At 41.6% G+C, this 71336-nt stretch overlaps 4 protein-coding genes across 6 annotated transcripts in view; 2 read left to right on the plus strand and 2 right to left on the minus strand.

Moving 5' to 3' along the window:
- The first annotated feature begins 2513 nt into the window (after positions 1–2513).
- lig1 (ligase I, DNA, ATP-dependent) lies at positions 2514–20090 on the plus strand. 3 transcript variants are annotated; one of them, XM_033997930.3, is made up of 26 exons: positions 2514–2677; positions 3493–3567; positions 4017–4203; positions 4518–4647; positions 5110–5232; positions 5428–5844; positions 6503–6656; positions 7193–7306; positions 7849–7905; positions 8599–8771; positions 9226–9392; positions 10035–10111; positions 10544–10635; positions 11146–11245; positions 12038–12123; positions 12776–12891; positions 13890–13985; positions 14823–14933; positions 15856–15927; positions 16302–16446; positions 16539–16621; positions 16772–16924; positions 17719–17772; positions 18676–18819; positions 19232–19324; positions 19566–20090. In XM_033997930.3, the coding sequence occupies exons 1-26, from the start codon at positions 2661–2663 to the stop codon at positions 19641–19643; spliced, it is 3114 nt and encodes a 1037-aa protein (XP_033853821.3). In that variant the 5' UTR covers positions 2514–2660; the 3' UTR covers positions 19644–20090. The 3 variants fall into 3 exon arrangements, with proteins under 3 accessions (XP_033853821.3, XP_058868386.1, XP_058868385.1); XM_059012403.1 differs by lacking the exon at positions 2514–2677 and adding an exon at positions 2754–3314 and having other exon boundaries at positions 5431–5844; XM_059012402.1 differs by lacking the exon at positions 2514–2677 and adding an exon at positions 2755–3314.
- Positions 20091–20277: 187 nt separating this feature from the next.
- On the minus strand, positions 20278–46447 carry atp1a2a (ATPase Na+/K+ transporting subunit alpha 2a). Its single transcript, XM_033997933.3, has 23 exons — positions 46288–46447; positions 43616–43714; positions 42591–42650; positions 41763–41966; positions 40972–41085; positions 39748–39882; positions 38826–38943; positions 37528–37796; positions 34211–34409; positions 33636–33745; positions 32437–32571; positions 31058–31247; positions 29892–30067; positions 28511–28647; positions 27256–27406; positions 26645–26813; positions 25686–25840; positions 24907–25030; positions 23631–23776; positions 22874–23004; positions 22506–22607; positions 21857–21948; positions 20278–21126 (listed from the first exon to the last, which is right to left on the minus strand). Exons 1-23 carry the CDS (start codon positions 46297–46299, stop codon positions 21098–21100), a joined length of 3057 nt encoding a protein of 1018 aa, XP_033853824.2. The 5' UTR covers positions 46300–46447; the 3' UTR covers positions 20278–21097.
- Positions 46448–50776: 4329 nt separating this feature from the next.
- LOC117398906 (type 1 phosphatidylinositol 4,5-bisphosphate 4-phosphatase-like) lies at positions 50777–62371 on the minus strand. The gene is made up of 7 exons (XM_033998009.3): positions 62210–62371; positions 58725–58915; positions 57382–57488; positions 56028–56133; positions 55485–55537; positions 54330–54420; positions 50777–52945 (listed from the first exon to the last, which is right to left on the minus strand). Exons 1-7 carry the CDS (start codon positions 62292–62294, stop codon positions 52802–52804), a joined length of 777 nt encoding a protein of 258 aa, XP_033853900.1. The 5' UTR covers positions 62295–62371; the 3' UTR covers positions 50777–52801.
- Positions 62372–63761: 1390 nt separating this feature from the next.
- The window catches only part of LOC117398895 (purine nucleoside phosphorylase-like), a 25622-nt gene continuing 18047 nt past the window's right edge, over positions 63762–71336 (plus strand). Inside the window, exon 1 of the mRNA XM_033997995.3 lies at positions 63762–63912. Within this exon, the coding sequence (XP_033853886.3) occupies positions 63815–63912 (98 nt within the window). The 5' untranslated portion in view covers positions 63762–63814. The remainder of the gene's footprint in view (positions 63913–71336) is intronic.

Below are 71336 nucleotides of genomic sequence, written 5' to 3' on the forward strand. Positions count from 1 at the left end.
GAATTTAAAGACTCCTGCGTGGCACAGAAAATTAAGGCTGATAACTGGGGGTCCCACTCAAGTCCCCCCTAATTCGATGTTGTTTTTGGCACAATAAAGTCCCCCATCATGTTGTAGCTGTATTGCTCTTTCCAATGTCGGCTCTACTTAAGATTAACTAGGGTGCTAAAATGCTCAATGGAAGTTTTTGCAAAAACAAGTGGATTACATGAACAAATCACCTTGGGTTCGAACAAACTTATTCTTCCAGATTCAGCATACTTACGAGATGAGAGGACTTACATCCTTAATACTCTGCTTCTGCGCGTCTCGCTGCCAGTCTGCATGGCTGTCTAACCAAAACATATCATCAATCCTTTTAAACAGCTCTGGGATTTCAGTGAAACCGTTCTTGAAAACATAATTTGAGTGTGTGTGAGAGAGGGGGAGAGAGGGGGTATACAAGGGCTATCATTGGGAGGGACAATAGTTCTGCTTGGCACTTTCCCAGTGTCATCTTTCCAGACATCTCTCTCTCTCTCTCTCTCTCTCTCTCTCTCTCTCTCTCTCTCTCTCTCTCTCTCTCTCTCTCGCTCTCTCTCTCTCTCTCTCTCTCTCTCTCTCTCTCTCTCTCTCTCTCTCTCTCTCTCTCTCTCTCTCATGGGTCGCTTTCCCAGAGTGGGCCTACAAACCCGATCCAGCTCTGGTGCTTCATCCTGGAACTCCTGCAGCGTGAGGATCTGAGCGCTGTGATTGGCTGGCAGGGGGAGTGGGGGGAGTTTGTGATTCGAGACCCAAAGGAAGTCGCCAGGCTGTGGGGAGCTCATAAGGGCAAGCCGCACATGAATTATGATAAACTCAGCAGAGCGCTGAGGTGAGATCACGCTACTCCATATCACCCTGAAAACTTGTAGGGGTTCAGGAAAAGCAAGCTTTGCTTACCTAATCAAATCTAGGTCCTTAGTATCATTTACTGTACTTGATTTTAAATAAACTATTCCTTACCCTTTTTTCTTCTTACTATTCTGTTGGTATATGACACAATTGGATGCGAGTGGCGAAACAGAGCCAGTGCAGAGAGCTTTATATCATAATAATAATATCTTTATATAGCACCTTTCATAGTGGACCACCATCACAAAGCACTTTACAGAGGTAGGCTGTGAATTATATGCAGCTACTTACAATAGATCATTGATTTAACATCTCATCTGCAGGGTGGAGCACAAGGAGGTTAAGTGACTTGCTCAGGGTCACACAGTGAGTCAGTCAGTGGTAGAGGTGGGATTTGAACCTGTTATTTTCTGGTTACAAGCCCAGGACTTTAACCACTGGACCACATCTCTCCTTCCATATTCACATTTTACAGAGAGAATATACTGGAACTCAACGAGATAACCTTGAAAAATCACACACTGCCACTCCGTTAATACAGTACCTCTGACTAGGGGTGTTGTCCCTGTTTTGTGAATCCTCCCGGTTTTACTGTTGTATTCACAAGTACAAACTGCATGAGAGACATCACAGTAATTTATTACAGCAAAATAAAATAATGAAAGCAGTGCAGTTTATTAGGTCGTGTTAGAAGTTCACCATTCAAAAATAAAGTAAACAATCGTACAGGTTATTTATTTAATACTTGCAATTCTGATTATGTGTACATGTTTAAATTTTTTTTTCTAATCTGTCTTTTTGTACATTTAACATGTTTTGATTAGAGGACAGTAGAAACCAAACAAAACAAAACAGAAAGAAAACTGTTATGATCTGCAAAAAAAAAAAAAAAGCACCCGATGTTACATTTTTAAATGGTATATACTGTTATTTTAACGGCTTTGGAGTTGCTACGTCATCAGTGAATTTAAGAAAAAAAGAAAGATTTCTGATGAAAGGCAATGAAAAGAGGACATTCATTAATAAACACTAAATTCAAGTTCCACTGTTGCACTTTGTATTGTTATTATTTTTTGACAGATTATTGCCGAATTCCTCATAATATTCAACTCTGCTATTGTAAAATGTATCACTATTGCTCAGTCCCTGAAGTGATAGTAACTGTTTGACTATACAGCCACAACCAAGATGGCCGCCACGCTCGACCGTGACCTTCCTAAGGCAGACCTTATCATAGCCATAGCTGGCTTTCTTTCCCTCTTTCAGTATCATGGCGTTTAAAAAAAGTCTGGTTTACTTTGAAAAAAAGTTAAAGAAGAACTTCTTCTAAATAGAAATCCTGTGACTTTTTTTTTTATAGTCTTAAAAAATATATATATATATTCATCGGGTTGGAAAGCGACATTACCCCCAAAGTATCTGGTTACCGTCGTGTCGATCAGATGTATACAAAGAAACAAACACATACATAAATAAAGCACGACCAAGCTTTTTGGACCACGTATAAAATAGCCTTGATTTACAAAATGCATGAAATTACTGTAAATCGACAGAATGTCCGGTTGATGTTAATATTAAACTCCGGGTTGGTTTTTGATCGCCCCATTTCTTTGCTTGTGTTTTTTTTTTTTCCTGACCTTGACGTCACTTTCGCGCGTTTGTTTGGAGCTGGCGCGCGCGGGGAAAAGACAGCTAGATAGGAACACAGGAGAAGTAATATTAATAAAAATCTTAACAGTAAAATATCTCCTGTAAAATACCGCAAACAGCGTGTGTAAAACGTGAAAATGCAGCGGAGTATAGCGTGAGTATCTTTTTTTTTTTTTGTCTTCTTTCTTGCAAGTTGCAAAGTTAGGGGCGGGGGTGAGTGAATGAGATCACAAAGTGAAAGCGCGCAGCATTTACAAACTCAGATAAGACTTTAAGAAACATTTGTTAATACAGTTACACGTGCATTAAATTTGCAGGAGTTGACTGTCCTTGTGGACCCATTTACGGGTTAAAACTTCAGTACGGCAGGCGTGCCTCTACAATACAGAGCACGATACGGCAGCTGATTCCGCTGCACATCATTAATACAACTTCACATTAAGTCAATACAATCGAATTATTTCTGTGTCTTCAGCCCTTATGTAAACTACTGGCAGAAGTCTTTTGGGGGCTTCTTATGGCAGTAGAGTTTGTACTGGTAACCCATCTTTAAAATGCACGGTCGGAGTCCAGAATTTAACGAGTAACCCTACCCGTAAAACGTTTCATTGTGCAAACCGAACAGATGTCCAATACGAGTAAGGCAGTACTCCCTGAGATCTCGCGTTTTTGCATTTTACACTTCGATTTTGGAGCCTGCAGATATTTCAGAAGCAGTTCATAATCGACGACGCTGATTTCAGAATTTGATTTGAGTTGTACCACGTCATGCTGTACCTCTATGAAGATAGGTTAGTTAATATGGTGCAGTATACTGTATTCTGTGTGGTAGTGAATGTTTGTGGCCAGCCAAATTTTTCATGTTTTACAGTATGTGAAGTCGAAGTGTGTTTGGTTGTTAAGAATTGATTCGTGACAGCTGAGATTTATTTAATTTCAATTTTATAGATATGTGTTTTTCCTGTGCAGGTCATTTTTCCAGCCGAAAGGAGGGAAGGAGAAGCAAACAGTGAAGAAAGAGGAGGAGACTACAGAAAAGAAAGTGTAAGTTGCAGATCTTTGACCAAAAGCTGAGGGGACACAAAGCCACTTTCTCAGGAACAGTGTCTTGACAAATCTTTGACCAAAAGCTGAGGGGACACAAAGCCACTTTCTCAGGAACAGTGTCTTGACAAATCTTTGACCAAAAGCTGAGGGGACACAAAGCCACTTTCTCAGGAACAGTGGCTTGAAACCTGGTTCCAGGAGACCTAGTTTGAGGTTGCTGTATCAAACTCCAAGTCTGCCCTTATTTTTACACTACATTCTTGGCCTTGAGAGGAGATAAGGTTGAAATCTCCAAAATCACAAACAGTAGCAATATGGTTAGCTATGATGAGGTTTGACAGGTGTAGTGTTTTTAACTGTAACTTTGTTTTTACTTTCTGTATCGCTATCTAATCACATATGTCACCATTATAAAAACATTTGAAAACATTTGTTTTGTATTCCAGGCCCCTCAAATCTCCCCTGAAGCCTCAGAACGGAGTGCATGAATGTGATTCGCCGGTGAAAAGGACTGCGAAGAGATGTCGAGCAATCCTAGACAGCGATGATGACGAGGAGCCAGAAAGCAAGGACCAATCGGATGACAGGAATGTCCAGGGGGACACGCCCACTCCACAACCAGAAAAGAAACCGGTAGAATTAGGCTGTCACAGCTTGGGGATTTAGAAGTCTGTCAGTGCTGCAGTGCCCAAAAGTGTGCAAGCAATTTATAGCAAGACTAGGGCTGAGGATTGTAGTGTCGTACTTAATAAATACCCTGGTATCTCTGAATTTAACAGTTAACGGTCTACTCATTTTAAGAAGTTATGTAATTCCATATTGGGTGTTGGGTGACCTTGATAAATGTCTCAAAGAAATGAACGGCTGTGTGTACATTATTCCTTTAAATGGGTATTTGTGGTGTTGTGCTTGAATGTGTGTTTTTTCCTCAATTTTCTGTCCTACAGGATCTCCCCAAATCTCCACCTCCCTCCATGAAAACAGACCCCAGTTCCAGTGCGGATTCCCCCATTGATCAGTCACCCGTCACTGAGGCTTCTGGGACGTCTCCATCCGGCATTCCCAAACGAAGGACTGGTAGGCCCTTTTCTTGTAAACAGGGAAGCTCTTCCTGTTTTTTAAATCCAGATTGAAAATAATATTTTTTTACAAAATAGCTTTTCTAACTTCATTTTCCTATTTTTATAATCAAAACTGCTTTGAAAAAAAACAAACAATTCTATAAAATGTTAGTTTTAGACCCTTAACTGTTCTATTTCTACAAACTAGCTTTTTTTTTTTTTTTTTTTTTTTACAATTAAAACCACATTTGTTAGCTGTCTTAATTTCTGGCGATTGCCTGTTCACCTCAGACTACTATCACTAACTATCTTTGTGTAGGTGACAGATGATCTATTCAGGGACACAAAGATATATCTAGTAAGTAAGAGTTCTGAGTGAGGAAAAATGGGCAAAAAAGATCCCCCAACCTCCCCCCCCCCCCCCCCCCGTCGTTCTGTAAATCAGCCCTGTTTACCGTATTTGATTTGAATTCTTCAGCTCGGAAGCAGTTTCCGAAGAGAAAGCTGGAGAGCACAACAGAGGGGCGGAGCCAGTCCTCCGAGGAAGGAGAGTCAAAAGGGAGCGAGCCAAAGAGAGTGCGGCGAGAGGAGGCGGGCACAGGCAAGCACGCCCAATCATTGAGGGCCTTGTACCATACTGCAAAACTAGACAACACAATACCTATCACAATGCTGCCTATCTCTTCTCCACTTGTCATGAATTCTGTATTTCTAGCCGTAGCAGGGGATCTGTGTGTGTGTGTTTGGCTTTGGGAGCTTTTGTGTCGTCTGTTTCTCAAATGTGATTTCTGTTTAGCAGAGGAAGTGACTGAAGAAGACATGGAGGTTACAAGTGAAAGTGTACCCAAAAATAATCTGAAGAACGAAAATGCTGATGTGGAAAGTGTGCACAAGAAGGGGGAGGAAACCGATGCAGTTAAGGGGGAGGGTTCACCCAGAAAGGAAGAGAAAGAGGCGACATCACCCAAACAGGAAGTGAAAAAAGAAGTCAAGGTGAATCCGGAAGTGAAGAGCCCAGGGGTTAAAGGTAAAAAGTCACCCAAACAGGAAGTGAGAAAAGCCAAAAGCAAAAATTCACCAAAACAGGAAGTGAAAAAATTGAAGCAGGAGCCAGAAGAAGTTAAAAGCCCAGAGGGAAACAGGAAGTTGGTGCAGTCAGAAGAGGAAGTGAAGGCGGAACCACCCAAGAAGAAACCAATCAGCAGCTTCTTTGGTAAGCTTTTTATTAGTTTTGTTTTTTGATGTATTTATTTTTATTGTAACCCCCATATCCTCCTGTATTTATTGAGTTATTTTAAATAGCAGCATGTCTGTGGTAAAGTAGCCTTCACATGCAGACTGGAGACAAAACCGGAATTTTTATAAAAAATAAGTATTTTTCCCAGATAGTCATTCAAAGTAAACATTAGCACGGTGGCCAAACAAACACTTTCCTAAGGTAAAGTTCATGTGTAGCAGCGCCTTCGCTAAACTATGCACTCTGTAATTCCACACAAAACTGACGTATCTAACTCCCCACCCAAAAACAAAAACAGTTATTTGTTCTTTTTAAATGGTGTGGTGTCTTCTCCAGGTGGTTAATTGACTGATTGATCAGCCAGCCAGGATCTGCCTGCCTAGCACTCTCAGGCTGTTCAATCACACAGTGAACCTTCCCAGAAAGACACCAAACCAGTGGACTCCTTTCAAGCCGTGTGGCTGTGCAACGGGCGGCCATCTTGGCTCTAAGCCTAACTGCTTGTGAGCCAAGATGGCTGTCAGCCACAGAAACACATCAATGCAGCGCCTCAGTCTGTGAGTTCAGTAAGTGTTGAATTATCCTCCTCGTAACACCTGTGCATTTTATTCTCTCGGATTCTTCTGACCTTCAGCACCCAAGAAAGCCGCTGCCAAGTTAGAGAAGCCGGGTGACAAACCAGCCAATCAGCTCTCGTCTCCTGAAGGAGGCAGCAGCACGGAGACCAAGCCAGCCAATCAGCTCTCGTCTCCTGAAGGAGGCAGCAGCAAGGAGACCAAGCCAGCCAGGTGAGAGGGTGTGACTCATGAGAGACAAAACGGGTTCTTATTAGGCTTGAGCTACAGCAGGTGGCGTTTATAACCACCCCCTGCTGCATGCAGCAGTAGCAGGAGAGTGTTAAGAAGACATCCAGTTGGGAAGAAGCGTATTGTAATGAGTATAGACAAACTGGACAGCCAAGCATGGTCTGATTTCTTATGAAGATGGCAAAATGGTTACCAGTACAAAATCATTTTAGTATTGATTTAGACCTGATTGCGTGACATATTAAAGGTTGTCTAATAGTCTACAGTGTTGCATATGACAAGGTGACTGATTTGAACCCAGCCTCCTGAGGTGAAGGCTATAGCATTTAAACTGCTGCCCATCCCACTGTAAGCTTTATGAATTAAAGCTTTATGCTTTGTTACGCTGTACCAGACCATGTTTCAAATGGAATAACCATTTATTAGTTCCAAATACCCACATTGCATTCTACATGGAGCGTTATTGTTTAGATACAATAATGTGTTTTATTATAGTCTTGCTTATTTATCTGTCTCAGTTTTTTCGGAGGATCAGCAAAGACTGCAGCTGCTCAGGAGACCTCCACAGATTACAATCCATCGAAACAGAAGTATGACCCTGTGAACGATGCCTGCTGGAGCCAAGGCCAGAGGTGAGACCAACAGGCCTGTCCGTCTGTTTTCTGTGACCACACAAAGCAGAGGGAACATGAAACCGCCACGAAACCAAAATTTCCAAATCTAACATGAAATACTGTACTACTGTAATGGCTTCCGGTAGACTCTTTTTTTGGCGATATTTTTAAAATTCTGTAGTTTCTTTGATTACATGATGTCTAATAAAATGTCAGTTATGCTCATAAATACACACACTTTTTTTTTTTTTTTTTAATTGTTTCAATCATAAAATTCTAAGTGATGCAACACCTTTGGGCATAGCTGTCGATGTGCTGAACGGCCTCCTCATGTTTTAAAAGTGTTCTTATGATCGTGTGTTTTCCATTTAAAAAAAAAAAATCAAAATAATGTAAAAAGTGGCTATTAAAACACGGTGTCTTTCCAAATTTCTGTTTTATCTGATGTATCCGAGACTCGTCTTGGGGGAGTGATCTCTTTTGTCACCTGAAGCTAATCACATCTTCATTTCCCTCCTTCCCGTCTCCAGTTTTTGACCCCTGTGTTTTGACTTGTGCAGAGTTCCCTATCTGGCTGTGTCCCGGACGTTTGAGAGAATTGAAGAGGAGTCTGCCAGGTAAGCTCGTTGCTCCCTCACCCTCATGCTTTTAGTCTAACTCTTTGTAACATCAATTCTAACTTTCTACTGTTTTTTGCGATTACTGTAGTAAAATGAATCACTTTCAAGTCTTAACTGTTTCTGTGTCCTTAAGTATTTCTATTTGTAACTGTAAACTCTTTCTAACTGTCTCCAAGTCTGCTTTTTTTGTGATTACTGTAGCAGGGATGGAAATAAGACTCCTATTGCATAGCAGTTTCACCCACTCCAGGTGTTAATTTGAGCTTGATTAGACACAGTGTATAGGTAATAAGCTCGGGTGTGTCTTACTAAACTCCTAGGAAAACCAGGAATGGATCAAACTGCTATGCAATGGGAATCTTGCCACCCCTGCTGTAGTAAAATGCGGTACCTTCAATGTACAGTGCAGCTGTTGTCGCTTGGAAGTCATGGTGTCGTAGTATTACTGTGTTGTTCAGTGTAGAGAACCACTTGTACAGAGCATCAGTCTGGATATATAGAAACTCCCTCTGTACAAACGCAGGCACTTTTCAATGGAGGGTCTGCGGAATGGATTGTCAAGCCTTGTTGTTGCAGCTGATCTGTTGAGATCCTTCATGGAAGGTGTTGTGTGATTAGCGGATGGGAATCAGACCAGCGTCAATGGGCTGAATGCCTGTCTGTCTCTGTATTTATCTTCCCTCTTTCCAGGCTGCGTATTGTTGAGATCCTCAGTAACCTGTTCCGCTCAATCGTGGTCCTAACCCCCTCGGACCTGCTGCCCTGTCTCTACCTCTGTCTGAACCAGCTCGGACCCGCCTTCCTGGGTTTGGAGCTTGGGGTTGGAGAGACTGTGCTCATGAAGGCTGTTGCCCAGGCGACAGGTAAACCCAGCGTGTCTGTCTGTCTGTGTGTGTGTGTTTGTGTACTGCTGGTATAGCATTTCAGCTGGCATCTTTACAGCAGTGTGCACATTTACTAGAACGCGTTCTGTAGTTCTGATTTGTTGTGCATATCAAATCAAACCACTATCTACAAATCTTGGAAAATTGTCAAAATAGGCAAATTAGTTATTGTTTAATTTATTGATGACTTCAATAGGACGCAACATGCAATTAAAAACAGTAAGAGAAAAGGAACACATAGCCACGCATGATAAAATCCACAAGACTTTTTAGAAGTTGTTTAAGATGCCTAATCTTAAGGTGTTCTAATACATTTGCACACTACTGTATTTTTTTCAGTGTTAAGGAATATAACCGCACTCGGCTTGACATGAGACCCAAGATAGCTGGGTCAAGTTCGATCGCTAGTGTCAAAACGGTTCTTTGTTTTCAGGTCGTCAGCTGGACAGGATCAAGGCGGAGTCTCAGGAGAAAGGAGATCTAGGATTGGTTGCCGAGAGTTCCCGTAGCAACCAGCGTATGATGTTCACTCCGCCTAAACTGACCGCCGTGGGAGTTTTCAGCAAGTTGACTGACATTGCCAGAATGACGGGGAATGCGGTGAGAGATTTGCTGTGCAGCTAAAGAACCTAGAAAATGAAAAAGGGTGATAACATAGTGTAAATACCACATTGGGTTATCTATAGAGACAGAAACGTCTTTCTTTGAGACACTCAGAAATAGTGTTTTTCACGGATTTCACTGTTTCCGTGAAATTTACCCAATGCCGTGTGTAGCATTTGGTTTCCTGTGAAAATTTGCATTTCTGAATGGGGGGGCGTATCAGACTTTCTAGAGGGGGGAGGGGGTGGGGCGTGAAGAGTGTTCTAATAATACAAGAATTATGGTAAAAATACAACCTTTTAAAATAAAATTTTGCACAAATCTAAATGTGAATTTTACATACTACTTTTTTTCTGGAAAACTGAGCTTAAAGCACAGATCCAATGGCGGGGCGATTTTGTGTTTAAGAATCGTGGTCTGCTGGCTAATTAAAAGCAGGAGAAACGTGTTGTGTGTTTTTTTTTTTTTTTTTTTTAATAGTTGCTAGCGATTTCGTTTATTTTATATTTAAAAGGAACTAGTGGCAAGTTCATCAAAATGTTAAGAAAGAGTGTAGTTAAAGGAATGAAGTAATCCTGTTATGAAAGCAAATCTTTTAAAAGTAGGTGGTGAGTTATTTATTTCTTTTTTTCTCTCTAGTCCATGAACAAGAAGATTGATATCATCAAAGGGCTGTTTGTGGCTTGTCGATTCTCGGAGGCGCGCTACATTGTGCGGTGAGTAACAAAGTCATTGCATCAGTCTTTATCTGTTGTGCATTTTCCGTTGTTATAGATTCATGCGCAAATGCATTCGAGCACAGTTCGTTGCTTCTGTACTTTTAATTGATCGTGCATCTGAAATCAAACCACTGGAACTGCAAATCTTAAAATCAGTGATGGTCATTTTAATTGATGACTTTAATAGGTCACACCTGCAATTCATTTCAAATAGCAAGAGAACAGGAAGTCTAAATTGTAAATTTAGACTTTTCAGAAGTTCATCATTTTTATTTGTGGGACACACAAGTCCCTTAAAGGGTTTAAAACTGACCGTTTGAGACAGATTAATGAAGTTATTTGCCAGCGACAGTCACGTGAAGGACACAGAGTTAGTTTAGTTTGCCCTTTTATTTCTAACGCCACTGTCTAACTCTCCTTGCTGTGCAGATCCCTGGGCGGTAAACTTCGCATAGGACTTGCAGAGCAGTCTGTATTGGCAGCTTTAGCACAGGCAGTCTGTCTGACACCTCCAGGACAAGGTCTGTCTTTCTTAAACTCCAGCAGTTTGAGGTTATAGCCAATGCTATCATATTTTTCTTACTTTGTACTATTTTGCTATGGAGATCTCATGTGCAGTTTTGAAAGAAACACATGTTTTAGTACTGATAACTTGTATCATAGGTTCCTAGGTTATTTATTATCATGGTCAAAGCATGTCGCTGTTCTTTTGATGTATGTACAAATTGAATTGGCAGCCACCTCCTTAAAGCAGTAGGTTCTGCTACTCTCATTAAAGTCCTTATCAATATTCACATGGGTATAAGCTAGTATTTTGTTTTATAGTTCTGTATATATTAGGGAACCACCTGTCCTATTGTGATAAACTGGCCTTCTTACTTTTTAATGAAAGTTTTCTCATGTTACTGTAGATTAATAATATGCACATGCATGCATGTACTTTTGTGTTTGAAGCTTTTGCATACAGAAGCGTTCCCAATGCCTCGATCCCTGTCGATTTTCTAATGCTCTACGCTCCCCTGTCTGTCTAGAATTCCCCCCCGCGGTGCTGGATGCTGGGAAGGGAATGTCTAGCGAGTCTCGGAAAGCCTGGATCGATGAGAAAGTGCTTCTCCTCAAGCAGACGTACTGGTGAGAGTGCCCTGGGTTTCTGTTGCAGTTTACAAACCTTTATTATTTATTTTTTGAAAAACATTGCACTCCCCTACCATTGCTGTGTTAGAGAAACCCTTTCTCCAGGACCGTGACCCTCACTTCTGCAAATTGGTGGGTGCCACAGCGAGATACCCCGATACGCATGTATTCCACGTCTGTTTCTGTTAGCATGGAATAGCCTACCAGGTGTAGAACATAAGAAAGTTTACAAACGAGAGGAGGCCATTCGGCCCATCTTGCTCGTTTGGTTGTTAGTCGCTTATTGATCCCAGAATCTCATCAAGCAGCTTCTTGAAGGATCCCAGGGTGTCCGCTTCAACAAAATTACTGGGGAGTTGGTTCCAGACCCTCACAATTCTCTGTGTAAAAAAGTGCCTCCTATTTTCTGTTCTGAATGCCCCTTTATCTAATCTCCATTTGTGACCCCTGATCCTTGTTTCTTTTTTCAGGTAAAAAAAGTCCCGTGGGTCGACATTGTCTATACCTTTTAGGATTTTGAATGCTTGAATCAGATTGCCGTGTAGTCTTCTTTGTTCAAGACTGAATAGATTCAATTCTTTTAGCCTGTCTGCATACGACATGCCTTTTAAGCCCAGGATAATTCTGGTTGCTCTTCTTTGCACTCTTTTTAGAGCAGTAGTAGGATCTGAAACACTGGGAACATTTAAAAGGCTCCCAGCAGGGGAGAGTGGTGTGCTAACAAGAAACTTGATGGACCGAATGGACTTTTCTCATTCTCAAACTTCTCTTATGTTTGTGTCTCCACAGTGAGCTGCCTAACTATGACGTGATTGTGCCGGTTCTCCTAAAGGAAGGAATTGATGAACTTCCTAAACACTGCAAACTGACTCCAGGTAATGTGTTGTGTGCACACCCTCTCTTTCTCTGTTAGATGCAGTCTGCCACAAACGTGTAGTGGACTGGAGACAGTAAGAGCAGCTGCTTCCAGCAGTATCAATGTGATATGGGGGCAGGTTAAAATAACAATACAGCCATAAGAACCTAGGAACATTTACAAAGAGGAGGCCATCAGTGCTCATCCAGTTTCTAATAGCTGATTCATCTCAAAACTTTAAGTCGGGTCTTAAAGGATCCAAGTGATTCTGCATCAACAACATGACTAGGTAACCCATTCCATCTCTCTCACCACTCTCTGTGTGAAGAAGTGTCTCCTTACCTCTGTCCTAAGTCTATCTGAAACCTAAGTGACCCCTGGTCCTGGTTTCTGTGCTAGGGTTAACCAAGTCAGTTTTTTAAGATTTTAAAGACCCTCACTTCTCCTCTAATTGTTCTTTGTTAAAGGCTAAACAGATTCAATTCCCTCAATCTTAGTAGATCATTCCTCGCGGCCCAGGGATCAGTCTGAAGTGGTGACCGGAATTCAACACTGTTTTTACCTGTGCATTCTCCTTCGAGTTGTACTCTACTGTTTCCACCCTAGATGGCGCCGGTTCAGTTTTCTCTCCCCAGTGTCTGTCAGTCTGACCCGTTGAGTGTCTGTTTCAGGGGTGCCTCTGAAGCCCATGCTGGCCCACCCTACGAGAGGAATCGGGGAGGTTATGAAGAGGTTTGATGAAGCCGCTTTCACCTGTGAATACAAATATGATGGAGAGAGAGCTCAGGTAGGAGTACTGTGCCTGTTGATGCCTCTTATTTCAATGGCTAGCTGTAAGGATCGTTAAGGGCTCAACGGATGACACTGGAGCCCAGCTGCAGTTGTGGGAGTTACTCCTTATTCTAGTGGACCAGCCCGGACAACGGGACAAGGGATTGATAAACACACACACACACACACACACAGGGTTAGGCAAGATATGTAAGACAGGCACCTGAGAGTGCGAGTGAAACAAGCTTACCTGAATCCTCTTCTGATATCCGTGCCCAAGCTGTCTCCCAGAGAATCAGGTAACTGATCATGATCTGATTTCTGTTGATAACTAGGTGCCACATTTGTTGAGTCTAACGATATTTACGCTATAGATGTGTAAGCTTTATGAATGGAATCTTACTAACATTGCCATTGGTGTTGTGTGCAGTCATTTGCAGACGCCAGCTATGAAGCTCAACACATAAACAATTGAGCTTTATCATCAGTGGGGAGGAAAACACCAAGAAATTAATCATTTTTAGGCTTCCGGTTCTTAATATATATTGGGGCGTCATAAAAACATCCGAATTAAGTTACATTTAGACTTGCGGTTAACAATTAGAGTAAGTTCTCATAACAGTATAGTTAAAGAGAAAATTAAAATAACAGGTAGATACCAGTTAAGAATGCTACAAAAATTACAAAGGCTCTTAATGGGTTGGAAAGTTTACAAACAAACATAAGAACGTTTACAAACGAGAGGAGGCCATTCGGCCCGTCTTGCCAATAGTTGAATCTGTAAAGCTAAAAAAAAGACAATAAAATCTGTCCTTATTAGAAAATGGTTGATTGGTGGGATAAGCTAGAAACACATTGGCTGTTTGTGGGTAACTCAAAAATTACCTTCTTTTTGACTGGCCTCTTTAAAACCACTCCCCTGAAATTGATCAAACTTGATACAGTCATTCCAGAGTTTTTAAAGATGTGAGAAGAAAGATTAAGGTGACCTACTTGTGTGTGTTTTTTTTTTAGATCCACATTCTTGAGAATGGAGAGATTCACGTTTACAGTCGAAACCAAGAGAACAACACCAGCAAATACCCTGACATCATCTCCAGAATACCAGAGGTACCTGTCTGTCTGTCTGTCTGTCTCTCTCTCATCAATATCTCTACGTTTACATGACAAGTTAAATCCACACCAAAATCAAAGCGCTATGTAATCTTGGAAATTAGGAATAGCTGTCTTTCCCATCTTACCTTAATTTCAATTGCTGAACATATCCGCGTCGCTTTGCCTATTCCAGTCAAGCATACTAATAACATTTTGTTTCTGAAATGTTTACCATTGCCGTCTCCTTACTATCCAACACCATCTTCACAACTACCAGTGTTTTCCTATTGGAAATACTAAAAGGAACGTAATAAGTAATGACAAACGTTTTCACAAAGTCTTTCTCGGCGTCTTCAGTGTTGTTTCTGCATGTGTGTTAAGCTGAGGGAACACGAAGCCACTGTGGCTTGGAACTTGGTTTCAGGAGACTAGGTTTCAGGCCACTGCACGGCACACCAGGGGAGACCTGGGGTTTGATACAGCGACCTCAAACTAGGTCTCCCGGTCTCCTGGAACCAGGTTTCAAGCCGCTGTTCCTGAAAAAGTGGCTTTGTGTTCCCTCTGCTTTGTTGTAAATCTACACGTAGGCATGTTATTTAGTGCCTCAGTGTTTCATTTATATGATGCAATTTTACATCCCTGTTTAAGGCACACGTTCAATCTCTTTCTGTTTGTTTTGTCTTTCACTCTCTTAATTCACGGAACATTGCCAACGCTTGTCAAGCATGTTGATTGGACCAAATATCGAAGAGTCTGCTTTTATTATGCCGCTGTTCAAGCAGCATCTCCTATTTTCTCCCTCGTTTATTCCTCCCGGGTTCGCAGCTCTCTCACTCTCTCTTACTTTGGCAGGTCAAGAAGGCGGGCGTTGTCTCGTGTATTATTGATGCAGAGGCCGTGGCTTGGGACAGAGAGAAGAGGCAGATTCAGCCTTTCCAAGTGCTTACCACTCGCAAGAGAAAGGTAGGATCAGAGAGCAAGTCACCGAATGTGGTAACAAATTATTTTGTAAGAAAAAATAAGTTACTTTTGTTACATAAGTTTTGAGAAGGACACTGAATATTATACCAGTCTTGGCAGTCAGGAAAATCGGAACAAATGCTCCACCCAGTCATTCAGCATTGTTAGTAAATGAAGCATGTTTATGGTACCACTGGACTTGGGAGACGGATTGCTCATTAATCCTTAGTGGTCCATTTATTCAGCGCAAGTCAGGTCCAATTTATTTTAGACGCATTCTTTAAAAGTATTTTTTTTCACAGTAAAACAGGTTTAAAAGGCTCTGCATATCAACAGGACACTCAGTACTGCATCTCCAGCCCTGCCCCACCCCTCGTTCGCTATATTTTTCAAATGCCTCTTAATAATAGTACATACCGATCAATCATCTCTTGATCACTCGTTTTATCACCAAACTCCTCAATAATGCGATCCAAGTCGTTATTTTATTACTATAACATCTAAAAAAAGCTCTGCAAATGTCTGTGATGTTCTCTGAGCGCTGGATGCGGAAGCAGCTGTCTTGTTTATGTCCGTGTTATCTATGTGGTGTCCGGAGAAAAAACGACTAGAGACCCGTTTTTTGCGTCTTTTTGATGATGTCGGACCGGGTCCGACATAGGACCGCAAAGGGTTAAAATCCTTAGCATATTTTGAATGATCTGTTCAGGGATACAAATACATTTAGTGAGGAAGTAGTCTGAGTGAAGTTATCCAGCAACAAACTCCGCATCCCCAGTTGTGCTGCTTCCCTAGAAAAAGGAACATTTTGAGGGGGGGAAAGTTAGGTCTTAAAAGATCCTAATGATTCAACCAACAGCAAGACTTGCATCAGTGCCCTCATCGTCGCTGGTGATGTGTTATTAAATCAACAAATTTGTTGTAGGATGTTGATGCCTCGGATATCAAGGTTCAAGTCTGCGTGTACGCCTTCGATCTGCTTTATCTCAATGGAGAGGTAAGTGAACACCACCCAAACGAGATACCTGCTAAAAACTCGGCATCCTTTATAAATAGATTGTGACTAAAAACTGTGCTTTGTTGCAGTCTCTACCTCTGAAACCCCTTTCTTATTTATTATTATTATTATTATTATTATTATTATTTATTTCTTAGCAGATGCCCTTATCCAGGGCGACTTACAATTGTTACAAGTTATCACATTATTTTTACATACAATTACATTATTTTTTACACTGCAGAGAGCCGCACGGTTTCTTTCAGATGTCTTTAGTGAACGAGACGCCAGGAAAGCGTGATCCGTGACGACTTCTGAACGTGTGTCGAGTGACGTTGCTGCTGTATAATGCCTTCCTTTCATCTGTTTCGCAGTCCCTGGTCCGCCAGCCCCTGTCTCGAAGGCGCTCGCTGCTCAAAGACAGTTTCGTCGAGAAGGAGGGGGAGTTTGTTTTCGCCTGCGCTATCGACTCCGACAACACTGACGCCATTGCGGAATTCCTGGAACAGTCGGTCAAAGGTAATTTAGGAAAGTGAAGCTGTTCACTGTGTAAACTGCAGTGCGATTTTAAAAGCTTTATGTCTGTGTCTTTATTTTTTTTCTCCTCTCAGACTCTTGTGAAGGGCTCATGGTAAAAACACTGGAAAAGGATGCTACTTACGAGATCGCAAAGAGATCGCACAACTGGCTGAAGGTACTGTTTTTATACCTCTTACAAACCCAACACATCACCCTGTCAACCACAGCTCATTAGAGGTGACATAGAGTTTAAGTTGACTGGCATGTTCTAGTGTATGTGACAGCCACTAACATTAATCTAACTTTAACCTTTTCTTTTTTTAAGTTAAAGAAAGATTACCTGGATGGCGTCGGCGACACTTTGGACTTGGCTGTGATTGGTGCGTTCCTGGGCAAAGGAAAGAGAGCCGGGACGTACGGAGGCTTCCTATTGGCTTGTTACGATGACGAGAACGAGGAGTACCAGTCCGTCTGCAAGGTCTCCCTGTCTTTGAATGAGAATGGCGTGTGTGTGTGTGTGTGTAGTTCTGATTAGCTGTGTAGTTCTGTTTAGCTGTTTGGTTGTGCAGTTCTGTTTAGCTGTGTGCCAGGTTTGTCATCTATTTGCAAGGTCGGTATGGCTTCCGTCTTTTATGAGTGCTGATCCGGTCTGTGTGTCTTGTCGGCTCAGTCCCTTAAACTCTGGGATTCGTCTTCGTTGGACTCTCTCCCGGGCCACAGTGTGCTTTTTGTAGCGTGGTCTCATCAGTGCATTATACAGCAACAATAACAACAATTCACATTTCTATAGCGTCTGTCATCGCAAGGGTCCCAAATTACTTCTCACACACACAAAACGTGAACCATTTAACCATTACATTAGAAATACCAAACTTGATCAAACACCAAATGTGGTTTTAATTGTAAAAAAAAAAGAGCTAGTTTGTAGAAATAGAACAATTACAAGTCCAAAATGTAATAAAATGAATTTAAAAAAGAATATGCAGTTGTGATTTGTAAAATAGGGAACCTGAGTGAGAGAAACGGTTTGTCTGTCTGCAGCGTCATCATACGGCATGTTGTAACGTTGGATTTATTTTTTGGGGATGTTAATGTTACGTTGTCTTTGCTTCGGTCTCGTACTCTGTTTTTTTTTTTGTTGTTTTAATTTTAAATAAAGGAATCTGATTGAAAAAGATATTGGAGAGAGGCCCAAGTAGGAAGCAAGTAATGAGTAGAGTTGCAAACGGGGTGGCTGAGTTAACGTGTTTCTCCCTGTCCTTCTCACGACAGATCGGAACAGGATTCAAAGATGAAGATTTGGAGACACATTTCAACTTCCTCAAGGTAGAACAAACACATCGCTCTTCCTCCTCTTCACTTCAGCGCTCTCTAACTAAACTCACGGATTGGTCTCAGATAGATAGATAGATGCTCACCAGGATACATTAGTTTATACAGTAAAGTGTTTTTTTTTTTTGGTCTTGCATTCATTCCATTTCAAAGACTGTTTCTAATGAAGCTGAATTGCTAGATACTTATCTAAAGAAGGTACTGTAGTGTGCAAATGTATTTGGTAAAACATCTGAAGATCTGTCATTTTCATATCCTTTATAGACCTGCCTGTATGAAGACCGCTCAGTAATCAGTGATGTAGGAAAAACTTTGTGCTTTAATTAGGCATCTTAAACAACTTCTAAAAAGCCTCTTGCATTTTACTATTTGTGGCTCTGTGTTCCTTTTCTCTGACTATTTTAAATGAATTGCATGTGTGGCCTATTAAAGTCATCAATTAAATTAGACAATCACTGATTTACATACTTTGACAATTTTCCAAGATTTAATTTACAGTGGTTTTATATTCCATACCCACAACAAATACAATGGGGTGTTCTAATAAATTTGCAGATAACACTGCGGCGAGTCATGCTCTGTCCCGTCCACCCCAATATAAGTGGGGTCTGGCATGGCTAGTGCTAAGAGATCTAACACAACTTGTTATTTTTAGTTTCCAAATGTTCTAAATTTGTCAAATAAAGTTTTGTCCTTTTTTTCTACAAAATGTTGTTCTAACTTCTTCGAAATATGCATTGTATCTGTTGCCCTTTCTAAAAAACAGACCACTGTTCCCCATATGCATTGAAATTAAAAAGCATTTTTGGATATACCTTTTATAAAGTACCTTTTTTATCTGGTCTGAAATGTGGTACGTTATTAGTGTTTTTACTAACATTTTGTTTAATCTTTCAGGACCATACTTTGCCGAAACCCCGCCCCTATTACCGTGTGGACCAATCTACAGAGCCGGATGTGTGGTTGGATGCGGTCCAAGTGTGGGAGGTCAAGTGTGCTGACCTTTCACTGTCACCTGTTCACAAAGCAGCCATGGGATTGGTCAGTATATATATAATACCATCTGTGTGTCCTAGTGCATGTCTACTTCAAAAGGTGGCAACACAAACTGATACTTTAAGCACGGCACAAAAACACAGACCAGAGGACACAGTTGGAATTTAAGTGGTGAGGACAGAAGGTGAAGTGGTGTGGGTATGGAATGGGTCAGTGAGCCATGTTACTGATGCTGAATCACTGACATTGAAAACAACGTTTTGAGAGAGTTACTCAGAACCGGATGAGCCCTGATGGGCTGGATCGACAACTTAGCTAGACGCTCTCCTACCCGCTCCCCTATTTCTCTGCTTCATTTTCTCCTGCGTCCTCTGGTCCCTGGGGGCTCTGCTGTGTTTGAGTTGCCAGCTGGATCACGGTTCTGTACACTGAGCTCTGTGCTGTTCTGTTTCACAAGGTGGATCCAGTCAAAGGCATCTCGCTGCGCTTCCCAAGATTCCTGAGAATCCGAGACGACAAGAAGCCAGAAGATGCCACCAATGGATCGCAGGTAAGCCAACGAGAGAGGGGTGAAGTAGGGGCAGCATAGGCACGGACTCCCTGGGGCACGACCACCCACGGGGGGGGGGAAATAAGGGGGTGCTCAAACCACTAACACCAATGCCTAGTGTTGTTACTGATAACAGGTTCTAGTGGGGCGTGACTTATTATTATTATTATTATTATTATTATTATTATTATTATTAATGAATGTTTTAACCACCCAACAACATTCAAAACATTTATTTTAGGTGGCAGATTTGTACAGGAAACAGCAGCAGGTACAGAACCAGGGCTCTGAGAAGGCTGACCTGGAGGATTATTACTGAGACATCTTGAGACCGCGCCAGCCAGCCTGGGCTGCGTTTCCATCTCCAAGGTGAAACCGGGCTCGGTACGCTTTTCAGAATTGAAAAACAGGAGTTCATATTTAGATGAAACATTCCAAGGTGCTGCCTAGCAAGGGTTAAAGTAACTAATCCATTTTTCAAGGTAGACTGCTTTAAAAAAAAAAAAAAAAAAAAAAAAAAGAAAAAATAGTTAGAAAATTGAACATCCCAGCGAAGTGTCATAAAGACAGCAATTCACTATACAGGGTATTTCACAAAAAAAAATCGTAGCGGTACTAATGTGTTCACAAATGTTTTTAAAAGGCTGTACACCTCAAACCCTGGTCCTACTAACATACAGCGTTTGTGCTGTAAGTACTTTTGGTTTCTAAGTTGTGGTGCTTTTGAGCCTGTTGACAATGAAATAAAGGTTTGCTTTTTCTAAAATTGTATTTGTGGCTTTTTCTGTTGCCCCTGTTCGTTATTTTGGACCATCTGCAAACTTTCAGAAGTTAGTTAACAGCAGACTTTTGCATGTGTTTGGTTTTTTTGGGTCATTAGGCACGATCAGCACTTGTCAAATGGGCTTACCAAGTGAGGTGCAAAGAGGAAATAAACACAAAGACACCATAGATAATAGATATAAATGTATTTGCTGTGAAAGCGGAACACAACTTTTAAACTCAAGATTTTACAACACATTATTAAAGCAAATAGTGAACCCCAGTGCCCTTCTCCTCCACGCCTCAAGGTGGCAGTATTTGGATCACAGGCTACTTGAGGCAAGCAGATCAATCTTGATCCTGCAATACAAGTCTTCCCTGCGTCCCAGATAAAAAACATTTTCAGGTAAGGCAAACATGGTTACATTTGTGTTAAACTTCAATGTGTTGCTGTTTCAAAATGTAGACAATACGGCATTAAATACTGTTTTGATTTTCAATTGGCACAAACGACTGCAAAAACATCTTTTTATATCGGTATGGTGACTTAATGGTTTATACGTTTCATCACCTTTTGAGTCCTTGGCAGTAATGTAACTTGGTTGCAACATCATTATAGGCAACCCCCCCTCCCCTCTGTGTTATGATTTCATAGGTGCGTTTTTATTTGCTATTTGTTCCGCATGTCTATATGCCAAACAGTTGTGTTGTACGAAGTAGGCTACAACAAATACACCAAGTTACCAGTGTTTCCTGTGTGGCAAGACCAATGCATATGGTTGGAAATGCTTTGCCATGGTTAAAAGTTTGTCACTGTTAAAGCCTGCTGTCTAAATGCAGCTCTTGCAACATATACTGCAGCAGGCTTTAGTGTACCTGTAGGGAAGTGATACTTGTAGGGATTTCGTTCAGTATTTTTGAGTAAAATGTTTTACTAAGTATTCCCTATTTAACACACGTGCGCACACACACACACACACACTCAGTAGAATCTGCCACTTGGACTGTGGTTTAATAATAAGTCTCTCGTTCAACCCAACCTATAAAAGGAAAAAAAAAAAAAAAAAAATTAGTTTTCTGTGGGTTTAAAAGGACTGCAGAGAAAAGGACAAGGCTATAGAAAACAAAAAATAAGGAGGCTGTGTGGTCCAGTGGTTAAGAAAAGGGTTTATAACCAGGAGGTCCCCGGTTCAAATCCCCCCTCAGCCACTGACTCATTGTGTGACCCTGAGCAAGTCACTTCACCTCCTTGTGCTCCGTCTTTCGGGTGAGACGTAGTTATAAGTGACTGCAGCTGATGCATAGTTCACACACCTTAGTCTCTGTAAGTCGCCTTGGATAAAGGCGTCTGCTAAATAAACAAATAATAATAACATGGGAACATGTAACACAAAATAAAAAGGTCCTTATGTACCCTTTAAATGCACGGGCTGCAAGTTTAATTTTGGGGGGCCCCAGGTTGGGCATCCTTGCCTCAACACAACTGAAGGAAAACTCAGTCAAGTAGAGCAACGCTTAGCGCCATTGTCTAATTCATTTGGACCCATTAAGACTCAACTTGACAAAGTTTTGAGATCAATCCGCTCCTAGGAACTAGGTGAGCTTAGATGGGCCAAACGGACCTCCTCAGGTTCGTAAATGTTCGTATGTTGTTATGACTGAATTTCTTGCAAGTTTAATCCCTATATAATGCTGCTGGAGTGTTTTGAAGTTCTGGATGACTCACGCACACAAACCCAGTGTGGCAGTTTTGTCATGAGCTGAACTTACCTCCGGGATTCCTGCGCAGAATAAACTTTCGAACTTCATCGTAAATGAAGATGAGCAGGCTGAATGGGAACGCACAGAACCACCAAGTAATCCTAAGAAAAAAAAGAACAAGGAACATATGACTGATTCAACACCTTGTTCTTTACCCCTGACCTCCTGTGCTACAGTATTATAAAGACGACCTCAAAGTGAACATTTTTTGATTAAGGAAAAACATGCAGCTGAGGGAACATAAAGCCACTTTTTCAGGAACAGTGGCTTGAAACCTGGTTCCAGGAGACCGGAAGACCTAGTTTGAGGTTTGCTGTATCCAACCCCAAGTCTCCCCTGGTGTGCCGTGCAGTGGCCTGAAACCTAGTCTCCTGAAACCAAGTTCCAAGCCCCAAAGCGGCTTCATGTTCCCTCAGGTTAAGACTAAACCAGGACAGGACAGGTAATGGAACCAGGCTGTTGAAGAAGATGGCAATGTCGCTGTAAAGACTCAGACATTCTGGTGCAGAAGCAGATATTTTTGTTTTCTAATTTAAATGATTTTATTTTACTTAAAAATATTTTTGTTGTTCATTGAAAATTCCCTCAAATCCACAGGGACGTCAAGATTGCAATGCAGATCATTTTCCTGATGTTGAGCAGACCCTGTAATACTCACTTGAGCGGGTACATGCGCAGAGCTACCCCCATGCCAGGGCAGTAAGACAGGAAAGCAGCCAGGGCTGTCTCTTCAAACAACCCGAAAATCAGGATCTTGTTTCTGTAAACAGAGAGAGAGACAGATGCAGTGGCGAATTGTATACTGCAGTCATTTCATTAGAGAATGAAACAGTTTTCAAATGATGAAAAAAGGCCTCAAGATTATGTTCACACACATCTAGGCAAAGGTGGGCATGCAACTACTGAATCCAGCAATAAGGTTTTGCAATAAGGTGCACGAAACAGGGTTTAAAATGCACTGACAGGTTGCGCGTCATCAAATGTACAATCAGCATTTATGATCTTGTCATGTTAATTTCTACTCACTTCATTCCCTGCTGGAAGACTGAATTTCTCCGGGTTTTACAGATGATTACATCGGCCCACTGCACCACCACAATGCTGGTGAAGAAAGCTGTGTGACATGTGAATTCAACGACCTTCCTCTGCTCATAAGTCTGAGTGACAGGGTGAGAAATAGCAATATTGTATTTATTTATTAAACCAGGAGATTTACGAGGCCTCCTTTACAAGGGGGTCCTGGAAAACAAGAGACCGTTATGATGTACAAACAACACAATGTAGTCCAACATTAATCAGCAGCACACAGAGATCAAAGCGCAGAGTAAATAAGATGTGTATCTATTTGTTGACGTGGACTGAAGAAGGAGAAGCATTGGCAGGAGGTTCGAAGCAATTATCAGATACGATCTTTAAAACCAGAGAAAGAAAGATGATCACATTCCATCTTCATACTAGGATGGAAACAGTTCCACATCTTGGGGAGTTGATAGAGTGTCAGGATAGTTAGGAAATGCCACAAAAGTAGACCAATGAAACATTCTAAAGCTGAGGGAACACAAAGCCTGAGGGAAGACTAGGGGAGACTTGGGGTCTCCCAATCTTGAATCAGGCTTCAAGCCACTGTTCCTGGAAAAGTGGATTTGTGTTCCCTCAGCTTTAGAAGCTAAAATCATTTCCACCTCACACTGATTGGGATGTTACGGTTTCACCTGAGAGAGCACGGCATGCTGGGGAACGATGTGGAATTTGATTGTGTATAGACGAGGGGAACGCGACTCACCCACTCCTGTCCGTAGCTGTCCTGAACATCGTTCTGACTTCGGTCATCCCACTCCAGACGAATGCCCAGGAGTCTACTTGGAAGAAAGCCGTTCTCAGCCAGGATCACAAAGTAGGTGAAGAAACCTCCCAGAGCCTGAATCATCCCTGGGCAACGACACACACAAACAAGCGGGACAGAAGCAACAAGCGTCAGGGTCCTTTAACCTCCACATTGGTACATTCACTATAGAACCATCAAGAATGAGAGACGGACGTCTTTATCTTATAAGAATGAACCCTAGACCAGGGGTATTTAAAATCATAAATGGTGCAGAGCACAAATGGAAGCTGAGTTAAAGTAAGTTTAGAACAGAAGGTAGGAAGCACTTTTTTACACAGAGAGTTAGAAATGCATGGAGTAGCCTAGCAGGTGAAGAAGCAGGAGCTAAAACATTTAAAAAAAAAAACTAGATTCTCGTTCCTAAACTTTTCTTATGATCTTCTCTTTCTTACTCTTAGACAGCTTGCCATTCAGAGTCAATAGTTTGCTCGTGGCAATGCAATCCTTATGATCACAGGCACATTCTTCTGGGGTTTTTGTGTGCAGGCATTTTTGTACATTTCGCCACAATTTGCAATTCTATTTTAAATTCTCACTAAGTGTAATACAGCTTTAAATCCCACAAGCAAGCCTCCATTCCTAATTGTAATCTCGTTTTAAATCTCGCAAGCGGAGTCTCCAATAGAAATGTAGGAATGTGCTGTCATTCAGTAGTTGAGGCGGGTTTAAGGTATTGAGAACGAATCAATGATAGATATAAATCAGGAGGGAGGGACATTGCCCAGCAGCACAGGGAAATGTATTTTTTTAGTAGGTTTCATTTTTAAATAGGAAAGGGGTGGTGAACCATTTGCACAGGTTTTCGGGTGTTTTTCAGTTAAAACCAAAAATCAAAAACCATAGTAAATTAGCATTTTAAATGGACTGATTTGACAGTTTAAAAACTAAAATCATATTGCATTTTTTTTTGTACATAAGAACAAACCCGGTTCCTTAAAGGATCCCAGTGATTCAGCTTCAACATGACTAGATAACCCAGTCCATCCCCTCTCCATTCCTTCCCTCTGTCCTAAGTGTATCTCAACCTCGTCTGCTGGTCCTGGTATATGTGCTGTGTTTAAAGGAACTCTCGTAAAGAAAATGTATAGATTTGGCCAGGTCTGTTTATTGACCAGTGCTGATTTGTCACCGTTGATCTTGTATTGTATCTTATTGAATAGTGTTTCCCTCGTACCGATTTGGCCGTAAGCCATGCTGATGAGTCGCTCGTTGACGAGTTTATCGGTTTTGGGGTTTCTGGGCTGTCTCTTCATGATGTCACTCTCAGCTGCTTCATAGGCAAGGGAAATGGCTGGCACCTTCAAAGAAAAACACAAAACCAAAAACTGACATCTTTCACATCTAGAGGAAACGAAGAGTAAGGGAGTAAGGAAGAGGCCGGTGGTGCTTTCTAAATTGTGTGTATCCTTCGTTTCTGGTTCTTATAGTTTATATACATCTAAACATCCCTCTCCCCCCCCCCCCCCCCACTCTCCCGCTCCCTCTCCCTCTCTCTATATAAAATATTGACCACTGTTTCCACCCCTCTGGACTTTCGGTTTTGGTTCTAAAGGGTTTGGGATGTAAGGGACTGTACAGTGCTTTTCTCTCATTTGTAAATAGCTTGCTAAAATAAAAATTACACGCTATCTAGGAGCTCTGAAAAAGTATCGAGAAAGTATTAATTGCAACGAGTCAATTTGTAAAAACACAATACTTATGTTTTGTAACCTCCACACGCTAAGACAGCACGTTAGGAATGTTGTTGGTTTTTAATGTGATAATGAAGGATAATGCCGTTATGCAATTCCAATTAAGAATAACATCCTATTCGTTTTGAAATGTTCTTTTGTTATGCATTTGTAATGTATTTGATACCTGGTTTTTAAATGCTGCGGTCTGGGACGGTTCCTGGACATGCATGGTGCTGTAAAAGTATAGAAGTATAGAAGTGTGAAGGTGTTGCATGCTCACCATGTCAGTGCCCAGGTCGATACAGAGGATCGTCACGGTCCCGAGTGGCAGAGGGATATTGGCGATGATGAAGAAGAGGAATGGTGTGATCTCAGGGATATTGCTGGTCAGAGTGTAGGCGATGGACTTCTTCAGGTTATCAAAGATGAGACGACCTGTGGAAACACAAGGACTCAGACCTCTGCTTGAACTAGTATGACAAAAAATAAGCTGTGCTATGGTTTACTTATATAGTGAAAATGTCCTGTATTGTTTTACAAGATATTTGTAGGTGTCATTAAACCGTCAAGTTCTAAAGCCTAAATTGTGAGAACTCAATAGAATAATAAAGAGCCTTCATGCAGAATCAGGTAATTGTATCAGTCCCCAATGGTTTCTATGCAGACCATCATGTAGAATGGAATTGTGTTGGTAATGTTGCCAATTTGCAGGTGGTAACTTTGAGTTGAGTTTGAGTTGTTAAGGTACCTTAAGGTTTTAAATGATTGGCGAGATAAAGCATGTGCAGAAATGTATGTGGAAGGAAAATATGGTAAACAGTGAACCCACGGTGACCTTGTAAAGGAGGGTAGTTAGTGGTTGGTTGCATTTGAATGGAGTAACAGCTGAATAACTCAGACTGAGGGCTCCCTCCAGGGGTTCAGCTAATCTGATCCATTGCCTATCTCTGTTAATACTAGAGGCACGTGTTGTATCTAAACAATAACGCTCCATGTAGAATGTAATGTGGGTATTTGGATCTAATAAATGGTTGTTAAGATTTGAAACATGGTCTGGTCTGATCCTTATAGCGTAACAATGTAGTTAATTCCATGTTTACCTTCATTAATAAATCTACACACTGAGAGCCAACGATATAGTGTCAGCTATCAATTGGCATAATTGTCTCGTTTACACCAATCATTTGATAATCAGGCTTGGAGTGATCAAATATTGAACAAAAAAAAAGAAAAAAACACCTTCTTCCACTCCAGTGACAATGGAAGCAAAATTATCATCCAGAAGGATCATGTCAGCGGCTTGCTTTGAGACGTCAGATCCTGATATTCCCATCGCTACTCCGATATCTGCCTTCTTCAGAGCAGGAGAATCGTTAACACCGTCTCCTGTGACCGCTACTATAGCACCCTGTAGGGAAAACAAGGTGTATTTGTTGGGTACTAACAGTGATTGAAGCCTTGATATGGGGGACAGTGTTTCAGCTATTACTTAAGCAAAGAAATACGCTGGCCGAGAAGTGCAAAGAGGCAGCAAATCTGAGTGGCTTAGCTGCAACTAGAAGACTGAAACGGGGTGATGACATCAGAGAAAGAGGCGGGACATCAGAGAAAAGGGCGGGGACATCAGAGAAAGGGGCGGGACATCAGATAAAGGGGAGGGGCATCAGAGAAAGGGGCGGGGACATCAGCAAAAGGGGCGTCAAGATAAACCACCTCAAATAGAGTAAATTATAACCACCTGGTGTATTTGAAATCTCTAACTATCACTTCACCTAAAAGTAATTGGCTTACCAATGACCAATGACCAATTGCAGGTACATACTGTACAGGTTAATAACCTGTGGACTCACCTGTCTCTGGCAGCCCTCCACTATGATCAGCTTCTGCTGGGGGGACGTGCGAGCAAAGACAATTTCGGTGTGATTCTGCAAGATATCATCCAGGTACTCATTGCTCATGTCTTTCAGATCTGAACCATGCACCACACAGGCCTTTGCATCCCTGTAAAAGCACAAGACAGGATCTTGAGTCTCTACGATCCATTGACTAGACCTGTAGACCGCCTGGGACCGGTCAACCCAATCAGACTGGTCTTCTCCCTGGTGTTCCCGTGTTCCCGTGATCCCTTGATTACTTTGGTTGGCTGAATGAATGCCAGAGTCCACCCAGTAATGCTGCACTTGTACCCTGATGTCTACTTTTAAGAAGTTCAAGGTAACACACTCATCTGCCATGCCCGAATTGTCGAAGAACCATCAAGAACCTCCATGAACACACACCACAACCATGTCCGATGCTTCTTCCAAAAATCGGTAACTGATATCTTTGCTTAATTTCTGTTAGAACTCGTACATTTTTTTGTTTATAATGATAACGATTAAGCTGTAAAAGTGTGACTTCTGATTATTGGGATCAATAAAAGAAACTTGTTAAATTCTGCTTAAAAATCCCTGTTGTGTGCATTCTTTCACACAGAGAAATACACCAATTATGTATTTTCCTTACGCACTGCTTACCTGTCTTCACTAAATGTGTGAAACATTATTAAGTGAATGGGTTAACATCCTTCAAGACACCTTCCAGCACCTTGTGGAGTCTATGCCACATTGCTGCAAGGCTGTGACAAGGGCATATAAAATTAGATATGAAGTGGTCTGGCAGTGTAGTACTGGGATCAATCAACCATAGGACCCAGACGTGCATTAATGGGCTTCCTCTCGTTTGCTATAATCACAATAGCATCACCAAAGCGGTGGCTCAGCCAGGGAACTCACTTTAACCTTAGATCAAATCACGTAAACATCAAGCATATTTTAGCCCCTTCCAATACCAGATCAAATCATCAATCATCAATCAGCTGATCTGCAAGGAAAGGATTTCTATCTCACCCAATCCATTGCGTCCCAGCTGTGTGCCAGAGTTTACCATCTCCTCTCCAGCCCCCACCTGCTTTCTGGCTTTGTCCCCCTCCCTATGGCTTCCCTATGGTCAGCCTCTTCACTTATCTGCTAAATTTATGGGCAGGGGTACCTCAAGGCCAAAGAATGTAGTGTAAAATATGTATAATGTATTCTGCTTTTTAGCTAAAGTGACAGCTGGTCTCACCTGGGATTAACTTGGCTGAGAGGAATGATCAGGCGCTCGGCAATATCTTCAACAGTCTCATTTCCTTCTGAAATAATCCCCACCCCCTTTGCAATGGCCTTCGCTGTGATTGGATGATCGCCAGTCACCATGATCACCTGTTAAAAGAGAATATTACAGCAATTAGAACCTTTAGTGACATCATTTAAAAGACTTTGGAGGTGAATTGCTTAGCACAGTGAAATCTGTTTATTAGAGACTACCACCTATTAAATAGACATTGACGAAAAAGTAAAAGAACTTCAGGTCTTGAAGGGGCCCAATGATTCAGTATCAAGACCACGGCTCTCTTGATTTCCTACTGTGTCCTCCACTCCTGGTTTCTGCGCTGAGCTTGAAGTATTGGTTACAATAAACTTGCTTAAGTCCTATTAAGGCTTTAAAGACTTCAAACAAGCCCCCTTCAAATTCTTCTTGGCTCTAGGCTAAATGAGTTCTCTCAATTTTCATAGCACTTCTTTAAAGCCCTGGGATTAGTCTGGCAGCTTTTTGTTGGACTCTCTCCAAGGTCCAGAACTGAATGCCACTTTATTCCAGTATGTCAACCCATTACCAGAGACAGATAATATTCCCATAGCGTCTGCACTGTGCCAAGTGAAAATCGACAGACGTGACCTTGAATAGGAACCAAGGCTAATATGTATTTCTACACATTTGTGTATTCCACATGGCTTGAAACCTGGTTCCAGGAGACCTAGTTTGAGGCTGCTGTATCAAACCCCATGTCTCTCCTGGTCTGCTATGCAGTGGCCTTGAAACCTAGTCTGAGGTTGCTGTATCCAACCCCAAGTCTCCCCTGGTGTGCCGTGCAGTGGCCTTGAAACCTAGTCTCCTGAAACCAAGTTCCAAGCTACAAGGTGAATCTGTATTCCTTCAGCTCAATGGTAGAAAATGGTGTTCTTACTACTAGTAAAAGTGACAATCGTGTTGAATATCATTTATTTCTAGATTGTATTCTATTTCATGAGGAAGCAAACTCTGGGCCCCAGTCAGTTGAACATTTAGCTTGAATAATAATAATAATAATTATTTATTTCTTAGCAGACGCCCTTATCCAGGGTGACTTACAGTTGTTACAAGATATCACATTATTTTTACATACAATTACATTATTTTTTACACATTATTTTTTACATACAATTACCCATTTATACAGGAACAATCAAGGTAAAGTACCTTGCTCAAGGGTACAGCAGCAGTGTTCCCCACCTGGGATTGAACCCACGACCCTCCGGTCAAGAGTCCAGAGCCCTAACCACTACTCCACACTGCTGCCCTATAATGTCATTGATGAATGTAATGTAATATATATATATTTATGTACAGATAGAATGTGAAGTACCTTGATCCCAGCGCTCCGACACTTCCCCACAGCGTCAGGGACCGCGGCACGAGGGGGGTCAATCATGGACATGAGGCCCACGAAGCACAGGCCCTCCGTGGGGAAGTTAACCTCCTCTGTGTCGAACTTGAACCCACGAGGGAACCTGTCACTGGAGAGGTTGAAATGGCAGAATCCTGGGAAGAATGTAGATCAATCAATCAATCAATCAATCAATGTATATTTATATAGTGCCTTTTATGGCAACGCCATCCCAAAGTGCTTTACAAAACAAGGAAAACTATAATTATAACATTACATAAGAAAGACAGTAACATAAATGACAAAAAGGTTTAACCAGACTGCAAAAGACAAACTTTAGTATGTCTAGTGTCATTCATTTAAACACGTCTACTTTGTACTATTGATTGTATAGATTACAATTGTCGTCTTTTCAACCCCATTATGAGTGTTCTATAAATGAAACACTAGACCACATCTACTACATGTTTCATGAGGCACAATCTCAAAAGGAACACCCTGAAGGAGCAATAGCTGCTCATCAACATCATCATCCTCATCATCCTCATCATCATCATCATCATCCTCCTCCTCATCATCATCATCATGCGGATGGCTCTGCACCCTATTGACAGTGTTATGGCAGGTGTTTCTATTTGTTGTCCTAATCCAGTGTATATTTTAAACCGACAATCAGTTTACTTATATAGTTTAATCATTTTATCTCCTGAACCATCTTTTTCTAAACTTCCTAAATGTTTCAATTTGCTTTTATATGAACACAGAAACAAGGAAATACTGCACATATATAGTTTGTTTGCTTTTTTTGTCTCGTTTAAAAAGCTGCTTGAATATTGCAAGACTATTCATGGCAAATGTCTTTCTTCTAAACAGAGTGTTAAAAGTCTGATCTCATTTGAGTTCCCTGCTTATACTTTGCAGCCAGCATCTTTCGTCGTATCACTCATGACGATTTGAAAAACTGTTGTCTATAGCAGCTCTATAAGAAGAAGATTTTTCTTCTGCTTGGGTTCAATATAATGAAACTAATATTCAGCACTTGGAATTTGAGTTACTACAAAATTGGTCTGTGATCAATTTGACCTGGTTTTGTAGATACAGCTCCTTCCCCCAGCCCTTAGCCCCCACTGAAGAACAATGCCTACCCAGTACCCTTTCTCCCAGTCCTCCCAGTTCAACGTAAGCATTTTGAAAAGCCTCCTTCATCTCCTCGTCCAGGGGCTCCTCTTTGCCCTGAAGCATGATGGTGGAGCAGCGATCGAGGATTCGTTCTGGAGCCCCTTTCATCACAAGCAGGTGTCCACTGGGATTATCTGATGGCATGTGGACAGAAAGCTGAAAACAGAAACAGACCTCAATAATCACACCCAAATCGTACAGTATACAGCTATACCCTATAGAACTAATTGTGCTTCATAAAGTCAAATGAAACCTGCTGAATAATGTTACGTTAACATATTGAATTACATACCGCTTTGTAATTTTCCATATTCCATAACGAAAAACTGACGCATTGAAAAATTTCGAAATCTAACATGAAATACTACTGTACTACTGTTATGGCTTCCGGTAGACTTTTATGCAATATCATTTTGTAGTTTCTATGTTTACTTGATGATAAATAAAAGATCTAAATGATGTTGCTCCAGATTATTTTTATTTTTGTATGATGTCTCAATCCTAAAATTCTAGGTGATGCAAAACTTTTGGCCAGAGCTGTAGGGCTATCTATTGCATTTTCTAGTCCTGTTTGTTTCCATCAGTAGCAGACTGTGATCAAATCGGTTTGAATTACAGCTCCACTGTAATTCAACGCCTATCTATTGCACAGTAACTGTACAGAACCTAAAAGTACAGCAAACATGTCAGAACACCATATTCGAAAAAGACCCTACAATCAGATCGATGAGACCTTTATGATTTTTATGCAGCCACCTCAGAGCTACAGCGTTGGAGGACCACGCAGCTCTGGGTAGCTTACAGGCAGGCCCGCAGGCTCCTGGACAGTCTACAGGGGTCGCTGATGCGCAGTGAGCCGAGGACACCCTGGCCGACCTAGGCGGCGCTTGGCAAATTCTGCGCCGCCCCCTGGGAACTCCCGTCCACAATCGGCAGTGGAATAGCCTGGACTCGAACCGGCGACCTCCAGGCTATAAGGGGGCATCCTGCGCTCCACGCGGAGCACCTTTACCGGATGGGCCACTCGGGAGCCCCACAGACCTTTATGAATTCTTCGCTGGAAAAATGCAGTGGTTATAAAGCATGTGTAGAATCTCCACAGGTAAGAGTGCATGTTAGACACTTTACCGAAAGCATCATGCTGCTTATGTTATGTCCTGTGTGCTATGCTGCCCAACTGCTGGTATTTTGTTCATCGATGGAATGTCATGAAAAAACAGATGAAATTATTTTTTTACTGTTTTGTTATGACACATTTTTTCATGCTGAGCTTTAAGCCACATACTTTTAACGGTGAGATTTCTCACAGGTATAATCAGTGCTGTATGCATCTGTACTATTTTACCTGGTACTTGTTGGTGGAATTGAATGGGATTTCAACCACTTTGGGATTCTTCTCTCTCATTTTCTTGACAGACCCGCAGGACAACTCGATACACTTGAGCAGAGCAGACTCCGAGGCGTCTCCGGCTGTGTCCCGCTGGAAATCAACCACACAGGGTTACGTTCAGGAGATTAAGGGGGATGTGTAATACATTGTAATGCCTGGCCCTAAAAGACTATGCTGTAAAATTACTAATAAGAACATAACAACATCTCAGCTTGTTCATTTCCCCGTAGCTGATTGATCTCAGAACTTTGACAAGTTGGGTTTTAAAGGATCCAAGTGATTCAGCCTCAACAGCATGATTAGGCAGCCCATTCCATCCACTTACCACTCTGTGTGAAGAAGTGTCTCCTTCCCTCTGGCCTAAGTCTAACTTAGTGGTTCTCAACCCCGGTCCTGGCGACCCCCTTTGTTTTCTGGTTTTCATTCCAACTGAGCTCCCAATCACTTAACTAACCCTTAATTGAACTGATAATTTGCTTAATTAGACATTTTTAATTGCTTTCAGCTCTTAAACAGTTGCAACTGTTCAAGTTACTTATAAAACATTATAGCTAATGTGAAATCTGCAACCGTTTCAGAGCTGAAAACAAGTAAAAAGGTCTAATTAAGCAAATGATTAGTTCAGTTAAGGGTCTAGTTAAGTAACTGAGCTCAGCTGAAATGAAAGCTAGGAGACACAGTGGGTCCCCTGGACTGGGATTGAGAAGCTCTTAATTTCCAGCTGTGTCCTCCTCTGATCCTGGTTTCTGTGCTGTGTTTAAAGTACTAGTTCAGATTCACAATGTCTGCTCTGTAAGATATTAAAGACTTCAATCACTTAATTTCAGACCCCTTTTCTTTACTACTTGATTCCTTATTATAAACGTGAGGCATTCATAAGGCACAGTTGGAAATGACGCTGAGACAGGCTTAGGCAAGGCATGAGCGACTTCTTCACACATCCTGTAGAGTGGCGAGGGGATGGAATTGGTTAGCTAATAATGTTATTGATGGTGAATCAGTGAGATTCTTTGATGACCCTAAATGAGTTTTCAGATGAACCTGCTCTGTTCTTTTGACCCTGCTAGCCCTGCCTGCTTCATACTCTACAGTGGAGGTGAAAACCCAGTCAGCTGTCCTTTAACACAGTTGGCCCAGGTCTGGCTGGCTCTCACCTTGAGAATGGGGAAGTTCTCCTGACCCGCTTTGAAAACGGCTCTGTTACACAGGCCAGCGATTCTGGACAGAGCGGTCCAGGTAGGAGATCTCTTATCGAAGGTTTGACCTGTAAACGTATTACGGAAACATTTAGAGAGAGAGGGGATTACATCATTGGGTGTAGTCTGTTGGCTTTGCTATCACCAGCAATGTATTTCTTTCATAGGAAAACCATTCTGATAAAACATTCTAAGCCCTGCCCATGGAAACAATGTTTATGTATAAATACAGTTTTTTTTTATTTCAGTTTGGCAGTGACGGGGTTAAAATCCCATCCCTGCCAAATTGACGTGCACAATGTGGCTGGGTCTTAATTGATTGATTGATTGATGATCAGGGAAGGCCAGCCACATGCTTTAAAAGAAGAGCCAGCTCATTTGTTCTTGGGTGCTGTTTTCTTTGGTCTGTTTATTTTGTGATCAGCTGCACTGAACTGCAGTCTACCGCCTCTGCTATTCCTTCCTTGGCCAGCCGTGACCGCAACGCTACTCCACCCCACAGCAGTACGTCCACCCATGTGCCTCCCAGTTACCAGACTGGTCCTCTGTGGTGTCTGCCTCCTGGATCTCGTTGTCGAACCACATGTGTGCCACGGTCATTCTGTTCTGGGTCAGGGTACCAGTTTTGTCTGAGCAGATGGTAGAAGTCGAGCCCAGAGTCTCCACGGCCTCCAGATTCTTCACCAGGCAGTTCTTACGAGCCATGCGCTTAGCCGTCAGTGTCAGACACACCTGACAAGGAAGAAAGACACTTGTTTGGGTAACACATTACAGTCTCTTACTGTGTATTTACATAGTAGTTTCTTAGTAAAGATGTGTGTACTTACACATAATTACAATGTTATTATGCATATTTACAATGCACTTAATGTGTCAATCTGTTTGCACGATATAACCCTGAACATAACCCTAAACACAACCCTATCCCCAACCCTAAAAGCCTCTACACACAGGACGTGATGCCACAGGTGAATGTGTTGTACGACACACCGCACCACGACAAAGAATAATCTAAATGTATTTTTGATACGAGCCGTTCACACTGCCTGCCATGTGACGGGTGACACCGAAGCAACACTGAAGTGATGTGAAAGAAATAGGATTGGTGTCTATTTTTGCGATTTTGACGCGCGCCAGCTAGGGAACTGACCAATGAGGAACAGCTATCTTGCAGTATCAAAATACCCGGAGCTGTACAATAAAGGACATAGCAATTATAAAGACATGGCAATGAGGGAGCACATCTGGGAGTCCATTTCCAGGGAACTGGATACAGCTGGTGTGTATGACTCATTTTCCTTTATTGAAAGCTTCTGGAAAGCTATTAAAGGGTACATGAGGACCTTTTTATTTTATTGTGTTACATGTTCCCATGTGTTGCTACATCTGTTTACGTAAGGTGTGTAAACAGATGTAGCATGGATGTGTATGGATTTCCCAGTGAGCAGGAGGATGATGGGAAATGTAGTTCTGAGAGGTCCATGCGGGTACATGGGAAGCCATCTTGAGGCAGGGAATGCAATTTAAAAGTTAAAAAAGTGGTCAAAATGTCACTGGTGTGAAAGGTAGTGTCGCAGCAGAAGTACCATTCTATCACAAGACAAATCGCATCGCATCCGCTGTGTGGAGACCTTAACCCTACACTTTTCTTACTTACACATATCTTGCATAAAGATGTACACATTAAGTACATTGTAACTGTGCATAATAACATTGTAATGATGTGTAAGTAAGTACTATGTAAATACACAATATTTAGAGACACTTCATGGAAAGTGTTACACCCCATTGCTTCTGTAGTTTTGATTTGTTCTGCATATGAAATCAAACTACTGTAACTGAAAACTTTGGAAAATTGTCAGGGAAATTAGTGCTTGTTTATTTTATTGATAACTTTAATAGGACTGTCACGAATGAATCTAAAACCTGTCTTCCCTTGCACAAGGTGTGATCACCTTTTTTGAGTGAAAGGTGTACGCGGCAGAGATAGATGTCTCTTTGACAGAAACAGTTTACTTTATTTCAAAAGAAGAACTGTTAAGTTTGAAGATAAGAGAATATAGTCCAGAAATGAACTTACAGTAAAAACTTCAGTCAAAGCAGAATGGTACCAGTCTGTGTCAGGCATACAGTAGGCTTGCCAAAGAGAAGGAGATTAATCTTGGTAACCTTTGCTTGCAGTACCATTGGGGGGGGGGGGGGGGTAACTAAAGGAAATAACTTTTTGGCAACTAATGCGAGTTTTAATGTTTGGGGGGTTTGAAATCCAAGGTTGCTATAATGAGTGATCTTTTGTATATAAGAAATACCTTCTGGTACCAAGAAAGAATAACATCAGTTCAAAAGTTCACCTTACATATTTGGGAGATGTAGGAGAGATGGACTAGGGGATGATGGCTAATTCACTTTATGGAGGGAGTTGCCGGGTGTTTTGGGAATGTTGTTGACTTGAGGGACAGGAGCAGTTAAGGCTGATTAATGTTTAAGACTTAAGTGAGACTTCTGACATAAAAAGTGAGGCAAAAACCAAGGTAAAACCCTAGTCAAGTGTCACTCAACTTGCTAACTACAAGCTGATGTGATCCATGCTCTGAAGATCTCTGATCGAGCTGATTGCTGTTGGGGTCGTATTTAGAAGTCTTTGCTTCTGAAGACAGTTTCTGTCTTTATATTATATTCTACACTTCCATATATACTGGAAGGTAAGAATATATTTTGAATCTATATCTCTTTTATATTGATGCATTGCTATAAGGTATATGACTTATGTCTTAGTCTATGAGATTGATATACTGGATGTTTTAGGACTTAGCGGTGGGCGTTTTTAGTTTTATGCATGCGTAGCCTTAGAGCAAAACATGTTGTAACCATGAATGTATTGAAGTATTAATGCTATTATACCTGTTAAGGCACTGGACTGCCCAGGTTGCCTGTCAGCTGGGATTCGACATAGTCTGTAGCTTCTCAATCCATTTTTAATAAACCGAAGGGGTACTAATACTACTCTGATTCATTAAAACTTCTAATCGAATGAGTCTATGTCAATTTCTTGATTATCAAAAGTCATCTGGATACGTTGCAAGCCCCAGTGCACGAATGATCCACTTACAGGAGTCTGAAACATCTCCATGTCCTCCTGAATGTCTCCCCTGAGTTTAAGAGTGTGCTTAGAGTATATATATATATATATATATATATATATATATATATATATATATATATATATTAGCTCAAAGAGCCAGCTGCCCTTATTATAAATATTAAGAGTATGTGCAAATCCCAACAAGGCCACATGTGCAATTTGTTTAAAATAGCAAGAGAACAGGAACAGCCACACATGGTAAAATGCATGAGACTTTTTAGAAGTTGTTTCAGATGCCTAATTAAAGCACAAAGCGGTCTGACATTTTCACACAAGTGCCTATTGTTTTTATATCACAGATTACTGAGCGAAAATTGAAATTCTCACTCTCAGATGTTTTCATGCAGGTATATAAAGGATATAAATGACAAATCTTGAGGTGTTCTAATACATAAGAACATAAGAACATAAGAAAGTTTACAAACGAGAGCAGGCCATTCTGCCCATCTTGCTCGTTTGGTTGTTAGTAGCTTATTGATCCCAGAATCTCATCAAGCAGCTTCTTGAAGGATCCCAGGGTGTCAGCTTCAACAACATTACTGGGGAGTTGGTTCCAGACCCTCACAATTCTCTGTGTAAAAAAACGTGCCTCCTATTTTCTGTTCTGAATGCCCCTTTATCTCCATTTAGAAATGCACACTACTGTGTGCTATTGACTGGCTTAGGGTTAACGGAACAATGGGTTACATTGTAGAATTCAATGCTTACCGTCACAGTGGCAAGTAAGCCCTCTGGCACATTAGCCACAATAATCCCAATGAGGAAGATGACAGCTTCAAGCCAGCTGTAGCCAAGGATGAGTGACAGGATGAAGAAGGACACGCCCAGGAAGACGGCGACGCCCGTGATGATGTGGATGAAGTGTTCTATTTCCCTGGAGATGGGAGTCTGGCCTACTTCAAGGCCTGAAGCCAGGGAAGCAATTCGGCCCATGACTGTGTGGTCTCCAGTCCCAATGACGATTCCCCGGGCTGTACCTGCAACAGATCATGAGCACAGTGTTCAGGGAACATGAAGACACTTTATCAGGAACAGCGGCTCGAAACCTGGTTCCACCGGTAGACTTTCTGTATCAAACCCCAGGTCTCCCCTGGTGTGCCGTGCAGTGGCCTGAAACCTAGTCTCCTGAAACCAAGTTCCAAGCCACAAAGAGGCTCCCTCAGCTTTATGGTTATGATGAGGTTGTATAAAATAATTCTGGGCTTTTATCACACTTTGTTCAGTTCTAGCCTACGCATTGCAAAATGGACATTGTGTCTTTGGTAAGAATCTATGAAGCTGAAGATAGATGAACTCTATTGAGCCTTGAAGAAAGGAGGGGGATTCATTGACATTTTAAAAATCATAAAAGGATATTTAATTTATATATATACTTTATTTCTTAGCAGACACCCTTATCCAGGGCAACTTACAATTATTACAAGATAACACATTATTTTTACATACAATTACCATTTTTACAGTTTGGTTTTTATTGGAGGAATCTAGGTAAAGTACCTTGCTCAAGGGTACAGCAGCAGTGTCCCCCCCACCTGGGATTGAACCCACGATCCTCCGGTCAAGAGTCCAGAGCCCTAACCACTACTCCACACTCCACACAAATGTAAATTTCTAGAAATGTCTCAAAAACTAAGAATTTTAGGAAACATTTTTGTAGCAAAAGTTTTGCTTTTGTGGATGAGGGGGAAAAAAAGTTTTCAATACAAGATTTATTTCAATACAATTATTTATTTCAGCAATTTTTTTTGCAAAACTCCAAAAATGGTAATTCAAAGACTTAGGACAGAGACTAGGACACATGTATAAGTTGAAAAAAGCTACACTTTTTATGTTTAACAGATGTTTATGAGTACTGCATTATGATTTATTCTTTGTATTGACAGAAATCATCTCGCACAGTTTGAGCAGCGAAATCTCTTCTAATGATCATATGAATCAGCTAACAGGAATCGGACAGGGGTTTGGTTAGAGAGATGACTGCAGTTAGACAGGCAGGCCCAGCTCACCTTCCACACAGTTAGTTGAGAAGAAACCGACGTTTCTGGTTTCCAAGGGGTTCTCGTGAGTGAATTCTGGAGAACGGGTCTGAGGTTCGGATTCACCTGTGAGAGACGAGTTATCCACCTGAAACAGCCACGAGAATGTACTGTTAATGAGCTTATAACAGGCCCCTGTTTATCTAATCCTATTAACAGAACGACAGTGTGGAGAAATGTGATGGTCTTGAATCCCAAGTGAACCAGCAACTGGACTTTTATAGACCTGAGTGGGAGTTTGAATTGAACTATTAAACTCAATAGTGCCGAATTCAGAAAGACTGAAAGAAACCTGACAAACGTTTCGTCTTTTTCAATGTCTTCGCAATTTGTGTTGCAATGCTTGTCGTTGAATTGAGATTTCTTTCAGTGTGTCTGTCTTTATTTTGAATCTGCTTCCCTTCTGTCCTGTTCCTCTACTGTGCTTGCAGGAAGGTAAACATGGTGACTGTCATTGATATCCTTTATATACCCGTCTGCATGGGTGTGAGAATTTCAATTTCCACACAGTAATCAATAATATAGAAACAGTAAACATATAGAAATCTTAGACCGCATTGTGCTTTAATTAGTCATCTTAACTTGCAAAGGAGCCGGCTCTTTTGTACAGCAGTATCGACGCTATGCTTTAGTGCAAGAGGTCCCAGGTTCGCGCCCGCCCTCTGCCTGTGTGTGGATTGCCTCGCCCTGTGTGATGCGCCTGCCTGCGTTAACCGAGATCGCTACAATACCTGTTCACTTCTCTAAACATGACCATGCAAGAAGATACAAGGATTTGTTTTTCCACGCTAACAGATAACATAAAGATAGAGTGTATTTCCTTGCATTGCCAAGACTGCGCTTGACGAGCCTGGCTATGCAGTGCACAGTGCAGGGACTGTGTCTGTCTGACCTTGCAGCCGTGAGATGCTATGACCCTGATATCAGCAGGAATCAGGTCTCCTCCTTTGACCTCCACAAGATCCCCCACCACCACTTCTTCAGCATTGATTTGGATCTTCTCCCCATCACGTATCACCAGTGCTTGCTGTGTGAGGGAGACACAGGGAGAGAACAAATCACTCCTTATAACTAATACAACACTCCCCTTAGCCACACTCTCTATCATCTTGAGCTCCCACCTGCCTCTTCTATGCAATACACTCACAGTATATTTTTTCAGTGCTTTATACAAATTATTATTATTAATAATGATGATGATGATGATGATGATGATGATGATGATGATGATGATGATGATGATGATGATGATGATGATGATGATGATGATAATAATAATAATAATAATAATAATAATAATAATAATAATAATAATAGGGTTTCCAGACGTCTCGGATTAAAATGAGATAGTTCCAGTTTTCAGCCTTAATTTTTTGTCCCGGTCAGAAACAGTAAACTGTTAAATCGTCCTGGTCCTATTGTATTATCTTTTTTGTTTAAAGTACAAAACTGTAGCAGTGTGCTCAGCAAGTTAACAGCAAAGTATTTTATTAGGCTGTGTTAGCGCCATTCAAAAATCAAATAAACAACCTCATGTGTTATTTGTTTAATCGTTCGGATTATGTGTTAAATGGTAATCTAATCTATTGTTTTCTTTTTGGCATCTGTAACATGTTTAGATTTAGATAACAATAAAAATAACACAGAGGTGTTATGATCTGCAATAAATACACCTGATTTTTTTTTTTTTAAATTATGATTGTGTTATTATACATTTTAATGGGGAGAGTGAATTGAAAAAAATAAATTCCAGTTTTTCACTCTGGAAATCTGGTAACCCTACTAACCCCTGAAAAGCAAACCTCAATCAAAAGTGAGAAATACAGAAGCCAGATTAGCAAAGCAACATTTGTTGGGTCATTAATCATTCATGGTGACATCTTGGTAAAGGAATTTTAACAGTGTGACTGGGGGGAAGGACTAAGAACCCTTAGAACTTTCATCCACCAATAGGGAAGCTCCACTGGCCGACTCTTCTCTTTAAAAAAAATGAAATGGAAGGAAAGCAATATCTAGGTTCCCTATTCTAGTGGGTGGTGGCATCTTGGCAAATGAAGTTCTACAGTGGGATCCTCACTGACGTCAGTGTGAATGGGTGTGGCAGTGTGTTCTGTACCTGAGGAACCATGTTCTTGAATGAGTCCATGATCCGGGAGCTCTTGGCTTCTTGATAATATGAGAAGCAGCCAGTGATGATGACCACTGCTGCCAGCACCACACCCAGGTACAACTGGAAGAGAAGAAGAAGTCAATTAACTGATATTAATGATTTTTCCAGTGGTATGCAAAGTTGTGTCTGCCCTCATGATAAAAGTCAGTGGGTTATGGTTTATTATAACAGTGTTTAATGATGTAGCCGCGAGATTATATGGAACCTTACAAGAGATGTATTGAGTTCATTCCAACATAAGGGCCATGTTGACATTTGATTGAAGTCCTTAAAACCTTCCAGTGAATATTTATGTGCGGAAGTTTAACAGAACAGAGCTTCCCTTCGTTTTGTTTAATATTCCCATTGCTTCGAGGCTCTCATATGCAATGTTAGCAGGAAAATTATTTTAAGCATCTCTCCTCAGAAACTATAACGCATGGCTGTGCAGTGTTTCCTACTCTGTCAGAATGTGTTGCTGGGCCCCAAGCAGAGCCTCGAGGGTCAGAGGCAAACTGACCCCTTAGCAATCTGGTGGGCATGCACTAAACTCAGGTACCATGGAGATTACTGACAGACAGATTCCGTCATGTAAGGTCCTTCTGTAGTGTCTATGCTAAATATATAATACTAAATCCACATATCATGGCAATGTATTTTAACTTGTAATTGTGCAATTCCTGATCCCGTTACTAACCCCACCCTCCATGCAGCACTCTCCGAGTCCCTGGGGCCCACAGTGATTGTAGGACACTTACATTGTCGTTTGCTGGCTCGTCTTCCATGGCAGCTTGAATACTGTAAGCCAGGAAGCAGAGGATAGCGCCGGTCCAGAGCAGGATTGAGAAGCCGCCGAAGAGCTGCCTGCAGAACTTGACCCACTCCGGGGTAGTGGGGGGCGGAGTGAGGGCATTCGGGCCGTCCCGATTCAGGATCTCCAGAGCACGGGCCTGAGACAAGCCCTGCATGAGAAGAAGACAAGCGAGTATTACTGTCTCTCCTGGGAAAGGCACGGCCGCGTGGGGTGCAGGGGGTCATACAGTCAGGGGAGCGCAGGGGTCCCCGAGGGTCTCCCCTGGTAAAGGCACGGCCGTGTGGTGTGCAGGGGGAGTCACACAGCGCAGGTTCGAGTCCTGGCTGTGTGAAGTCGTGCTACATGTTTTTTTTAATCATTTACATAGTGGTGACTTAGTAAATACATGTGCACTTAAACATAGTTACAATGTACTTAATGTGCAAATCTTTTTGCACGATATATGTAAGTACAGAATTGTATCAGCAAAGGGTTAGATTAGGTTTAGGGCTATATCATATCATACAGCACATTGAAACTATGCATAACAACATTGTAAGTACACATGTATTAATTGTAACTGCACAGTAATTATATACACTTATATAATGTAAAGCGTTACCATGTCTTCATCAGTGTAAGGAGTTCATCAGTAGGTACGTGCTTCTCCTTGTGCTGAATTGATCTTGCAATTCATCTAAATAGTCAAAGTCCTTTATTCCATAACCCTTACCTGATATTTTCACAGCAGAGACTTTGTATTTACACTTTTGATAGAGAATATATTGCTTACCCGTGACAGATCAACACCATACTTCTTTCCCAGTTCATCCAATGACAACTTGTGATCATCCTACAAACAAAAAGTGGTAAGGGTTACAGAAACATATAAATTTAGCTTCTGTTTTCTACTATGTTGTACACCTAGTGGCAATATCTGTTTCCACAACCCCAATTGTTTGATTTTTTTTCCCTACATGATGGGTCACAAACCATATAGCGAATAAAACTGGTGTGCACTATATACAAAACCAGTTTGTCATGTTAGCCTCGTATTGCATCCATCTCTAGTTCTGTTTATTTCCAAGCAAGCAGTCATGATGGATAGAGACAGGTACAGCTTTCATGAACGGCTATAGTTTTGTACTTAACAATTTTACTGTTTCTCACTGGAACAAAAAATGAAAGCTGAATACTGGGACAATGCCAGCTTTCCCAGGATGTCTAGCAAACCTAATATTCTGGCTCCTTTTAACCCTAAATCAAAAAGAAAAATACATGTAATCATATTTGTCATATATATTTAAAATGATTTAATGCACATGTATATATATATATATATATATATATATATATATATATATATATATATATATATACAGCAGTGTGCACATGTATCAGGACACCCCATTGCTTCTGTTGTTTTGATTCGTTGTGCAGATGAAATCAAACCACTGGAACTGAAAATCTTGGAAAATTGTCAAAAGAGGCAAATTTGACTGTAATAGGCCACATGTGCGATTAATTTCACATAGTAAGAGAAAAGGAAAATGTAGCCGCAAATGGTAAAATGCAGGAGGCTTTGTATTAGTTGTTTCAGATGCCTAATTAAAGCACAAAGCGGTCTAACATTTTCACACATAAGTGCCTGTTGTTTCTATATCACTGATCAATGAGCGGAAATTGAGATTCTCACCCCCAGAGGTTTTCATGCAGGTAGGTATATAAAGGATGTAAAAGACACATCTTGAGTAGGTGTTTGAATACATGTGCACACTGCTGTGTGCAGAGAGATGGGTAGGAAGGTAGATACCATACCATCGGCACTTCTTTTTTGAGCTCATCCATATTTCTCTGCTTCTTTTTCTTCTTGCTTTCCTTCTCACCTCCCTCGGCAGGCGAGTTATTGCGGACTTCCTGAATAGGAAAAGAAAAGAATAAAAATATCATCAAATATCATCAATGATCATTTAATATCATCGGTCCCAAGCTTCATCAACTGAAATGCTGCTCCAGACTATTTGCGGGGGGGGGGGTTGGGTTTTGGGTGGGGGTTGGGGTTCGGGGTATCCCCCTTCCTCGAGAACATTTTGGACAATGATTAATCTGACCTTGTAGCAGGGCAGCGCCCTGCCTGTAAATAATATTGTTGTGTGGTGATTTGGTGGTGGTTGGCAGGGATGGGGTTAATTTCCTATCCCTGCCAAAATACATGTGAGAATGTGGCTGGAGCTAATTGAATAATTGATAATTAGGCTCCAGCCACATGCTATAAAAAAAGAAAATCCTTTGTTTGGTGGTGGGAGTTGCTGAGTGAATAGTTTGGTGGTGTGTTGCTGTATTTTTGTTAAAGGTTCAAGTTCAGTGAAGGCTCTGCCCAGCCTGAACAGTTTTGTGTTTGTTTAACTGTTTTATTTTTGCTCTGTGAGCAGTGTTTTGATTTCCTTTTGTTATTAAACCGCGCAGCAGCGTTTTAACTGCAGTTTCCTTGTCTCTGAGTCTCTTTGCCTGCCGAATACCATCTGGGCCCGCGACGCTACCCTGTCACAGACCTAAATTACTAAAATTACATTTTGAATAAAAAACAAATGAACAAAACAAACACAAAAAAAAACCATTGGTTCATTTAAAATGATATAATTTTGCAACTTGAATTGAGCCCATCAGTGAATGGAGTGGACATGCAATCATATGCATATCCATTCCAGGGGCAGCAGTGTGGAGTAGTGGTTAGGGCTCTGGACTCTTGTCCAGAGGGTTTTGGGGTGTCAATCCCAGGTGGGGGACATTGCTGTTGTACCCTTGAGTAAGATACTTTACCTAGATTGCTCCAGTAAAAAGCCAACTGTATAAATGGGTAATTTTATGTAAAAATAATGTGATATCTTGTAACAATTATAAGTCACCCTAGATAAGGGCATCTGCTAAGAAATAAATGATAATAATGACACACTGCAGTTTTTTACACAGCCCAAACAGTTTAACAGTAGCTGATCTCAAAACGTTGTCAAGTCGGGTCTCAAAGGATCCCAGTGATTCTGCCTCAACAACGTGACTAGGCAGCCCGTTCCATCCCCTCACTTTAAAAAACCCGAACACACTGAAAATCAAGGGCAGGGGAGCAGAATTCAGGTAAGATCAATACAGCTTGACCGAGACTTCTCCTTTAAATATCATTCTCGCCACCCCAGTCTGTGCTCTGCTTCCACAGCGTCATGGAAAGTTACCTCACTCTGCCCGTAGAGATCAAGTTTCAAGAAGCAGCGTGGAAATAAAAACTGCACTGAGTTCACTTCTTACATACCACCATTGCAATTTAAACCACGTGTTTGAAAGGATGTAAAAAACACACCTTTTGGCCAGGATTTAGAGTGATTTTCCAGTGCATCAACACCAAAGATGTATGATATTAGATAAGGCATGGCAAAACCAGGAATCAGGGCCAGAGGACACAGTTGTAAATTAAGACTTAGGACACATTTCTTTTTTACACAGAGAATAGTGAGGGTATGAAATAGGCTGCCATACCATGTACTTAATGCTGAATCATTGAGATCCTTTAAGACCCGACTTGACAGTTCTGAGATCAATCAGCTTCTAAAAACTGGACTAGCATTGATGCATCCAAGTGACCCACAAATTTCCATTAATACCCGCAGATCCGCGACAGTCATTGTACAACCCGCCAAATAAAACTTCTATGTAAGATCACTGTTTGGGTTGTGTAAAAAAACTGCAGTGTGTCATTATCAGCATATGATTGCACGTCCACTCCATTCATTGATGGGCTCTTAATTCAAATGGCTAATTCTATCATTTTAAATGAAGCAATGTTGTTGTTTTCTTTTTCTTTTATTTATTTAAAATGTTTTTTTTTTTATCATTTGTGTTTAACAATCCAGAGTTTGAGTCTCCATTAAATTCAGTGGGATGAAATGCCTGTACAGTGACACGCTACTGGAAGGAATCCTGACCCCCTGTGGTTGAAACCAGTAATGCAAGTATTCTTTCAGTGTAAGCTACAGTAACGTGTGCACATGGTGAAAGGAACGACCTATCTGTTAATGACATCAGCAGTTTGCACCCGGCCCTTGCTTCTGCAACAGAGTCAACCGGCTATAATGCTAGGCTATTAGTCTGCATTACAGGTCAAAGGGTTGTGACGCTGTTAACGCAATTTGAAACACAATTCAAGGTTTACAGCAAACCTGGTATCTTCTGGTATATCTTCTTGGCCACACAACGCTCCAGTCCACACACACACACACACACACACACATATATATATATCAGGTCTATTTAAATGATTTGTCCAGTTCATTAATTTCTTTATTTATTGGAAAGGATAGATTCATTTTACAAAATGAAAGAAAAAAAGTTCTAGATCCAGTTGATTACAGACTCAAGTAAGACTTGCAAAATATACCCCATAATATTTTAAGAATAATTGCAAAAGGAAATGAAAAAATAAAACCAGTCTATTTACTTACCCCTTTACCCATTGTGGCTTGTTCCTCGTTGAAATCTTTTCAGAACTTAAACAGCATTCAAAGGCTCTTCTTCATAACGCTGCTGCTGCTGCTGCTGCTGCGGTGGGGTTCAAATGGCTTTCTCGGTTCAGGACTCACCAACGCCTGTCACACATTCATGCGTTCAGCTGCTTTTTTTGGGTCTCGCGCTGTCCCCTCCCCCTGCAGTCCCAGCTGCCAGGGAAACTTTATCCAAACTTTTTTTTTTCTCTTTCCACCAGAGCCCAAGTATGTTACTTATTTAACCCCCTCCCACTTTTTTTATATATAGAGTGAGAGTGTGTTAGAGAGACATTTCTAGAAGAGGGGTGGTCGTCTTTCGACCAGGACCCACGTCCTTACAACAGAACCCAAATCTCGATCCCCGGGGGGGGGGGGGGGGAGAGGGAGGTTGAGGGGTATATATATGCCCCACACTTTTTTTTCGTACTAAAAAAAAAAAATCTCAAATAAAAAAGTTACACCCGAACTGTACTCAAAGGAAAGCTGGCACAGGCCGTCAAGCAAACACCATTTCACATGGCAATGCACGATTCAATAACACATCGCGCTTGAACAGATGAAGGAGCAAACAGGCTTCATCATGTCCCTCTGAAGAAAAAAAAAACAACAACCATGAAACGTAAGACGATCCCGTCCTTCTTTTGACCATCCACATCCACCGTGGGAGGGAGGACATCGGATAATTCTTAATGGTTAGGTTTTAGGGCTGGGGTTGGTTGGGGTTGGGGTTGGGGTTGGGGTTGGGGTGATTTTATATAGCGAAAGATGGGTGCTTGGCACATACCCTCGAATCATCTGATGCCCCAAGGACACTATGTAGCGCATGATCCTTTCCGCTGCACCCGGACCTCAAAAACTTCACGCCAGGTGACGTCCTTATTCTCCAGAAGCACTTCCCCTGCTCACTGTACTCGCGAAATTTAATGAATTCCTTGTGTGTGTTGGAAATCGTACCAGTCAAATCCTACTAATGTGTTTAAATGTCGTCTGTTTTATTTTTGTGTACTAGTTTTATAACGTCAAAATGAAAAAAACATGTGAATATTTTATTAATATTTGCTTAGTGTACATACATTTGGTTGGTGTGTAAAGCAGTCTTTCTTTACTGTGCGTCTCCACTGCTGAAAGTGAAGAGCCACACAGACATACATGAATAACACTTAGTTGATTTTATAATGAATTCTAAAACTGTTTGAACACTTTTTTTTCTTTCTACCTGCTAATCAGCTGTTGACGTAAAAATGAAAAGAGCCATCTAAGCAAAATTAATACTGAGCAATCAACGAGTGACAATTCGACAGTTTGGACAACACAAAAATATCAGATCTACAACAAGAATTCGGTACTAAATCCAAACTAAATCAGCAATATCTGGACAAAAATAAAAAACAGCTACCCCACAAGCACTAATTCTGTTGATTACCCTGCTGGATAAACACCACCACATATAGAGAAATATATAAAGAGCTGTTTTCAAAAGGTGCTGTCATGATGCAAATTAAATACTGTCTAAGAGTGTGTTCACAAAAAAAATGTAAAGAATTTTAAATAATTAATTTATATAGACCTTTTATGAGGCGTAATCTAAAAACAACTGACAGTTAAAACAGTGTATTTGTTTCATTGTATACAATTAAAACACCTTAAAACATCTTTTTCAAACCACTTTAAGCAGTGCACTTAGAAAACGCTTGTAAATCTGGTGTTAGCTACTCCGATCCTCAGCTAATGAATACATTTCACATTTATCTCACATCTCGTGGTTGGTTAGAGGCTGTGTGGTCTAGTGGTTAAAGAAAAGGGCTTGTAACCAGAAGGTCCCCGGTTCAAATCCCACCTCAGCCACTGACTCATTGTGTAACCCTGAGCAAGTCACTTAACCTCCTTGTGCTCCGTCTTTCGGGTGAGACGTAGTTGTAAGTGACTCTGCAGCTGATGCATAGTTCACACACCCTAGTCTCTGTAAGTCGCCTTGGATAAAGGTGTCTGCTAAATAAACTAATAATATGTTGTACATACTATTAGGCTTGGTCAAAATATTACTGGATAAATGTATTACTACAAAACAACGTATCAAAATACCAAATACAAACTACTTCGGATAAACTGTATTTTAACTACAAAATACAATTATATTTTTGAAAATACCATATAAAAAATAATAATAATAAAATGCCTTTAATAAAACAAAGTAAGATTTTCATAGGTCAACCAGACTAATTTATTTCGTCAATAAATGAACTGAAACAGTGAATAATGCATACGTCTCAAAAACTGAGCTGAGACATGACACATTAAAATTAAAGCTTGTGTTTTCTGCGCTTTAACTTTCTACTTTAACTTGAGATTATTATTATTATTATTATTATTATTATTATTATTATTATTATTATTATAACTGAGGCTCAGTAATAAACTACAATGATTATGTGCACATTTCCTTGTCAGATGTTTGATGTCTTTGGACGTTCTTCAGTTTATCTATTTATGATTAAAAGCATTTTCTTTTAGCATTCAACACATTGCAAATTTATAACAAATAACATGACTTCTGATAAAGGAGCAAAGAAAATACTTTTGATCATTAAAAGCATTAGTACATTTAACTGTAATTCACTAACTAATACTAATGCATTGTTTTCAATGCATTGGTACATGGATGACATTTATTTCATTAAAATCGGCATATGATGTCCTTTTAAATGTCGGTCCTTGAAAAAGTAATTGAATTGTCATTAAAATCAATTATTACTTACATCTTATATCTGCCAATATATTTAACATTTCTGTTCTCTTTCTCTCTTGTATTGTTTATTGTCTTTATTACATTGTAAAACTTAAGCGTGATATAGGATTCACCTAGTGTTCAAATAAAGGTCAAGTTCATTAACTATCATTAGCTTAAATGTGTATCAAATTGGTCATATACACACCTACATATTGCAAGTTATTGACATGATTATTAATACCAGTCCTTTCCGGCCCCAGTTTGATTTTTGCCATCATAATCAGCTCAATGTAAGAGGACCCCCCCCCCCCCCCCCCCCCAGGTTTTCAGACAGATCTACACCCCTGCCAACTCTCCTTTTTGAAAATAAATTAGAATGAGCCACCAAAGTCAGATGCTCTCCATGATCATCGATTTGCTGGTATAATGTCTTTGTAGGTATCTCTGTAAATATCACCTTCTGATGACACCTGCTGGCTGCAGATAGAACAGCCTTTGAAAGAAAGGAGGCCATGCCGTCCATCTGAACTCATCCGGTTCCCAGTAGATCTCACAACTTTGTCAAGTTGGGTCTTAAAGGATTCCAGTGATTCTGAATCAACAACATGACTAGGTAGCTCATCCCATCCCGTCTATGAAGTATCTCCTTCCTTGTGTCTGAAGTCTGTCTCCACTTAATTTCCAACTGTGACCTCTAGTCCTGGTCTCTGTGCTGCATTTAAAGTATTGGTATGGGTTAGTGAGCTCTTAAGATTGTACAGACTTCAATCATGTCCCCCCTGATTCTTCTTTGTATTACCAGGTATAATGTTTTAAGCTTTGTGTGAACAACACAAGTCCATTGGACTCACTGGTGTGGAGAACTAGAAATGTGGACTCACTGATTTTATTTTGTGAATATAAACTGAGTATCAACTACAGTGTTCAAGGAATGCAATGTTTAACAACATAACAGCAGCAAGTACTGGGTGAGCTTGACTTCAGAAGCTTTCATTTTTTATTATTATTTCACAAAATAGGATGCAAATTACACTTATTAAAACAAAAATAGAACTTTATGGTATGATTAAATAATAAATAATAAATAATAAAAGCTGAATAAATACTCCAAGATTGAAAAAAAATAAAGAAAAAAGCTAAACTACTGTGCAAATGAACCACGGTAAAGTACTCAGTTTTCCAGAAGCATACTTCCATTGTGTCACAGGAGCATGATGCCTTCTGAAAGAGGACATTAAACACTGCAGCCTGCACATCATTTGTTACAAAGGAACATGGAAAGAATACGGGTGATTCAATTCACACACATTAACGGGGGCTGAATTTAAAGTGAATGACTTCAGAACTCAGAGGAAGTGCAAAATATATTCAGAGGTTATTCCTGTGGGATATTTGTGTCCATTACTTGATAGTGTTGCCGGATTTATAGATGTGCTGGAATAATAAACAAACCTTATGTTATTTCAAAGAGTCCAGTCAAGGGACGGGACAAACAACTACACTGAAAATCAAGACCTCCCAAATGACCCACAGATTAAAACCTGCAGACCCACGACAGACATTGTACAACCCCCTAAATAAAACAGGAGATCAGTGTGAGGGTTGTCTAAAAAACTGCAGTATGTCATTATCAGCATATGATCGCATGTCCACTCCATTCATTCATTGATGGGCTCTTAATTCAAGTTGCAAATGATTTTAAATGAAGCACGAATGTGGTTTGTTTTCCTTTACTGATTCGAAATGTCATTTTAACAATGATGACAGAACAGGACGTAGCTTTTGGGGTTTCATTAATTTATTTACAGCTCATTAATTACCTACACTGATCAGAGACTGACATCCAGTTATATGGAGTTTTACAACACGGTGCAACAGTGACATCATGGTCGTTAATCCAACGGCTTCAATTAAAAATAATAATAATTAGAACAACAAATAAAACATGTGTACAGGTAGTGCAACATTCAAAGAAAATAAGAGAAGACAAGAAATATTTACAAATTGGTTCTTAATTTAGATCTACAAAATGAATGTTAATTCCACCCAGGACATTCCAATTAATGTGCAAACGAAACTGAATATCTGCCAAGACGAATTCATTCTGCTCGTGTGCCCTCTGCATGTTCTTTTCTCTGTGATAAATTTGAAGTAGTGTCTTGGGTTAACTTTATATATACAATTGATGATTTTACAGGCTGGGATCAGCCTAGCCTTTATTGTAGCGAGATGACCAAAACCACACACAGTAGTCTAGGTGGGGTATTTTTGTTTGATTATGTTAAAACATCCAGTAGATTTGTAAACACATTTTCTTTTCTTTTTTTATATTATATAAAACAGAACATTATGTGAATGTTTATTTCACTCAGGAGAGAAACAATTATGACCGTTCCAGTAAAATCCTCTTTGAAATGTATAACAGAAACTTGGATCAGTAATGCCAGCGTAACCATGTATATCAGAATAAGAAAGCGTACGAATGAGAGAAGGGTCTTAAAAGGATCCCCGGGTCTGCCTCAACATGACTAGGTCACCCATCCCATCCCCTCACCACTCTCTGCATGAAGAAGAGTCTCCTTCTACAACATGACTAGGTAACCCATTCCATCCCCTCACCACTCTCTGTGTGAAGAAGAGGCTCCTTCTACGACATGACTAGGTAACCCATTCCATCCCCTCACCACTGGGTGTGTGAAGAAGAGTCTCCTTCTACAACATGACTAGGGCAGACCATTCCATCCCCTCACCACTCTCTGTGTGAAGAAGTGTCTCCTTCAGCAACATGACTAGGTAACCCATTCCATCCCCTCACCACTCCCAGTGTGAAGAAGAGTCTCCTTCAGCAACATGACTAGGTAACCCATTCCCTCCCTTCACCACTCTCTGTGTGAAGAAGAGTCTCCTTCAACAACATGACTAGGTAACCCATTCCATCCCCTCACCACTCTCTGTGTGAAGAAGAGTCTCCTTCCCTCTGTCCTAAGTCTATCTCCACTTCATTTGTAACCGTGTCCTCTGGTCCTGGTTTCTGTGTATCCAACCACTAGCAATACGTGTCAGATAGGAGAGGACCCACGACTGTGACTTGTATATAAAAAAAAGGAAATACTTATTAAAAAAATCCATTGAAAAAAAAAAGTTTGGAACATTTTTTTGAACATTTGTGCAATTCATCTTTGCATTTGGAGAAGCACTTTATTGAATACAGTTCATTCAAATTTGGTTCTCTATTTTGGGGTAACTCGTGTAGTGATTGTTACTCATTTGGGGGATGGGGGAGGGGGGGAGCAGTTTGCTTATTAGACTCACAATGGTCAGACACTACAGTTCCCCACAAGTCCACTAAGTGGCGCTAACCTCAATTTCTAGTCTTGGAGAGCCTAACACTCCAGGCTTAATAGGTTAATTACTTAAAGCGGGAAGGTGTCATTGTTTCAAATGAATAATTCAGAGCATGGCTGGAAAAAAAACCTGGACTGGAATATACACGGACTGGAAAAAAGAAATGTGCACAAGTATGAACAGGCACTAAAGGACTGGGAGATGATGCGATATCCAGGGGCTGCCCTCTGTATCAGAGCCTAACCTAAAATACAAGGCTTCCAGTTGTGATCAAAGGTGTATACCCAATGCCCCAGAAAAAAGGGGTTCTGATTGACATTACACCCACCCCCAACCCCCGACCACCTCACGAAAATGCTTTCTCGTTCTGCTTCCCCTCTCGAGAACGCGCTGGGGTTTTTATGAGAAGTTCTGGACTGGCTGGCTGACCCTCATGCAGGCCCAGTAGCAGGCTCGGCCCATGCAGATGACCGCCAGTAGAATGACCACGGCCCAGGACGCGTAGATTCCTCCGTACCGTTGAGCATGCTTCCACGTGCCAGCCTGTGAACACACAATCAGAGGGCAGGAGGCTTGATATACCAGTGCACATCTGTCCAAATCACCTTTCAACTTCTCTTTTCTCCACTTAGAGCTATACACTTCACTTCAGATGCTGGCCCACTTGGCATGCATGATCATCATATTTCACTACATTTTCTATATTAAAAGGTAGAACGAGGGACTACAAACCAATTCACTCACCCATGTTGAGCCCTGTCCACACTACGCACCCTCTAATGCAAGTCATTCATTTTATGAGTTCAACTTTAGAAATGTTTATTTAGAAGCAGATGTATGGATAAACTGGCACATCCCAATGTACAGTAATCTATTTTACTGTATCTGTACATTGCTTTGTTTGCTACGGTTTTTTTTTTTTTCAGTGTTAGTGCAATGGTGAAAGATTATATACGGACAGACGCAGATCATATGTAACGAAGTACGAGACGTTATAAATGCTTCATATTTTTCTTTGTATTTCAAGTTGTATTGTGAATGATCAAATAATGTAATACTCAAAAGTACAGAAGGATGTTTTTTTTAATATATATATAGATTTGTTTTATGGCTTTAGATCTGTATAATAATAACTATGTATTTCTTAATGTTTGTAATAAAATTAATTCTTAATGTTTGTATTGTTATGTAACCTATGGATTTTCATTGCAGCCGTTTACCATTTTACCATGTGGTTGAGTATAATAAAACTACAGGTTCAATAATGAATGTTAAATTGTGAAAAAAAATCCCTTTAGTTTACCCCAGGGTACCTAAGGTAACAATTTGTGTATGTGTGTATGTATGTATGTATGTATGTATGTATATTATTATTATTTGTTTATTTAACAGACGTCTTTATTCAAGGTGACTTACAGAGGCTAGGGTGTGTGAACTATGCATCAGCTGCAGAGTCACTTACAACTACGTCTCACCCGAAAGATGCAGCACAAGGAGGTGAAGTGACTTGCTCAGGGTCACATACAGTGAGTGAGCTGGGATTTGAACCGGGGACCTCATGGTTTTATTATTATTATTATTTATTATTATTATTATTATTATTATTATTATTATTATTATTATTATTATTATTATTATTATTATTATTATTATTATTATTATTTATTAATTTATATATATATATATATATATATATATTACAGTGAAAATAGAGTGTTCTGGCAAGGGTCTATAAATATATTTTAAAAAATCACTACCATCTCAAATAAGATTTTTTTTATAGCACTTGAGACAGTGTGGTAAAAACAGTCATCCAAGGCTTGGCTGTGGCGGGACATTGTGACAAAAACGCTTGGCTGTAAAGGGTTAAAAACATCATGCTAACCTCCCCTTGAAATACAGAAAGAAAGAAAGACAATTAACTTACAGCAAGGCCACCGGCAACGATGGCAAACAGGAGACTGGACAGGAAGCACCACAAGCATCTCTTACGAGGGTATCTTCTCCCAATAGAGGACCTGCAACGCAGCAAACGAGATCATTAAAACTGCAAACAAGTCAATTTACAAAGAGATGCACACCAAGAATAGGACCAGGTCTATCCAGAACTGCAACAATAATTCACATTTCGATAGCGCCTTTCATCACAAGGAAGCCAAAGTGCTTCACAAACACACACGCAAAGGAATGTAATATTAAACAATTAAAATAACAGTCCCACACAGAATTTGATAAAACCGAAATTTGCAGTTAGAGCCCCCTTATCCTAAAAGCATTTCCTACACTGTTCCGAGTTAATTCTACAATCTTTTTGAAAATAGCTGCATGGTATTTGCTGTGTGAATTATCTGTTAACCGCTGCTCAAAGACTTGCAGGATGCACTGACTTTACCCTTTTCCCCATTAAAAAATAAAACCTACTACAAAAATAATAATGACATTTCCCAGTGCTGCTGGGCAATGTCCCGCCTTCTTGACTTGTATCTATCATTGATTCGTTCTGAATACTTTAAACCCGCCCCCACTACTGAGTGACAGCACATTCCTACATTTCTATTGGAGACTCCGCTTGCGAGATTTAAAACAAGATTACAATCAGGATGCAGGCTTGTTAGCTGGATTTAAAGCTGTATTACAGTTAAGACACGGAGGATTTAAAACAGAATTGCAGCAAAATGTACGAAAATGCCTCCACACAGAAACCCCAGAAGAATGTGCTGTGACCAGAGGGATTTCGTTGTGGAAGACAGCAAAGAAAGAAGGGACAACTTAAGTGTGCAAGTACTGTCAAGTTACTACTATACATATTTTGACAGAAAAAAAAAAACGCTCAAGCATTTTGGAAAGTAACCGAAAACACTCATTTAACACAGTATATCAAAAACGAAAGCCCTGAAAAAAACGATTTACATAAAAATCGCACCAAAATAAGCACCGAAAAACACAATTAATAAAACACAAAAAACAGAAGCCCTACTTATAGTCTCTATGACTGCTCGTGTAAAAAGAGATTAGTGTCCCCCTGACTTTGCAATATCCCAACTCAATAATCTTAGCTTTAACTATCGTTAACATCACTTACACTTTTCTGCAGTGTGGACAGCGTGCCAATGTCCTGTCCGTGAATTCTGTCCACTGAAAGAAACGAAAACCAAGAACATTTTTTTTTAATGTAGGTCTATGCAGTAATAAACGTGATCCTCATCTGAAATTACACAATGACCAGACCGCGCTGTTCCATTCCTTTCTATGGAGGTTAGCCGTTCTGCTATAACTCCATAATAATTTAGATATTTTATTTAACAACGTAATCAAAGAAACTACAACATGATATCGCAAAAGTTTACCCGGAAGCATTGTAGTTTAATATTTCATGTCACATTTTTCAAAATTTTTCGTTAAGTAAAACTACAAAGCGGTGTGTAATTCAATATGATAGCGTAACATTGTTCAGCAGGTTTCGTTCGACTTTATGAAGCAAAATTAGTTCATTCTATAGGGTGATGCAAAACTATTGGCCACAGCTGTAATTCTACGTTAGTTCATTTTGAATGTGGATCCCTCAAGCCATGACGTCCCATCAGGAGTGAAGCCCATTAAAAAAAGGAGCACAGGCAGAGCGTACCAGGAAGGTGTTTTTGCAGTGCCCGCAGGTCACCCTCGCTCCCGCGGGCTGTGGTTCTGGGCTGGCAGGATCGGGGTGAACAGGACCCAGGTTGATTACTCGTTTACTGCAGGAAGAAAAACACAAAAACAAAAATTTAAATCCCTACTCTTCTCTGCAATATAGCTTAGCAATTTCCAATGTCACTGTTGTTATTATTATTTTCTATTTGTTTCGTTTCTTATTTGTACTATTAAAGGGGAAAGTGTCTTGGCTTTTGATGCCATGGTAACTAAACATACTTCTATTGAAATCTATTAATGGGTTTGTGATGTAATTTACTACACAGTTAATCATGCAACGATGTCAAACGTCCTTAAAGTGGGACACACTGTAGAAATGCTACCCCCTTGTGGAAGATTGATAAAATGCAGGTGTAAGTTTAAATGTCATTAAAAGCAAATGTATTGGTAATGTTTAACCATTTTGTTGAAAGAAACTTTGACAAAGTAGAGTTGCTACGGTAACAGATTTGAAAATGATTGGCGAGATAAAGCATGTGCAGAAATGTATGGGGAAGGAAAATCTGGCAAACAGTGAACCCACGGTGACCTTGTAAAGGAGGGTAGTTAGTGGTTGGTTGCACTTGAATGGAGCAACAGCTGAATAATTCATTTATATTGGCAATTAGCGGCATGTATTGTATGTAAACAATAACGCTCCGTGTAGAATGTAATGTGGGTATTTGGAACTAATAAATGGTTGTTAATTTGAAACATGGTCTCATCCTTACAGCGTAAAAGCAGTTAATTCCATGCGTGCCTTCATTCATAAACATCTCACTATCATAGCGTACAAACCAATAGATCTGTTGCCATTTCCTTTCCCCACTTGTATCACATCTTCCGTTGGCCGTTTTGTGCATGTGTCCCCTCATGCATCCATTTTGTTAAGCGCGCCATCTTTAAACACTCCGTTATTAATATCGATCACATCTCATAGTGCTAAACACACACACACACACACACACACACACACACACACACACACACAAAGCAATACACCTGGACAAATGTAACTGTGGCAACGGGCAAGTTAACGTCTGCAAATATGTAGGTAGTTAAATTAAAAGTGAAACAACTTTCGCAGTAAATAACATTTTTGCAAATCACTTCTAAACCTATACAAGAAAGTTAAAGGCATTTCAGCCCTGGTGTCTGCAAAGCTGAGGGAACACAAAGCCAATTTTCAGGCCCCCCATGCAGGGGCCTGAAACCTAGTCTCCTGAAACCAAGTTCCAAGCCACAGTGGCTTCATGTTCCAGCTTTCCACCAGGGGGGGGGCAGATGTGGCTTTCAAAGGTTAAGTGACTCACCAGTACTGTCGGGGGCAGGCTATCCTTTGTGACGTCACTTTACAGATAAGGAGACAGTTGCACGGACAACGCACATACTTCTTCCCAGCCGGAGCGTTCTTTATGGGCTAGAAAACAACAAAGACGAGGGTTCAAAACTTTACACATGCTTCAGACGATCAACGCACAAAGGAGGTTCAAACTTCAGGATTCTCTTTTAATGCGTCTGTTCAGCGCTCCAGAGAAGCTGTGTAAAGGATGTTTTCTACGCACTGAAAAAAATCTGAATTCCTGTTTGATATTTAAACTGAATACGTAATGAAGACGCTTCATTTTGGATTAAAAAAAAAAATAATTATAATTCTGTGCATTTGCTTCTCAGCCATATTGTTTCTGGTCAAAAAAGCAAATAAGAAGAATTCTTGTTTTTATTTTAAGACCAAGTTTTTGTACAGGAGTTCAAAGTCACATTTCAGTTCAACTGTAAGGCTGCATACCCCATAAGTTAGCATTAAAGCATGTACAGTATTTATTGAAAGTACTCATGACAATTTGCCGAAGCGATTCTGATGACAGTGCAATGGGGTCCCAAATCTGTGTCAGACCAGCTGAAACCAGGTTTATTTAGTGGTGCAATCAGAAACTTTAACAATTGAACACACTATAAAAAGCAAAGCAGTCCTAAGCAACAACTGCGTGTGTTTGGACTGACACAGAAAGAGGAAATCAAAGAAAAGTAAAAGAAAAGAATGACTGGGATGAGTGAGGGGGATTTTTCTCTGGCGTACTCCATCTCTAAATTCTTGTAATTCACATTTAGAGGATGCCACCATGATAAATAATTTCCTTTATTTATGTATTCATTTAAGACTGAGTAATTTAGTTTGGTATGTAACTATTCACAAGCCACCATTCCCAACACCCTTAAATTTACAGTTTGGAGGTACTGTAGAGCTACAACTACGGTACTATGAAAAAAATAAAAAAATAAAAAAATAAATAAATAGATTGAAATAAAAAAAATCGCCAACCCTGCTTGAGGGTAATGCTGCATTTCACTCACCCAATATACATTTTACGCACAGTGTAACGACCCAAAACCTTATCTGGAGCACTTGGTCCATTACAATAAGAAACGTGATATTTATCTGAAATTCTACAACGACCGGACACTGGGCTCCCTTGGTTTTCTTCTGGGGCTCAGCCACTCTGGTACAACTCAAAAGGTGGGAAAGACGACACTAATTAAGACACCTGTTCCATCATCATAACCTCCTTGGATCTGTACTCTACACCCGTGTCTGTAGACAGTGCCCAAGCATTCTGTTTAACTGCGAGGACTGTACTGCATCACCAGGACTCACCGTGGCTTCATTGCAGACCCCACACTTGACGACATGCTGGTGCATTTTGCCCTCCACGTTGATGAGTGACTGGCACACCCGGCAGCTGATCATGGGGGCACTGCCGCTCTCTGGAGAGGTCATAGGGGAGTAGGGAGGGGGGTCTTCACCAGGCATGACCGAGGGCTGCGAGCTGGGAAACTCAGGAAACCCTGAAAACACCCAAAAGAGCAGCACACTCAGCAAGCAGTGTCCTAATGGAGTACTAGACAGGTCACCGTCAACAATTCACATTGAAAGAGCGTCTTCAAATCGCAAGGATCCCATAAGCACTTCACACACACAGAAAATGAAACCATTCAATTAAAAACAGGCCAATACAGAATTTGCAATGCTTGCAAGGAGAACACTATTATTCAAAAGCTAAAATTAATAAGCAGTTCTGCATTCAGCAACTCATTCCTTAATGGTAAACCGGACAGCTAATAAATCAATAATAAAATCGACAGAACCCCCTGCAGCGTTTATAAGAAACATCACTAACTTTGCTGTATCGCAGCAATTTTTCTTTCAACGTATTCCCCCATAGTTTTATTTTTCACACATCAGAAATGGAAGCTGAGTAGAAGTACATTTAGAACAGAAGGCAGGAAGTCGTGTTTTTACACAGAATTATAAAGCATGTAACTGCCTACCAGGTAAACCTGCATGCTCTAAAACACTGGGAACATTTCAAAAAAAGACTAGATTCTGTGCTTTTAAATGAGTTAACCCCCAAAAGGGGAGAATGGTGTGCTAAAATGGGACGAGCCTTGATGTGCTGAATGGCCTTTTCTTGTTTTCAAAGTTCTCTTAGGATGTAAATAGGGAAAAAAAAATATTCTAAACATAGCAGTGTATCCAATTTGTGCTCCCTCGTGCAACACCGCTAGTGATTGAAATGAGTATTGTTGCAGGAGGGAGCGTGATCTGGATACACAGCGATCCTTAGAAGGAGTTCTGTTTTCTCCTGGCGAACGCTCCCGAGTAAATGTTTAGAAATGCTTTGCCCAGTTGATTTAGGATTTAAGACCCACGGTGTGCGATTAAAAATAAAATAGATTGTAAAATAAAATTGACTAAAACACAGTTAAAGGTAATTTACCCTTTTCCAGCTACTGTAAACTGCAAGTTCAATACTGTAAGTAATGTACAGACTTTCTTTTCCCATTTGTAATATAGTAGACTTCCTCTGATGTAATATACTGTAACAGTGCTCCATGCTGGCCCCTAGAAATTAAAAGCTCATTAATTTTTAATTCTTGTTTATTTTTATTTATTTTTTTATTAAGAGTTAAATGCGACTTGCATTCAGAGTCTTTTTTGGGGGTCTACTACATATTATATATATATATATAAAAAATTCAATCATAAGCACATCCTCCATTTCTGATGTGTTTGCAATGTACAACCATTAACAACGGTGCAATTTAAAAGGTCTCCCCAAACTGTTTTAAAAAGTTTTACATACTGTAATTAAGTTAGATGATCTGCTCTCCGTGTTTCTGAAGAAATGTTTTAGTACAAAGGTCCCGTTTAGGAAAAAAATATGCCCCTGCCCCCAGTTTAGTTTCATTTCCCCATTTCTGTTTCGGTTCCCTAAGCCACAATCGAGCGTGGCACAGTTGCAGCGAGAGACGCCTGTTCGCTTGTCAGAATCTGGTGTGCCTGCAACTGAAACAACCTTAAAGCTGAGGGAACACAAAGCCACTTTTACAGGAACAGCGGCTTGAAACCTGGTTCCAGGAGACCGAGTTTGAGGTTGCTGTATCAAACCCCAAGTCTCCCCTGGTGTGCCGTGCAGTGGCCTGAAACCTACTCTCCCAAAAATAAGTCCCAAGCCACAGTGTCTTTGAAAAAGAAAAAAAACAATTACATATTACAAAAATATGCTTAACTAAATATTCTATTCATGTCACTGTCATTTATTGAAAATGAGGTCCCAGAACTTTTTGAAATCATTCCTCTTGAAATGTTGGCTGGGGTTGATAATGCTATTTTTGTTGTGTGGAGACTACAATGGAATTCAGTATGGTCTCAGCAGTGTGTTACACATCATAAGCGGTCTGTGCCAGTGCTAAAAATCACTGCGTTCTTGAAACTGTCCTGGATTACATTTTATCAAAAGTGTAACAAGCTTCTTCAGGGGCACTGATTCCCGTTGTTTACTTGCGTCTGTCACTCGGGTCAACCCTGCTTTTTCAAAAGCAGTGTGAAATTGTATAGCCGTCCTGTGTGACCCCGGGTTCCGACCAGGGTACAGCATGCCAGTGTGAAAGGGGCATAGGTCTCAGACCACTGCACGGCACGCCAGGGGCAGCTTCCTGAAAAAGGTGGCTTAACAGGAAGTGACAGCAATTAAGATTGTGTTGTTTTGTTTTCAGAACACTTAATGTGGTTTGGTCAAAAAAAAAAAAAAAACCATTTAGTTTGTGAGCCATGAAATACGTTTTTTTCTGTAAGATTGCCCTTGTGTTAGTAGTAAAAAAACAGTGCATTTCAATTTAAGAGGTATACAACCTCTTCAAAACGTAATCATCTGTCGAAGTTTGTTTTGTGCAGTTAAACAAAAGCAACACATCGATCTCAAACTGTTTCCACTAACAAAGCCTGCAGCGACTAGAACTCTCCTCACCACAGCTATCCTTGGAAGACAATAAAACTAGCCCTGCCCATCAGAGAGAAGATTGGTTACACAGAAGTCGGACCGGAGGATATGCCACCGGATTGGCTCAGAGAACAAATCCATCAAATCAGGTGTTGGTGATGTAGTCGGAAACGCAGCATTCACATGAAGGTAATTAATAATTTATAAAACACAGACGAAGGTGGAAAAATTTGCAAGAGATGCGTACTGTATCTTAAGCAGAAATAAAACCCGTAGCCCTTTTTTTAAATGCACAGATAACCTGGTGGACTGTAAAACCAGTTCAATTATTTATTGTACAGTAAACAATATACCTGCTGGCGTTCTCTACCGTAAAAAAAATGCTTTTAAAGCGGATACGTTTATTAAGAAGCCGTGCAAATAATAAAACACAATTTACTTTGAAAACGTAGGTCAAGTGTGTGTTTACGTGTAGCGAACATCTCGCCGGCACCATGATTCGTTAATTTCAACACCGTTTTCAGGAGGGGGAATCACGTGACGCAAACATACCTGGTACTTTCCTGAGGAAGGCAAAACAAATTGGGGCGGAATTTAAATTTTTGAGACAGACGCACTGAATTTAACACGACAATCGGAACAGCACCTGCAACCCTTAAGTCAGACAATCCAATCGCATTAGGTTGGGCGTCGTAAATACGACAGCTGCGTTAATAACACCACAGTGTGTTGTTATGTGTGCTAATGTTGTGTATCTACATGACGGTTTCCCTTTTCTCCCGGCTGCAGTAGTGTGTGTATGTGTGTGTTTCCCATCCCCCGTAAATCGCCCATGTCCCGTGTATGTTTCAACACTCACCTTGCGGTTTACTGGGTAGGATCCCGCCGCCTGTACCTCCATCGCTGAGATCTGAAAGCAGCGGAGATCTCTCGCAGTCCGCCATAGCGGTGCACACAGTCAGGAAGAGATTGCAGCCCTGCTGCACGCCGTCTCACGTGACGAGGTTCACCCCGCTCCCTCGTCATGTGATCTAAGAGACCGCGTCACATGATAAGTCCGCACTATTACAAGCTGATGCGTTAGGAATGCGGTGATCAGAGAGCAAGAGTGAAAAAATCGGGACACTGAGGGGAGAAGAGAAACCTCGTGAACCGTCCTGCACAACGCAAAACTACGTATCTTTCTTCTGTGGATAGACTTTGCATTGCACTTAGGCAAAAACAAAAACGTAGAGAAATGTAATTAAAAATAAATATATATATATATTTTTTAAAACCAATCCACTAGTGTTTAACTTTCTTGTTTACTGTTCAGATGACAACGATGTTTTAATCAGCCTATCAGTGCGTCTGTACTGGCTTTTCTGTGACCTGCTGTACTGTGCGGAGCAGGTGGGACACAGGCAGGGCTGCATTGTTTTCATTCAGGTTGCTAAAATCTAGTTTTCAGCATTAGACGTAAAATACCAAAAAAATAGACGACAAAGCAAAACAAGCAAAGTGTATTTGGGCAGAGGATCGTGTCGAGACATTCCCCAAAGAAACTGTACACGCACATGGAGGTAATTGTTTTGCACATCTTGTAAAGTATCTTAAAGGAAATACGATCGATCGCTATAGCTTCAGAATCCCACATTAAACAAAAGGCTGCTACAGAGGCTGCTGAACAGAACGGAAAACAAACAACAGCTTTCAGAAAACAAACTGGAAAGCCAGCGCAGACAAAAAAGTATACCTGTGTCGGTTGTATCCAAGTTAAATCAGCACTACAGGTCCGATCAAGCACAGCTACCTCGCTTCAAACAGCCTGCTGTCTACTTTTTAAACGCAGTTAGAATTGTAGACCCGAATAGGCGCGTTTTCTTTGTTTTGACTATGTACTGATAAAATCAACTTCCAATCAATTCAGTGGATGCAGACGTGCAGTCTCAATGTATGTTCAAATTCACACCAGACAGAGAATGTCGGCAGCAACTGCTGGGAGATGCTGCATGCTTGCCTTTTAACAAATGCCAGCACTCTGTTTTAGTAAGGAAGCAAGTAGCACTATTTTAGGCTTTTATAGCGCTCTGAAATATTACGTGTATTTCATGTTTAAACAGGTCCGTGAAATGCTCGTGAAATCCTAATTATAATCCTAATCCTAATGATTTGACCATGGTCATATGATTGAATCCATTTTCCCCCACTGCGTTCGGTACTTCCACTGTCTTGTTTGCTTTTTAGTGACAGACTCGTCAACAACACCAGCCATCATGACACTTCACCAGTAAAACCGGACGCACAGGCGCACCAGCAAGAAAAACACATGAGGCATCCCGCATCATGTGACTGTGCAGGTTAACGTGATCGGATAGCCGCATAGATGCAATGCAAACGACTCCCTCAAACAACACGCCCTAAACCAGCAGAGTATGCTGTTGCACCGCGAGTCAGTACAGCAGCCGCATAGACGAAATTATGAATGTCACAATTTACGACTGGGTTTTCAACGTTTACTGTAAAACGTTTTGCGGGAGAAAACATAAGGGAGACCACATCAAAACAAGGGCAACAACTCAGGTAAGACAGCCATTAAACGTATTTATCTAAATGCTAGAAGTCTCAGTAACAAAATGTTAGATCTTGAAGCTTACTGCACTAACAAGTAACTACGATGTGATAGGTGTTACAGAAACTTGGTTGTCTGAGAGTGATGGAGACGAATATAATATTAGTGGGACAGGCAGGACAGAAGAGGCGGAGGGGTAGCGCTATACATAAGAAATAGTCTTGAAGCCCAGGTGTTAAATCTGGACAAAACAACGCCGAATCAATATGGGTCAGAATAATGGACAAAAATTCAAAGGGCATAATAATAGGAGCATGCTATAGACCGCCAAATTCAGACGCTGAGCAAAATAATCTGTTATACAAGGACATTCGAAATGCGTGTAGAAAAGGAGAAGCCATACTAATGGGGGATTTCAACTTCCCCCGTATAAAATGGGAGAACCCGATGGGGAGCACGACGGACGAAATTGAAATGGTGGAAATGACAAATGACTGCTTCCTAACGCAATTTGTCAAGGCACCGACTAGAGGGGAGGCGTGCCTTGATTTAGTATTTTCAAATAATGAAGACAGAATAACTAAAACAGAGGTCAGAGAGCCATTGCCAAACTCAGACCACAAAATGGTCTCATTTGAAGTGATTTTTAAACCCAAAGCAAAAGCCCAAACCCAAAAGCAAACTATGAAGGTATGAAACAGAGACTAACAGAAGTAGATTGGAGTAAAATAGAGAAAACATCCACAGAAAAAGGATGGCTGTTTTTTAAAAATGTAGTACTAGAGGCACAAAACAATTACATCCCAAAAGTAGACAAATCTAAATCTAAAACAAAATGGCCAAAATGGTTTAATAGATCAATTAAAAAAAAATATTCAGCTGCACTTTACAGAGCGTTTAATAGGGACCAAAAACAAAGTACACAGAAAGAGTACTTGGAACTGCAAACACAAGTCAAAAAGGAAGTTAGAAAGGCCAAGAGAGAGATAGAAATCAATATTGCTAAGGGAGCTAAAACCAATTCCAAAATGTTTTTACAATACTATAACAGCAAGAGAACATTCAAAGAGGAGGTTAAATGTCTAAGAGACACAAACGGCAAAATCATAGATGAAGAAAAAAAAATAGCAAATATATTAAATGATTACTTTTCACAGGTTTTTACAAAGGAGGACACTGACAACATGCCCCACATGTCGACCTGTTCCTATCCAGTTTTAAATAACTTTAACATAACAGAGGCAGAAGTGTTAAAGGGACTAGGAGCTCTTAAAATAAACAAATCCCCTGAGCCGGATGAGATCCTCCCAATAGTACTGAAAGAAATGAAAGAAGTTATTTACAAACCGCTAACCAAGATCATGCAACAGTCTCTTGACACAGGGGTTGTACCGACAGACTGGAAAATTGCAAACGTAATACCGATCCACAAAAAGGGAGACAAAACTGAACCAGGTAACTACAGACCAATAAGCCTGACTTCTGTTATATGTAAACTTATGGAAACTATAATAAGATCTGAAATGGAAAATTACCTATATGGTAACAGTATCCTGGGAGACAGTCAGCATGGTTTTAGGAAAGGGAGATCGTGTCTAACTAACCTGCATGACTTTTTTGAGGATGCAACATCGAAAATGGATAATTGCAAAGCATACGACATGGTTTATTTAGATTTCCAGAAAGCTTTTGACAAAGTCCCGCATAAAAGATTAATTCTCAAACTGAACGCAGCAGGGATTCAAGGAAATGCATGCACATGGATTAGGGAGTGGTTAACATGTAGAAAATAGAAAGTATTGATTAGAGGAGAAACCTCAAAATGGAGTGAGGTAACCAGTGGTGTACCACAGGGATCAGTATTAGGTCCTCTGCTATTCCTAATCTACATTAATGATTTAGATTCTGGTATAGTAAGCAAACTTGTTAAATTTGCAGACGACACAAAAATAGGAGGAGTGGCAAACACTGTTGCAGCAGCAAAGGTTATTCAAAATGATCTAGACAGCATTCAGAACTGGGCAGACACCTGGCAAATGACATTTAATAGAGAAAAGTGTAAAGTATTGCATGCAGGCAATAAAAATGTGCATTATAAGTATCATATGGGAGATACTGAAATTGAAGAAGGAATCTATGAAAAAGACCTAGGAGTTTATGTTGACTCAGAAATGTCTTCATCTAGACAATGTGGGGAAGCTATAAAAAAGGCCAACAAGATGCTCGGATATATTGTGAGAAGTGTTGAATTTAAATCAAGGGAAGTAAAGTTAAAACTTTACAATGCATTAGTAAGACCTCATCTAGAATATTTTGTTCAGTTCTGGTCACCTCGTTACAAAAAGGATATTGCTGCTTGTGACAAAGATGGCTGCAGGGAGGAACTCAGACCAGAGAGAGAAACACACAGACAGAGACGGTGGTGATGCTGAGCTGAGTGCAATGGCTGCACTCAGCGTTTATTAACAAAATAAAAAGGTTTAACAAACAGAACACAAAACAGGACACGGCACTACACGCCAAAATAACCAGACAGACAAAACGAACTACACAGACAAACACGGTGAGCTTCTTTTACTATTATTTTACTTTATACTACCCTCCGTCTCCTAACCCGTTCTCCACTCACCGAACACCAAACCCCCAGTGAGTGAAAACATGCAGCTTTTATGCAGTTGTACCGAGATTCGATTGCTAGTCAATCATTCAATTGGAATCTCGGTACAACTGCACGTGAATTAATTAAAGTGCAATTCCCCGTGCTCACATATTACTTTTTACTTGCACGTGATGTGATGTGCCATCCCCGTGCCTAAATACAAATATACAATTTACACACACGTGAAACACAGACCGCTTATATCCCGTGTACCAATGCCTATACACCCACATTTACACACAACACGTAACATATAACATACACAGGGGGGGCACTTTGCCACATATACCCCCCCTTGTGCAACGCACACATGGCCTCAATGGCCACCTCCCCCCTCAGTCCCAAAGTCCCGGAAGAGGGGGAAGCAAGTTGTTTCTGGGGGTGGCCATGGTGGAATGTCTGGCACCCCCCAATTCTTCGTGGCTGGCAGCTCCCTCTTCCGGGGCTTCAGCCACACTATCTGCTGCCGCGAAAGTGCAGCTGGGGGAGCTGGTCTCCTGACCTCCCCCTCTTTCTTTATGGCCGGCAGCTCCCCTTCATGGAGCTCCGGCCACAGTGTAGCGACCCGAGGCAAAGCAGAGGCCCCGGCGACCCCAGGCGAAGCAGGACCCTCGATGACCTCAGGCGACGGCAGCAGCAGCGGACCCTCGGGAGGTGGAGGCAGAGGCAGCTCCTGCTCCTCTCCCTCGGGTGGTGGTGGAGGCAGAGGCAGCTCCTGCTCCTCTCCCTCGGGTGGTGGTGGAGGCAGAGGCAGCTCCTGCTCCTCTCCCTCGGGTGGTGGTGGAGGCAGAGGCAGCTCCTGCTCCTCTCCCTCGGGTGGTGGTGGAGGCAGAGGCAGCTCCTGCTCCTCTCCCTCGGGTGGTGGAGGCAGAGGCAGCTCCTGCTCCTCTCCCTCGGGTGGTGGTGGAGGCAGAGGCAGCTCCTGCTCCTCTCCCTCGGGTGGTGGTGGAGGCAGAGGCAGCTCCTGCTCCTCTCCCTCGGGTGGTGGTGGAGGCAGAGGCAGCTCCTGCTCCTCTCCCTCGGGTGGTGGAGGCAGAGGCAGCTCCTGCTCCTCTCCCTCGGGTGGTGGAGGCAGAGGCAGCTCCTGCTCCTCTCCCTCGGGTGGTGGTGGAGGCAGAGGCAGCTCCTGCTCCTCTCCCTCGGGTGGTGGTGGAGGCAGAGGCAGCTCCTGCTCCTCTCCCTCGGGTGGTGGTGGAGGCAGAGGCAGCTCCTGCTCCTCTCCCTCGGGTGGTGGAGGCAGAGGCAGCTCCTGCTCCTCTCCCTCGGGTGGTGGAGGCAGAGGCAGCTCCTGCTCCTCTCCCTCGGGTGGTGGAGGCAGAGGCAGCTCCTGCTCCTCTCCCTCGGGTGGTGGTGGAGGCAGAGGCAGCTCCTGCTCCTCTCCCTCGGGTGGTGGTGGAGGCAGAGGCAGCTCCTGCTCCTCTCCCTCGGGTGGTGGAGGCAGAGGCAGCTCCTGCTCCTCTCCCTCGGGTGGTGGAGGCAGAGGCAGCTCCTGCTCCTCTCCCTCGGGTGGTGGTGGAGGCAGAGGCAGCTCCTGCTCCTCTCCCTCGGGTGGTGGTGGAGGCAGAGGCAGCTCCTGCTCCTCTCCCTCGGGTGGTGGTGGAGGCAGAGGCAGCTCCTGCTCCTCTCCCTCGGGTGGTGGTGGAGGCAGAGGCAGCTCCTGCTCCTCTCCCTCGGGTGGTGGAGGCAGAGGCAGCTCCTGCTCCTCTCCCTCGGGTGGTGGAGGCAGAGGCAGCTCCTGCTCCTCTCCCTCGGGTGGTGGTGGAGGCAGAGGCAGCTCCTGCTCCTCTCCCTCGGGTGGTGGTGGAGGCAGAGGCAGCTCCTGCTCCTCTCCCTCGGGTGGTGGTGGAGGCAGAGGCAGCTCCTGCTCCTCTCCCTCGGGTGGTGGAGGCAGAGGCAGCTCCTGCTCCTCTCCCTCGGGAGGTGGTGGAGGCAGAGGCAGCTCCTGCTCCTCTCCCTCGGGTGGTGGTGGAGGCGCTGCCGGCTCCTCCGACAGCGGGGGTAGGGCTGGTGGCGCTGCCGGCTCCTCCGACAGCGGGGGTAGAGCTGGTGGCGGGCGTCTCCGCTGGGCTCCCTTCAGCAGCAAAAACAGCGGCTGCTGTGGAGCCTGAGCTTCACGCCCTCGTCCCTCCCAAAAAAAAATAGGGGTTTGGGCCTTCAGCTCCTCCCCTCCGGACACAGGACGCACCGACTCCTCCCTCTCGGGCCGTGGACGCACCGACTCCTCCCTCTCGGGCCGTGGACGCACCGACTCCTCCCTCTCGGGCCGTGGACGCACCGACTCCTCCCTCTCGGGCCGTGGACGCACCGACTCCTCCCTCTTGGGACGTGGACGCACCGACTCCTCCCACTCGGGCGCAGGACGTTCGGGCTCCTCCCACTCGGGCGCAGGACGTTCGGGCTCCTCCCACTCGGGCGCAGGACGTTCGGGCTCCTCCCACTCGGGCGCAGGACGTTCGGGCTCCTCCCACTCGGGCGCAGGACGTTCGGGCTCCTCCCACTCAGGCGCAGGACGTTCGGGCTCCTCCCACTCAGGCGCAGGACGTTCGGGCTCCTCCCACTCAGGCGCAGGACGTTCGGGCTCCTCCCACTCAGGCGCAGGACGTTCGGGCTCCTCCTCCCCTGGCTCCTGCTCTGGGCAGTCCTCGTCCTCATGCCCATAAGCAATGCACATGGTGCACCACCTTGGCTCCCTCTGCTTCCTCCTCATTTTTCCCCTTCTCTGCCTCCTTCTGCTCACCTTCCTCCTTTGGGCTGGTTCCTCCTCCTCTTCCTGGAAGGGGCAGACAGCCACCGTGTGCCCATACACCCCGCAGGCAAGGCACCAACCTTGGTCCTCCAACCTGCCGAGGAGATCCTCCAGCTCACTGCAGCCGTCTCTCCAGTTCCAGCCTTCCATTTTTTTTTTTTTATTTATTTATTTTTTTTTATTTACTTTTCCACAAAAAAAACTGCGGTTCCCGCTCTGGCCTGAGCCCTGGAGGCGCTGTTGTCCCGGTTCTGACACCACGTGTGACAAAGATGGCTGCAGGGAGGAACTCAGACCAGAGAGAGAAACACACAGACAGAGACGGTGGTGATGCTGAGCTGAGTGCAATGGCTGCACTCAGCGTTTATTAACAAAATAAAAAGGTTTAACAAACAGAACACAAAACAGGACACGGCACTACACGCCAAAATAACCAGACAGACAAAACGAACTACACAGACAAACACGGTGAGCTTCTTTTACTATTATTTTACTTTATACTACCCTCCGTCTCCTAACCCGTTCTCCACTCACCGAACACCAAACCCCCAGTGAGTGAAAACATGCAGCTTTTATGCAGTTGTACCGAGATTCGATTGCTAGTCAATCATTCAATTGGAATCTCGGTACAACTGCACGTGAATTAATTAAAGTGCAATTCCCCGTGCTCACATATTACTTTTTACTTGCACGTGATGTGATGTGCCATCCCCGTGCCTAAATACAAATATACAATTTACACACACGTGAAACACAGACCGCTTATATCCCGTGTACCAATGCCTATACACCCACATTTACACACAACACGTAACATATAACATACACAGGGGGGGGCACTTTGCCACACTGCTCTAGAAAGAGTGCAAAGAAGAGCAACCAGAATTATCCTGGGTTTAAAAGGCATGTCGTATGCAGACAGGCTAAAATAATTGAATCTATTCAGTCTTGAACAAAGAAGACTACGTGGTGATCTGATTCAAACATTCAAAAACCTAAAAGGTATAGACAATGTCGACCCAGGGGACTTCTTTGACCTGAAAAAAGAAACAAGGACCAGGGGTCACAAATGGAGATTAGATAAAGGGGCATTCAGAACAGAAAATAGGAGGCACTTTTTTACACTGAGAATTGTGAGGGTCTGGAACCAACTCCCCAGTAATGTTGTTGAAGCCGACACCCTGGGATCCTTCAAGAAGCTGCTTGATGAGATTCTGGGATCAATAAGCTACTAACAACCAAACGAGCAAGATGGGCTGAATGGCCTCCTCTCATTTGTAAACTTTCTTATGTTCTTAAAATCGGGACAAATGGCGTCCCGACAGTACCTGTCTGGTCACCCTAATTAGGAAACGAATGAATGTATCGAGAGTGAAACATCGGGACATTTTTTTTTTTCTTCAGTTCATTGAAGCTGTAGTTAAAATAAATATATCTGGTGCCACTTCCAAGAAAAAATAAAAATAAAACTAGCCATGGTCCAGAATCTTAACCGTAAGATGACTTATTAAACACATAATCAGAACTATTAATCCATAAGTTTCTTTCTTTTATTTTTGTATAATACATGACCTTGCTGTCAACTTGCTGAGCACATTGTTACAGTTTTGTATTAAAAAAAAACGTGAATACAAAATAGCAAAACTAGGAAGATGGATGAATTGTACTTTTCCTGACACACTACGGAAGCTAACCCGCTTCAATGGAACCACGTACCAGAGGATATTTTTAATTAACTTGTCTATTGCCACCTTTTCAAATCCTGTGCAGGCACAATTCTGCTAAGTCTAAGATCATTTTCCTACTTTGTATCCATTTTTAATATGCGTGTAATAAAACACAGTGAAAACATGGTAAAGCATAGGTAAGCATTGTAGTGCACTTTTATCACGACAGGAAAACTTCAAATAGCAAATATGTTCCCAGCAGCTTAAACAGCCTAAACAAACTGGTGTGCCAACCAAGGCTGGTTTATTATGAAGCAGCGTGCGCAGGCTAACCTATGGAAGAATGTAGGAAATATTCACCCA

This window comes from Acipenser ruthenus, chromosome 44, assembly GCF_902713425.1.
Source record: "Acipenser ruthenus chromosome 44, fAciRut3.2 maternal haplotype, whole genome shotgun sequence".
NCBI lineage: Eukaryota > Metazoa > Chordata > Actinopteri > Acipenseriformes > Acipenseridae > Acipenser > Acipenser ruthenus.

Coding starts and splice junctions, on each gene's coding strand:
- lig1 (XM_059012402.1), top strand. CDS start 3,292: ATGCTGTACCTCTATGAAGATAG. Junction 16,447..16,538: donor CCTGGAACAGTCGGTCAAAG/GTAATTTAGGAA, acceptor TTCTCCTCTCAG/ACTCTTGTGAAGGGCTCATG. Junction 18,820..19,231: donor ACAAAGCAGCCATGGGATTG/GTCAGTATATAT, acceptor CTGTTTCACAAG/GTGGATCCAGTCAAAGGCAT.
- atp1a2a (XM_033997933.3), bottom strand. Junction 25,031..25,685: donor TCGACCTGGGCACTGACATG/GTGAGCATGCAA, acceptor TTTTCTTTGAAG/GTGCCAGCCATTTCCCTTGC. Junction 21,127..21,856: donor TCTGCGCAGGAATCCCGGAG/GTAAGTTCAGCT, acceptor TTCCTTTTATAG/GTTGGGTTGAACGAGAGACT.
- LOC117398906 (XM_033998009.3), bottom strand. CDS start 62,294: ATGGCGGACTGCGAGAGATCTCCGCTGCTTTCAGATCTCAGCGATGGA. Junction 57,489..58,724: donor GGGTCTGCAATGAAGCCACG/GTGAGTCCTGGT, acceptor GTTGTTTTCTAG/CCCATAAAGAACGCTCCGGC. Junction 55,538..56,027: donor ACTGCAAAAACACCTTCCTG/GTACGCTCTGCC, acceptor CGTTTCTTTCAG/TGGACAGAATTCACGGACAG.